The 60,948-nt window shown below is 37.2% G+C and overlaps 2 protein-coding genes and 1 long non-coding RNA gene across 4 annotated transcripts; 1 reads left to right on the forward strand and 2 right to left on the reverse strand.

Annotated features, from left to right (window-relative positions):
* Positions 1–2,847: 2,847 nt before the first annotated feature.
* Positions 2,848–3,653, reverse strand: LOC143205282 (uncharacterized). Its single transcript, XR_013007790.1, has 4 exons — positions 3,640–3,653; positions 3,537–3,570; positions 3,229–3,280; positions 2,848–3,168 (listed from the first exon to the last, which is right to left on the reverse strand). It is a non-coding gene; the product is annotated as an uncharacterized LOC143205282 (long non-coding RNA).
* A 28,575-nt stretch (positions 3,654–32,228) lies between these two features.
* On the reverse strand, positions 32,229–35,989 carry WDR79 (Telomerase Cajal body protein 1 homolog). 2 transcript variants are annotated; one of them, XM_076419571.1, is made up of 6 exons: positions 35,342–35,989; positions 35,007–35,284; positions 34,780–34,952; positions 34,500–34,664; positions 32,587–32,727; positions 32,229–32,527 (listed from the first exon to the last, which is right to left on the reverse strand). In XM_076419571.1, the coding sequence occupies exons 1-5, from the start codon at positions 35,689–35,691 to the stop codon at positions 32,635–32,637; spliced, it is 1,059 nt and encodes a 352-aa protein (XP_076275686.1). In that variant the 5' UTR covers positions 35,692–35,989; the 3' UTR covers positions 32,229–32,527; positions 32,587–32,634. The 2 variants fall into 2 exon arrangements, with proteins under 2 accessions (XP_076275686.1, XP_076275676.1); XM_076419561.1 differs by lacking the exon at positions 32,587–32,727.
* Positions 35,990–36,562: 573 nt separating this feature from the next.
* IPIP (Inositol phosphatase interacting protein) lies at positions 36,563–37,990 on the forward strand. Its single transcript, XM_076419639.1, has 4 exons — positions 36,563–36,900; positions 36,948–37,136; positions 37,325–37,444; positions 37,495–37,990. The coding sequence occupies exons 1-4, from the start codon at positions 36,696–36,698 to the stop codon at positions 37,668–37,670; spliced, it is 690 nt and encodes a 229-aa protein (XP_076275754.1). The 5' UTR covers positions 36,563–36,695; the 3' UTR covers positions 37,671–37,990.
* The last annotated feature ends 22,958 nt before the right edge of the window (positions 37,991–60,948 follow it).

Raw genomic sequence — 60,948 nt, forward strand, 5'->3', positions numbered from 1 at the left:
TATTTTATGTCTAATGATGATTCCAAATATTACACAGAGACTCATATGCAGCTGCCACGTAATAAAATATTGGAACATCCAAGGAAAAAAAAATAAAGAATGCTGTTCAATTATATTTAAAGTCTCGTTGTCTTTATAAAAAAAATGTTTATTTAAATATCAGATACTACAGAATATACTAACACTAACAAGCTATCCAAGAACGATCTAGTGGCGTAATAAGATAGTACTTAGAAGACTATCAGTATTACATTATCAGAATTATACTAAATTACTAAGCGCTCTATCATTGTATTTATATGTATATAATGCTTGATCAGCGCAATTATTAAGCTGACCGGGTATGCTCACATTACAATCTTTTAGGCCCCCCATTCATTAGCAGACCGGTCGGACGGATTGGTCCGTTCTGACGTGTCCACCGACCGATCCACAAACCATTGAGAATTTAGAAGGGTATCTTAAATGGACACATGCCGAACAGTGTTTTAGTTTGTTCATTTGCGGGCAGGTGGCTCGATATATAAATTCGGTAGCGAAGCTGAAATTTGAAACTTTCTGCTTTCAGAAGGCTATACTAGAAAATAAGAACCCTAACATACGTACCCTCTGTTTATATTTGATGGAAATATTCAAGAAATTACTGGATATTTTGGACTTTTTTGGTAATTACATACTTCTTATAGAAACAATTTAATTTATATACAAAGAGGTTCTGTTTAATTTTTATCGACAAAGCCTTTGTTGAAAGCGTCTCTTTCAAATTGGGGCAATTTTCAACATGGCTGACAAAACTTGTAAACTTACGTGTTAAATATTATTATTTTGTTAACTGTCTTTTTATGGTTCTTTTTTAGTTAAAATGATTTGTTTAAATCTGAAGACATCTCAAGTGCTGCGACCCAAGTTGTAGCACCGTTTCAAATAAAATGCACAGCTTTCCTAGGGATCCTGATCTATCTCAGAAATGGCTTTTAACAGTAAATAATAATTAACGGATGGAAATGTCTTGTGAAGGCTTAAATAAGACATGGCATTTTACATAGGCTGACTACAAACCGATAAGAGCATTGCTTAAGAGGGATACGGTTTCCACTTGTTATTTAAATTGTAAATCTAGTATAATTGATTCAAATATGTCAGAAAATGTTATTGAATTGAATAGTGAAGCCCGGCAATATATTAGATGTAATTTTACAAAGCAAGGAGCTTTTCTTACTTAGTTGGTAAATTATGTCTCGACTGTTCTATTTAATTCCCACATTATGCACAAAACTTAACTTAAGCAGTCTGTACAATATTTTATATCACCAAATGCCTGTGTTTTTCAAAATAATCAACTATATTGAGTGTTCTCACCGTGACGTTATCAGAAGTGATCAGAACAGTTAGGTGTGGTGTTGTTTTGGTGGATTAGAATAGTGAACAGAATATCAAAAGCCAAAAATTAAACATTTTTTATTGCAACGCCTAAATATAACACAACTTATGTGGATGATGTAGAATTAAAAAAAAAAGACTTAAAAAGACATTTCAAAATAAATAGTTTTCAACATATATATTGTACTGTGCAATGTATTTAGCCGAGTTATATTTAAGGTAATATAAAATGTTCCATATTCAGTAGTTTATTAAACTTTGTATATTTAAAAGTATAAGCTTTGTGTTTAGTATAATATATTGTCATTAAACATACAAAATTCTATGGATTTTTCTTTGTACTAATATATAAAATGTAAATTTTACATATATTTAAATAAAATATATTTTTAAACTTTCATTGCATTTTTATTTTACTATTTTTATTACTGCTATTATTATAAAATGCTAATTTCCCGCTACTCAAATTGTCAGTCACGACCCTTCTAGTGGAAAATGAACGCTAAACTTATTCACAGGTAATACATGGGAGATAGACTTCTAATTCATCTGTTTTTTGTGGACGGATCCGCTTATGAGAGCATACTGTAAACTGAATGTAATTTTAAATTTAACACATGCGCAACAAGCGCTCTTCTGGCAAGCGCAATCACTTTTTGCGTACAACCTATGTGAGAATCTAAATATCGCTCAGCGGAGAAATTGAGCAACATAAAATTTGAGGGTTGATAATAAAATTAATGAAAGGTGGTAATGCTATTATTTTTTATGAAACATGTCAAATTAAATATGAATATATATTACCCTAAAATTACAACTTTAACAACTGGAAGTGTTGTAATTGTGTTTACCAAGAATATTAGGAACATGTTGAAATAATAAGGCATATTGAATTTAAAAAATTTATTGTAATGATCAGACCTAAAAATAATGAATTTTACAAGCTATTCTATTTACATAAAAACAATACCATATTAATAAAAATACACCCATTTAAATATATTAACATTTACATAAAGCTAACATAAATATATTTTTAAAAAAAATCAGAAACCATGTTTATATAAAATGAGTGAAATATATTATTTACAAAAAGCTCTCACACCATTTTTACACAAAAACATACTGAAACCTATAAAACATATTTTTAAAAAAACAGAAACCATGTTCAGCCACCACACAAATAAGATTAAAAAGTTTATTCATACATGCAAAATTCAATGAAATATTCCTTGAAATCTGTGAATGTAATTTAAATTGTTTAATTAATTTGGTACATATACTTATGAATGTACTCGGTCAATTTCCTAACATCATGCCAGCTACATAATAATCTCTTTGACTTTTCAGCAGCATCCATTATTTTCATTATAAACCCATTCGTTATAAAATCTGGGATCACCGTCGGTCATGATATAATTGCATTTGATTGGGCCTTCCAACTTCACCAATACCATTTTTCCACCATTTTTGTATAAAAATGCATTCTGTTTACATTGTTTATTCCATTACTCCACCTTTATAGAAGTAGCCACAAAATCATTAGGGTGTCGTTCTTTGTTAATGTTAAATCTCTTTATTATTCACCTCAGGTCAGTTCTTGTAAGTATTTTTTTCTTTTTAAAGTGCTATTTTCGACTACTCTTGCATCTTGTAAAGTCCTATTGATTGTTAGACCTGCAATAAATTTATCCTTGATTTCAGATTCTTCAGCTTTTGTTAGCCTCTTATATCCTATTTCGTCTTTATGTCCTACGTGTGTTTCAGTAAATTCTACTAATACTTCACCTACAAAAGAAAAATTATCTTAACAAAAATATATCATGATTATATTAAATGTCTAATTACCAGTTACTGCAATTTTTGCTACAATCCTTGATGGACAAATGCCATTAATGTACTGTACATTTACTTACAATACCTAAGACAAATGGATCGTTAATGACAAGAAAATGTGTATCAAAGTAGTAATTACCTCTAACATTACTCCTAAAACAAATGTACACTATTTCTTTCACACCCTTTGAAGTTTTTGAATTCACACAACAAGAATAATTTTCTTCTCTGCTGTCCTGTGTTCTCCATTAGTTATTTCAATGAAATTTTCGCAAATGTTGATTCTTATTTGATGTCGACGAAAATATTTTATTGCATACCTGGCAGCTAATGGAAACGTTAACATAAATATACCTATAAACAAAATTGATAGTATTTGAATTTTATAACTTTTAAAAATATAACCTTACGTTCTGTACTTACCTTTGTTTTTCCATATTTTCAAGCCAATTTATGTTAAACAGCAAGAATAATATAGCAAATTAATAGCTAAACAAAATTGAAATGAATTATTAATGCAGCACAAATCTAAAAATATTCTAGATTTCTTATTGATGCACAATGTGCTTGGCCGACAGTAAATTTTAAAATGGCCGAGGAATACCTGCCAAGAAAAAGAGGAAGGAGTAGGACCGATTATGCGCATGCGGCAATTCCATCATTACGTTCAGTTGAACGTATTCTGCTAATGAGTGGTAACCAGAAACCCAGCATGGACTGCCTTACCAGGTTCGAAGAAGCGTTACGCACTGCGCGTCTCGCAACTTAAGAACGATACTGCAATAATTCCATGGCTGGATAACTTCACGTACCTAGGTCTCCACTTTGACTGACGGTTCGGTTGGCACTCCTAAATCCAAAAAGGTTCGGGGATAGCAAACCTGCTATCTTCTCTGATCTGCCCTTCTAGCAGACTTCCCATCTCCATCAAATGCTTATTTTACAAGATGTTAATTTGGTCGGTACTCCTCTACAGATCTAATGTCTACTTCAAGTTTTCCAAAATAAGCTCCTCAGGAGAATCTTAAACGCTCCATGGTTTGCCAGAAATAATCAAATTCATAGGGAAACTGACACTCCAGATATCAAACACTTCATATCTGAATCATTCCACAAACAACAACTCACCTCAAGTTCTTCTGAAAACGCCCTTGTTCGCGAGCTGGTCGACATGTTGGCAGTCATAATTTTTGCCCCCATATGACAGTATCCAGTCGTACGTTAATTAAGGTTCGCAAATCAATAGAGTCGCCGGGTCCTCGTATCCAATAACGGATCAGCGGGTGCTATATCCCCAAATTTGATGCAGTAGAGGTAGCGATCCACAGGGGTCAACTATGAGGCGGTTTCGGTTTAGTGTATTGGTAAGTCCAGAGGCAGCCCCACATAACCCGGTCCAACTCGTCACTCCAGGACAAGTCTCCGCTACCAGGTAAGCGTCATGCATTCCACCGCCTGGTTTTAGGCCAGAATAAAACGGTACCGAACCTCGGACTCAACCGCGACCTATCCGTGCAAATAAGTGTATGTATGGGAGTCATGTCAAGCGACTCAGAGGATTGGATACATTGCAATAAACGTAGATGCGTGAATTCTGCCCTCTTCTGCAACCACATTTTTTTGAAAACCGAGGGCCATTGTGCTGTTATAGACAATGGACTCCCTTATCGAGTTCGTGTAATGTATGTTCTAGCAAAGATAGATCACGGTTGGGAGTCGCGTCTGGGAGTCGCATAATAAATGGGCCGCTTTAGTTTTTACACTATTTAATATAAATATATCTATTAATTATAATATAACCCTATAAGACCAAGAACAATGATAATAGTTATAAGAATATAATATAAGCGGTTTTTATATTCCACGCTAAGGGAATGAAGCGGATGTACCATTAAATTATTAACACTTTCAAATTCGTTTTGGATTGAAATAGAAATTGGTTCTGTCTTCCGGATTAGATTTGCATTAATTTATATTTTTGGTAACTTAAGTTGGGAAGTGATTATATAAAAATTTTGAGAACTAAAATATTCTCCTTTAACATCAATACTGCATGTGGAAGGGATTTAAATTTTATAATACTATAATGCAATGTACAAGTTTTAGCGAAATTTTTTGTTTGTATTTATAGTATCCAAGTTGCTTTTTACATTTTCCAATATTAAGGTTATGTGAATAATTAGAGTATTCATTGCCGTTGTATGAGATAAGCATTTTATTAATCGAGACAACATTTTCTGATTTATTGTTATCTCGGAAAGGTTAAGTCAATGTGTTACATTATTCAAAACTGGTTGTGTATTGGCTATGTCGCTTTGGACATTCTTTTGATTATAGTCTAATAGCCTAATATAATTATTATATTTAATTTCGTCGTCAGCATCCCTTGTTCTGAATAAATATTTTTGTGCTGCTCCGATGATATTAAGCAGTCCTATCTTCCTATATCCTATTGTATCTTTTATTTTGTAATATCTAGATATACTTCAATTTACGTTAGGTTATTGTGATAGAAAATTTGATGTTTTCCGGTGACGATATAGCTAAATCCCTGACTCAAAGGTAATAAGGAGTTAGTAAGTGTGTTGATTATATACTGGCCTTGAGATAGCTAGAAAGAGTAGGGACAGTGTAATGTGTTTCACGATGAAGTCAAATTTTTCTTTTAATGTCTTTAGGATAGCGTTGTTGAGTGAATGTAGTTTTAACAAATTTCGATTTTAAATTTTTGGAGGAATCCTGTGAGGTGTCTGGAGTCATTGTTCTATGCCTTCGGAGATTTCAAGATCATCTTCGCGATTTTGATTTATTTTTTCCAAAATGTTCGCTTCTTTGGCATTTCATAGCGAATATAAATGTTTATTTAAATATTGATAAATTTGGGCCAATTCGTGAATATATTTTGTTTGAATCTGATTTATAACAGTTCAATTGAAAAGTACCCGCCCTACCATAGTAAACACATCTTTTTGCCAAAATTAGTTTTTTTTATTCAACATAATTCCCTTTAAGGGCGATACACCGATTACAGACAGGATATAGTCGCTGGGGGCCAGATCTGGAGAATACGGTGGATGAGGAAGCAATACGAAGCCCAATTCATGTATTTTTGACACGGTGCATTGTCTTAGTGAAGCAGCAATTTCTTTTTCTTCAAATGCGGCCGTTTTTCCGCGATTTCATACTTCAAACGGTCCAATAACGCTATGTAATAGTCGCTGTTGATGGTCCTTCTGTTTTCAAGATAGCCAATGAAAATTATTCCATGCGCATCCCAAAATACAGACGCCATAACATAACCAGTCGACTGTTTCGTTTTCCCATGCTTTTGAGCGGGTTCATCGTGTGGAGTCCACTCGGATGACTGTTGATTGGACTTCGAAGTGAAATGATGGAGCCATTTTTTATCCATTGTCACATATCGACCCAAAACTAAGGTTTATTACGCTTCATCATCTTCAAACACTGCTCCGAATTATCTATTCGTTCTTGTTTTTGGTCAAAAGTGGGTTCGCGCGGCACCCACTTTGCACAGAGCTTTCTCACGCCCAAATATTCGTGAATGATATGATGTAACTTTCAGTTGATATCTTTAGTGTGTCTGCTATTTCATTCAATTTTAATTTACGATCATTCAAAATCATTTTGTGGATTTTTTAATGTTTTCGTCGGTAACAATTTATTTTTCTTTTGGTTCACCGTCTTCGGTACTCATTTAACCACGTCTAAACTTAGCATACCAATCCTTGATGGTTGATTTTTGCTGGAGCAGTGTCCGGAAACTCGGCATCAAGCCAAGTTTCTGCTTCAACTGTATTTTTTCCCTGAAAAAAAACAATATTTTACGTGAAATTCCTTTTTATCCATTTTTTTCACAATAATAAAAGTTGTTTCACTCAAAATGCTATAGTTCACAAAATAATTATCCGACAGCTGTCAAATTTATACACGCATCTTTTAAGGGTTAGGACTAACTAAAAATATATATGCATTTAATTCTAGTAATGCCATCAATGTGTCAGGTCGGGGACTTTTCAATTGACCTGCTATATGTCTCCAAATTTAAATGATAATTTAGGTTTCGTTTTGTTATTTGGAAAAGAGTGAAGTCATGGGATGTGTATATTGTTTCAGGTTCAGAGTTTTCTTGAGTTCGGTTCCAACCTTCGTAGGGTGAAGACGTATTTTCAATTACGCTCCAAGCTCTAGAAAGATACCTTTCTTTAAAAAAAACAGTATTTTATAACGGTTATTTAACTGAGTATGAAAAACGCATAACAGCTATCCGTCTCTCAGCGGACCTAAAGTGTAGTGAATACGTGTTTACGTGACCAGACAAGAAGACCGCATCTCATTTTTATTAGTGTTTTTAAATTGTTTCCCCTTATTTTACAATAGTCTTTTTGAAACTCATTTACAATATTTTTGGTCAAAAACTAGTGTAAAAATGAAGTGCGTGAAATAAACAATGTATTTATATTATTTTGTTTATCCTTTGGATGTAAATAAAATAAAATATTAAAAATCTCAAAATGGCAAACCACAGGTTTTCAACCAAATCACCTGCACACTTTTATATAAGATTAGAACAATCAGCAATAACGCAAACTCCACCATCAGAATGGACTACAGTCATTATCAAAAAGCGACTGAAAAGCCCAAAAGAAGAAATCGGGAGGAAATAAATAAGGATCAGTGACTATTCGTTACAGAAACTAATAGAGACAAAAATCAGCTTTAGCGACCTATCCGAAGAAATTGAAGGGAATATACAACCAAGCCCTGAGAAAGTTGTTCCCAAACCACCACTAATAACAGTTTATAAGGTAGGAGTAATAAAACACAACCGCAACCTATTGAGAACCATCACTACGAACTAAACAATTAAAACAGTGAACTATCAAACAATAAAAATCCAATTATTCGAAGCGGAGCACTTTAAAGTTCTAGTAAAAGAACTAGAGGAAAGAAACACCCAGGACCATACATTCAGGCCAAAATCCGAGAGAATATTTAAATTCGTATTAAAAGAATTACATCATGGGACAGACTTTAGCACCATCAAGGTAGCCCTAGCTGAACAAGGCCACGAGGTCGTAAATGTTCACAATATACGACATCGCACAACTAAAAAACCCTGAGTATGTTCTATATTGATTTAAAACCAAATTAGAAAACAACATTATTAAATGCGAACCACCACATACAAAAAGAATTATACCACAATGCACAAGGTGTCAAGCGCACGGGCACACAAAAACTTACTGTCGCAAATCATTTTGATCCGTAAAATGTGTAGGAGAACACAAAACAGGAGATTGTACTCGTACAGTTCGCGATGATAAAGTGAAATGTCCTAACTGTAACGGAAATCATCCAGCGAACTACAAGGGCTGCGCAATTTACAAACAACTACAGCAGGAACTATATTCTGCCTTAAGAGAAAAAAGGCATCAACAGCAACAAAAACAATCCAAACCTACCAGTCTACTCACCAAACCAAGTCAACCAGACATAACTTATGCGCAAATGGTTGAAAATGGTTCGAAACAAAAGAGAGAGAGAAACCACATCACAAACTACTGAAGCTAGCAGCAACATCTCTAGATTAGAAGACATTTTTTTTACTATTTAATTAATATATTGCTACTAGTCCTTTACGTCTAACCTACAATTTGTCTTTATGATAACTTAAATCTAGGTATATAACTAGTTATATGTAGTTTATACATGTCACTGCTGAATTTCTTAACATATGTACCTCACTACACAAGATCAGATGGTTTCATTCTTTTGAGTCTGTGTCCTGTTCTGGTGGTATCCAAAAGTTGCAATATTTCAATATTCGTATGAGAATGGAGTCTTTCCTCATGCCCCCTTGCAATTCTCTTGATTTCTTGACTGACAGTGGGTATCTGAAGGTCTCGATGTAGGTAATCAGTCCTATAGTATTTGGGTGCACCCACAATACCTCTCAGGACTTATTTCTGAAAAATTTGTATTTTATTTATGTTATTCTTTGCAGAACATCCCCATAATTGAACTCCGTATGTCCATATAGGTTTCAATATTTGCTTATATAATAGCAATTTATTATGTATGTGATATATATGATAATTGTGATTTTCTTCCAATTAGCCAGTACATTTTCCTTTATTTCAATTCCAGTTCTTTTTGTTTTTGTATGTTCTTTATATGTTCCTTCCAGCGAGGTTTTACATCGAGATTCATTCCGAGATATTTAGCGTTGTTGCTATATGGAATGATAGTGTTATTTAATAGTATTGGTGCTTGTACAGATTTACTTTCATTAATTCTTATTTTCCAAGCTTGTGTCCAATTATTTATATTGTCACTCTGTTGTAATTTTCGTGAGGCTTCTTCACTATTGTCTCCGACAGCTAATCGCAATATCATCAGCAAATGTAGCCATCGTGATATTTTCCATTTGTGGTATATCACATGTGTAAAGTAGATAAAGCATTAGTCCCAGTACACTTCCTTGTGGTACACCTGCTTTAGCTTCTTTTATTGTAGAGTAAGCTTCTTCTTGCTTGACTTTAAAAATTCTGGTTGTAATGTATGATTTTAATAGTTCGGTGTGTTGTTTTGGTAGCATTTTCTGTAGTTTATGACAAGGCCTTCGTGCCATACCTTATCGAAGGCTTGTGCTACATCTAAGAATGTAGCTGATCATACTTTTTGACTTTCGTAGGTTTTTTCAATAACATCTGTTATTCTGTGGACCTGGTCAATTATTGAGTGCTTGTTAATAAACCCAAACAGCTGTGATGGTATTAGATTTTTTCTCTCTATGATCGGTTTTATTCTTTTCAACAGAAGTTTTTCAAAAACCTTAGATATTACTGACATCAGTGATATAGGTCTATAGGATTTTATTTCGTTTGGTGACTTCCAAAATTTTGGGACCATTATAATTTCCGCATCTTCCAAATGTCTGGGACATGTTTTAATCTAAATGCTGTATTGATCAAGTTGGTTAGTTTTATAATTCCCTTTCTTGGTAGTTTTTTCTGTAATTTTCCTGTTATTAAATCATAGCCTGGTGATTTCCTGAGGTTAATGTCAGTTTTAATAACTTTGGTTAACTCTTTCGGCGTGACTAATTCAACCATCGAATTTTCAGCTTCTATGTCCGATAAATTATGTTCAATATTAGTTTCATTTGGTTTCAAAGTTTTTTCTAAATATTCAGCAAATGCTTCTACTTTTTGGTGATTGTCACGTGCCCACATAGGTCTCTTATAGGTGAACTGTGTAAACATCAGCGCTTCAGATATTTTGTGGCTGTCCAGAGTGAGTAATCAGTTTCTTTATCATCTCTTAAATTTCTGAGATAGTCATTTATGGTTTTGTTTTTTATTTCCAGTATTTCTCTTTTCAGTCTTTCGGTTATATTGTTTCAATTATTTTTATTTTCAGGTGTTTTGTTTTGTTGCAATTTTTTTCGTAACTTACGTTTTTCAGCTACCATTTGCTTCACTTCTTTTGAATAATTAATTCCTTTAGTTGTTCTCTTAATTTCTGGAGTCTTATTCCAAGCAGCTTGTTGAATATCTACTACGAATTTTTTTGCTTCAAGATTTAATTGTTCAGTTGTCTTGAGGGGTACATTTAGTTGAATTCGATTGTTCAATTCTTCAGCAAATCCTTCCCAGTCTGTTATCTTGTTTTTTAACGTTACGTTGGGTTTCTTTCTTTTCTTATTATATTTTCGCTCAACGTCAGAATCACTGGCGTATTATCTGAACTTAGCTCAAAATTTTCTTCGACTTTTATATAGTTGGATGTTATGTTTCTTACTATGAAGAAATCTAACAGGTCTGAGGTTTTCTCTTGATCAGTAGGCCAATAAGTTGGTTTTCCAGTTGACATGTAACTACATCTTATTTCAGTAGCTGCTTTATGCAGTTCATTGCCTTGAGTTTTTGTCATTCTGGATCACCATCCTGTATTTTTTAATTAAAATCACCTCCAATTATAAATTTTTCTCCCAGGTTGCTTAGGATATTTAAATAATTTTCCTTTTTTGACTGTATCTTAGAGGACAATAAATTGCAGCTATTATAACCTTGTATCTGCTTGATTTAATAGTTACTGCTGTTACCTGATTTTCCGCTGTATTGAGCCCGGGTTCTTGATGGTGGGAAATGTCCTTTTTTATTATTATTGCACTTGCTCCTCTTGCGGTGTTAGCTGGATATATGGTATGATAAAATGTATATCCTCTAAATTTTATAAAGGATTCTCTTGTTAAATGGGTTTTGGACATTAGGCAAATATCTATATTTTGCATATCTAGGAATACTTGCAGGGTAGCGTGATGTTGCTGGATTCCATTAGCATTCCAAGTTTCTATTCGGATATCTTTATTTCCCATTTCGAATTTTTGGGGCCACAAATTGGACTAATGTTTTTCATTTCTAGTTTTTCAATCGTTTCGGAAAAATATTCGATCATTTTTTCTTGTCTGTCCAGCTTTCCTATTAGTTTAATTAGCAATTCGTTGCTTCATCTTCCTTGGTGTCTCTTTGGTTACTTTGACTGATATTTAGGGCATAAGTCATTTCACCATTAACGTTGTTATATTTTTTCGGTTGTTTCTTTTTACTCATTGTTTCTTGAGGTTTTACTTGAGCTATCTCATTTCTCCTCTCTTGTAGTGTTTTAGCAACTACACATCCTCTATAACTTACCGGAGGCGCTTCATTGGGGTTTGCACATTTCGGCTTAGCTTCTTTGGGTTTTCTACACTCTGTGGTGATATGTTTACGTGAACATTTTACACATCTAGGTTCTCTTCTGCAGAATTTCTGTGTGTGTTCATGCAATAGGCATCTTTTGCATTGCGGTATTAAGTTCGATTTTTTTAGAGGTACGATTTTTATTTCAACCCCTAAAATTTTTTAATATCAAAAATGGTTTTTGTGTCCGTATCATGTTCAAAGGCTAACATAAATAGAGATAATGGCTTCTTGAAGACTAAAATTTCTCCTTTGTCATTTTTGGTATTTTTTAAAAATATTTGTCGCATTTAAGCATTTAAGCCCATTTTGGTTTAGTTCTGCTATAATTTTTTCACTTTTAGCTGTTGATGGAAGCCCTCTTACCATAACTTTGATGTCTCTGGTTTATTTGTCTTCATAAGAGTGCAGTTTCAGCAACTCTAAACAATTTATTATTTTTGTGAATGTTGTAGGATATTCGGCGTTCAGTTTTATTTGTCCATTGTCTAGTACCGTTGCTTTGAATACTATATAGTTGGACCTCAGTGTTTCGTATAGCAAGTCAAAGTCGGTAACATTACTTAAGATAATTGAGTGCGGCCTGGGCATTCTAATTTCTTTATTTTGTTCATTATTTTGTTTTATTTTTATTTGCTGTGGTGAATATCCTTGAGAATTATTTGCTTTTCTTTTTTATTTTTAACCGTTTTCCAGCCCACTTCTTTCTGCAATTCTTCCTCATCTGTTTCGTATGTAACAATTGGACTGCTTTTGATGGCTTGGTGGTTTATGGTTGTTTTGTCCTTGCCCTCAGAGCGTTGTTTATTTAGTTGTAGCTGGAGGGCATTTATTTGTCTTTGCATATTGGTTAATGCAATTTCAAGACTCCCCCACGGCGACTTTTCGTTCATCCACGCATTGTAGAGTGCCTGTTCGTTCTGGGTTCTAGTTGTGTTCTCTACATTCCAAACTGCAATATGTGATACGCCTGATGTCGATGTTTCCATTTTATCTGTTTTTGTACAGTCTTCTTCTCCATATTTTTTATATATTGTTGAAATAATACTGTTATTTTTATATTTCAAATAATCCTACGCCGCATTTGTAGTCCAGATGTTGAGTTTCGGACCCTTAACGTTTTATGGCATTTTGCACTTATTTTCTATTGTACTGACCTTTTTTCCGATCACACTTTCACTTTTTCACCAGTCTATAAGATGTTATTGTTAGACCTTTTTTAACGCCGCATTTGTGACACAGATGTTGCACTTTTGTCTTGTTTCACTGGCCATCTCTCCGAACACGTCTTTACTCTGTAAAGTGAAACGTCGACTGTTAGAAAACATGGTGGCTAAACTAATGGATCAAATGAGTACGATGCTTGGTCTACTCACAACCGTCGTCAGCAAACTTGCCTAATGCCTCAAACCATTAGCTACAAAATAGCCGTCTGGAATGCCAATATGCTCCAACAACACGCGGGAGAATTAAAAATGTTCGTAACTGAATAAAATATTGATGTTATGATGGTTTCCGAAACACATTTTACAGACAAACATTATTTTAAAATTCCCAACTATAACCTTTATCATATAAATCACTCTGATGATAAAGCACATGGGGGTACAGCTGTAATCCTTCGAGATGATATAAAGCATTTCGAAAAAAAAATTCCGCGAAGACTATTTGCAAGCGACTGGTATAACCATAGAGGAAGTACATGGGCCATTAACAATGTCTGCGATTTATTGCCCACCCAAACATAACAACAAAGCAGACAACTTTCAAAAATTCTTCAGTACGCTAGGTAATAGATTTATAGCCGGAGGAGATTACAATGCAAAACATTTAATATGGGGTTCAAGAGTAATAACCTCGAAAGTTAGAGAACTGCTAAAAGCAATGAAGACAGATAATTTACGACATATCTCTACTGGTGAACCAACATATTGGCCTTCAGACAGAAATATAAAACCAGATACTATAGATTTCCGAATTATAAAAAATATTGATACAAAAAGTGTCATGCAAAATCATGTTTCGAACTGTCTTCTGATCATTCCCCAATAATAGTAACAATTTCTTCAAAAATTACCATCAAAGATAAACCCCCTTCTCTGTGCAATAATAGAACTAACTGGCCCTCATTTAGAGAAAACTTAGACCGAAACATCTCTCTAAACTTACCGTTACAAACTGAAATTGATATAGAAATAGCAGCAATAAACATTACAAAATATATTCAGGAGGCAGTATATTCCATGACTCCTAACAGTGAAACATTTCCAAGAGAAAATACACATATATCATGTACAATACAGAAAAAGATATCAGAAAAAAGATAGTGGCGACGAAATTGACAACAACTGAAGAGAATAAAAGAAAATTTAATAGGGCAATAAAAGAGCTGAAAGAAATGAACAAAACCAAGGAATTCAAGAATACCCAAAGAATTTGACACCAACTGAGGCTACATACTGAAGGCCGACATTTTATCAAAACACTTAAAAAACGTTTTTAAACCTTTCCAGTCTCAGCTACATAAAGATGACGAAAATAAAATTACTAGCTTTCTGGATTCGCCATTTCAAATGGACTTGCCGCACGAGAAATTAACGGTCAAAAAAGTCACTGGAAATCACCTGAAAAATAGCTAAAATACTAATGATTCTTAAACCAGGAAAAATATCAGAAGATGTGACCTGCTACCGGCCTATAAGTTTATTACCGATAATCTAGAAAGTTTTCGAGAAACTATACATAAATGAGCTAAACTATATAATAGAAAAAAGAAAAACCATTCCAGAACATCAGTTTGGGTTTCACAATAAGTATAGAACTATAGAACAAGTGCATAGACTTGTAAATAAAATAAACACAGACCTAAATGCCAAAAGATATTGTTCGGCTGCTTTTCTAGATAGATCTCAGGCTTTTGATAAAGTATGGCATACGGGCTTGCAGTTTAAACTAAAGAAACTTCTCCCTCATTCAGACTATCAGTTACTAAAATCGTATCTCACTGATAGACATTTTATTGTAAATCAAGGCGATGAACATACTGAATTAAATCCCATATATTCAGGATTTCCGCAAAGTAGTGTACTGGGTCCAGTACTGTATCTTCTGTATACGGCCGATCTGCCACCCACAAAAATAACTACTGTGGCAACATACGCAGACGACACAGAGATCTTAGCATCCCATGAAGACCCAGTCACAGCATCAATAAACCTACAAACCCACCTGGATCAAATACAATTATGATTGAAGACATGGAGCATTAAAGCCAATGAAATAAAATCCACCCATTTAACGTTTACTCTGCGTAGAATAACATGTCTACCAATGAATATCAATCATCGTCAACTCCCCCAAGCAGAGCATATTAAATATCTTGGTTTGCACTTAGATCAACGCCTAACCTGGAAGAAGCACTTACTCTCTAAACGAAAACAACTTCGACTTATATCAAATGTATTGACTCATCGGGCGCAAATCCAAGTTATCATTAGATAACAAGGTATTGCTGTATAAGTCTATACTCAAGCCTATTTGGTCATATGGAATCCAACTATGGGGTACGGCTAGCAAATCTAATATATCCATGATTCAACGGTTCCAAAATAAAGTGTTGCGTGCCATTGTTGATGCTCCGTACTATATTTCAGATAAAGTGATACAACGCGTTATTCCTCTTGAATCTATAACAAGTGTAATTCAACGTGTTTGTATGAAGTACTTCGAAAGAGTGTCAGTGCATCCCAACATACCCGCTAACTAGCTAAATATGCGACGTTCTAGTGAAGTTCGTAGACTAAAATTTATCCACCGTTCCGACATTTAAATCCACCTCATTTGATTACTGGACATATGTAGGCTTTAGAATTAAGACTAATTAATTAAGATAATATTTTATATAGGAGATCGCTTAATGAAGTGATTTTCTATATGCCATGTATATATAATATACACATAAGGAATACTTATTACCAATAGATAGAAATATTTATAGAGCAGATTGTGGAATCACAAAGAGTAAAAAAAAGATTTTTTTTCTATTTCTATTTGAACATCTGGTGCTCTGATTTATACATCTTCTGATACGCAGTGAGCTAAAGCATGATCTGTAGATTGTTCAAGTAGGTTGTCTCTTATTTCCTGGGTTCTACTAGATCTCTTTATATTTTTACAATTCCAATATGATTCCAAATCTTAGATCAATTAATCTTTATTGATTTTTCAAATACCAGTTTCTGAGTCTCTACTAATTTAGATGGTAGCCGGAAAAGTGCGTCTGCACTTAAATTTTGTTTACCTTTTTTATAATTAATAGTGTAGACAAATTCTTGAAGTTTTAGTCACCATCCAGCCAATTTAGAATTGGGTTCCTTAATCGAGAAAAGCCATTGGATCAATTACGATGGTGAACTTCATCCAAAGAGGTAGTGCCTGAATTATTCTGTTGCCCATACGATATATAGAATTTCGTTCTCTATGGTAGAATAATTACATTCGGAAAGATTTAAGGTCCTACTGGCATATGCAATTAGAGGATTTTTGTCAATTGTTTCTTGTGAAAGGAATCGATTATGTAATTAGAAGCATCAGTGGATAGAATAAATGGTTAAAATTGGGATGTTGTAATATAGAATTGTTGATCAGAAGGTTTTTGTATGTCTCAAATGCTTGAATAAAAGGTTTATTGTGGGTTACTTGGGAATTTTTCTTGACACAATTGGTGAGGGGTTTTGTAATTTTAGTAAAATTTTTATGAACCTTTGGTGATATCCGAAGTCCAAGGAACGATTTTATCTCTTTTTGAGTCTGTGGAAGTATGAAATTCTTTATAGCAGAAATTTTATTAGAATTGAGCTTGATACCATTAGGGGTGATTACATGGCCTAGGAATTCGTGTGTTCTTGTAATGATATTAAATAAATAATAATGTTGTCCATATATACAAGGCATATTTTGCAATCCTCTTAACACATTATCCATAGTTCTCTGGAACATTGCTGAGACGTTCTTAAGACCGAAAGGCATTCTTAAATATTCGAAGTGTCAATTATCTACGTTAACAGATCTTTTGTATGGATTGTGAATCCATTTATATCTGAAGGAACCCACTGGCAAGATCTAGAGTTGTAGAATATTGGCTTCTACACAATTTATCCATGATCTGTCATCTATCGTTTTTTCATTTGGATTCCTACAGTCGATTACTAGTCGCCATTTTTTTTTGCCTGATGCGTCCATTTTCTTACGGACTATCCATACGGGTAAACTTCATGGTGAACTGGAAGGTTGCATTACTCTTTCTTTCAGCATTTTTTCAATTTGTTGTTAATGTCTTGAAAAGTTCGTGTTCTTATTCGAAAAATGGATTCATATTTGGATGTTAATTAATATTACATGGAAACAAAACAAACTTGTTCGTTCGGTTGGTTATATCTATCAGGTAACTATTGTTTTTGATTTATCGGGAAGTTTGGTGAATATTTTTACCGGGTAGAAATAATCATATAACGTTTTTACGGACGAAATTTAAAAAAAAATTAAGAAGCATAATAATGGAGACAGAAATAGGGAAATTTTCGGAATTAGTCAATTCATATATGGCAAGACTTCAAGAAGCCGGTAACGAGGTACACATAATATAGTATATTATAAATTTATGTTATAAATTCTTCCAGCATATCTAGAAGAATGTTTCTATTGTTACTGTATGGTGGTTCCATGACTATGATATTTTATTGTAATGGTCAGCTCCCTGGAAGTTTTGAATACATTACCTATTAGCTAATTTGGTAGATTTCTCTTTATGGATTTCACTCGTCACCTTCTTTAATGATGTCTGTAATGATGTCTATTTATTCTTATGTTATATTTGTGTTTTTTATAGTTTAAAAAATAGGGATTTCCTATGTCTTTTCAAATTAAATTCAAATTGCTTTTTTGTTTCTCTTTATTAAGTAGTTTTGATTATATTTGATTTTAATAAAGTATTACTAATATTTACAATATAAGATAATAATTAATTTTAATATAAAAATTTCAATTTTATTAATTTTTTTCATTAGTAATATAGGTAATTTCAAAAACTAACAATAGCATGCTATTTTTACACAAGATACTTCTCTGTTTCCATTTCTTTCCGCATTTCTTCACTGGATTTTCATTTTAACCTACCGATGAGCTATTAACTATTGCTATTTAACTACTTGTCTATATCTTAATCTATTTTCGATATCTACAAATAGAGTAGAAAAATTAACATACTTAAGTATAAAAAATGTTAAATATTACCTTGGTCATAGCTTTCTACCCGGTTTTATTTTGATATATATTAGGATTATACATACGTAATTAACAAAGAAAAACTGTATCAAATTGTCAGATTCATAGTTATCCATATATGTTAATTTTTCTATTACTAATCAAAACTATCCGCCCATAACCCAATCGTAAACACCGCCATAGAAAAAAGAATTGATTATTCCAATCACGTGATTACTTCAATCACATGGTGTTCTGTTATTTGTTCGCACTCTGACAGATTTAAACAAATTTCGGAAATACGCATGTGCAGTGTAAACCAATGACATTTTAGCCATATTGTCTTTTAATGTCGTCTCACCCGGACCGAGGATAATGTAAACTGAAGGTAATTTCAGTTTAGCACATGTGCATTTTCATTTATTTGAATTAATAGAATTAGTCTGAGTGAGGAAGCGCTCTCGTGACAAACTATACGCAAGCGCCTTTACCTTGTTTTGTAAGTGGTGTTTAAAAATTTACTCTAAAAATAATAAAACGTGTTACAATAGTAAAGGAAATGCTGAGAACTCATTTAATGATTACTAATCATTAAATAAATTAATTAATTAATTAATATTATTTATATAATATTATTTACAAAAAGTCCAGAAACCATATTTGTATATGTAATTCATCTATCTCAAAGCAAAATCTTCATCTTGCACACCATCGTACTTTTCACCTGAAAGAAGTCACCAGTCAATACATCATAATTTTTGCAAACAAATAATTTATTTACCTATGCTCGTTTATAAAAATATATTCTTTTTTCCTTGTTTCCTCCTTTCCTCCAATCCTCTTGCATTCTGCAAAATCCTATCTAATTTTTTCGATTTTTATAATTTAACTTTCATCAGCTTTGGCTCGACAACTACTAGCTATAAAAGAAAAAGTAAATTATTACTAAAATATATCATGATTGAAGTACAGACATTTTTATCAGTTACCGCAATTTTTGTTACTATTTTTTGATGCACAAACAACAGTAATAATGAATCGACTACTGAACTGCAGTTTAGCATATTCTCCCGGACCGGATGGAGATCCCGCCATTCTGCATTGTGACTGTTGACCTTTTTTTTTATCGCCTGGAACCGGGAAGGGAAATCCTGTTACGGATACCTGGTCGGGAAGACCCGCAAGAATAAGCGAGTTGGACTGGTTATGTGGAGGCTGCCTCTGGGCTACCCACTAAACCCCACCCTATCAGCTGATCCAATGACCCTAACTGATACTTCTTACTGTTAGTAAGGAGGGTGCCCGTAATCGGTAACACCGTTAAGAGGCACAAGGGCCAGGCAAGGACGTGGCGTCGTTATCACACCATGCAGCTAGCGGTACATGAGTTAATCGCTCGCTGGAGAAGGTCGAGACAATTTGGAGTTAGAGCGCGACGGGGAAGTGTTGGCTGTGATAGAATAAGGCCACGAAGAGACGAATGAGTCATTGACCTAAAATATCGGCCAGCTATATTGTTCGAGAGACGAAGAGTGGAGAAATATCTTGAGTAGACATCGGATATAAAATCGTGAAGTTGGGAGACGTGTGTTTCTGTATGAATTTGATTATTTCTGACGAACCAGGGGACATTAATTATTCTCCTGAGAATTTTGTTTTGAAAGACTTGAAGACGTTCCACCCTGGCTAGGTGAGACGTATTTTAGATAGACACTGCAGCCGTATAGAAAGACTGATCGAACCAGCATCTTATATAGGAGAGATTTTATAGAGAGAGGAAGCCTGCTGGCTCGGTTGATAAGCGGGAACAGCAAATTAACAACACCTTGACCTTTATGGAGGGACCTTTGAATGAGGGCTTCTGACCATGGGATTTCAACATTCTCGATTTTAAGATGCGAAATGCTCGGTGCAAAACGCTTCTTGTGGAAGAAGATGGCCTGGGTCTTCTGTGGGCTGACCTCCAACCTCCAAAAATGTAACCACTGGACCGTCTCATCGAGTTGTTTCTGGAGTCTGCTTCGGATGTGCGGTGCTACTCTTGAGGAAGCAAAGTAGGCAGTGTCGTGTGCGTAAAAAACCTCATCTTGTGGTCTCCTAGGAATATCTGAAAGAAAAATATTAAATAGAGCGGGTGCCAGGGACGAGCCTTGTGTAACTCCTGCGTCGATGGTTTTCCGGCTAGAGAGAATACCTTTAATCGTCACCTGGAACGACCGTCATGACAGAAATGGTTTGATAAGAGCTGTTAGGTCATCCGGTAGACCTAATCGGATGCATTTCGCCATTAAGCCTTCGTGCCAAACCTTGTCAAAGGCTTTGGTTAGGTCCAACAAGACCGCTCCAAAACGTTCACGTCGGTTAAAAGCACAGGTGATTTCTGCGGCCAACCGATGGGCCTGCGATGAGCATAAAGAATTGCTCTTTCAGAAAGCTTGGACATGAAACTTATTAAGCTGATAGGTCTGTAGTCAGAAGGTAATGACTTAGCTCCTTTTTTGGGGATAACTGCGATAAATGCATGTTTCTATGTGGATGGAAGGTGTTGCAGCCTCAGAATGGCGTTGATGATATTACTTAGTTCGGCGAGCTGCTTGTAGGGAAGATTCTTGAGTTGGGCTATCGAAATATTATCGAAACTCGGGGCCTTACTTAAATACAGAGGGATTCAGTTGAACCCAGCGGGTTTTAATTACCCAATCACCTGCACCAAATCGGTCTTATAAAATCGATTCTAACGTGTTATAAAATACAATAATTTTAGCCTTATAGTGCATCTAATGTACATATTATCTGGTTCAAAACAAGGAAAGCACCAAAACCACGTTTACCAGTTTGCAACCTGTAATTATAATTACTACTCTTTTGAAGAAATTTGACCACATTTCACAACCAGGCTAATTTGGTTTGCTGACTCAGTTACGTGCTTGGATATATTAGACAGCATTATATCACTTTTTACTTGACAAAATGAGAAGGAGAAATTGCGATAGGCAATATATTGGACATCCTAATGACGTAAATTGTATAGAGTATATACAACACCCTTATTCAGGTAAGCTTATTTTCCTTACTATTAATATACTTATATAATCTATGAGACGGACAAGGTAACACAGTATGATGAGTATTATGAAAATACTATAGTTTTAGATCAATCGCCACAAGTGCAGTTTGATTATTAATTAGTAATTAGCCATAAACACGAAAATAAAATAATGCGCTTACTCAAGCCGCAAAATGGATGGATGGATGGATGGATGTAATCTAAACAAAGGTTGCAGGTATGTTTTTAAAACATTTGAATTACACTTCAGCATGAAAAGGGAACTTTACTTAAATTCTGAAAAAAAATTGTGAATAATGATTCGGCGTAGCGAGTTGGTTCTACGTAATAGACGACTAAGATTGTTTCAGCGCTGGACCATGGTAGAGGTGCGAATTTAGTAATTTATTTTTAGTTATTTTTTATTTTGCTTTTTATATACAATAGTTCATTTACAATAGTACGTTTTCAAGTACAACAAACGTACCTTCCATTTATAAAAGGGAGTAGATACAATTGAAAATTATATTTTCTCTGATTCATCTGTTTTTTCCCCAAGGATTCTTACGCAAATCGATAAGCATGACAATGAAGTACACCAGCAAGCCGGCATGATGGGAAACAGCAGCGAATTAGCTTTCTACATAGAGAGCAATAAACCTTGATACAACAAGTCGCAACTAGCACGCCACAGACATGGTGAACTACACTAGTTCACTATAGTGAGAGACAACACCAGGTATACCAATAAGATTGAGGCAACTTAACAGTCCTGCACGATGAGAGACAGCAAGGGGTACGTCAACAAGACGAGTGCCAACTAGGCCAGCATGATGAGAGACAGTACGAGGTATACCATCGAGAGAGGTGTCACTGGCAGTTCACCACGAGTTTGTATACTCAGTATCAGATAAGTAAACAAGATCATTCAATCTGGTGGACCACAACAAGTTCGCCGCCCACGCGGTGAATTCATACAAGAGTCCAGCCAATTTGGTGGGGTTCGCTACATGCATACCACCAATCCGAGAGTCCTGAGCAAGTATGCCGCCTACCGGACGGGCGCGCCACCAGCATGCCGCCTACCTGGTGTCCTCAATCACCATGCAGTCTATCCGAGAGGCCGGCAATATGCCTGCATCCTACCTGACGGGCGCTCTATATGCTTTCCATATCCGTCATCCTAAGAGGTCCACAACATGCATATCGCCGACACAGAGGCCGCAACACGCGTGTTCTCTATCTGAGAAGTCTGTAAAGCACAGCGAGCTGCCCACCAATCTAGAGAGGCCACAACGAGCATTTCTCCAACCGAGGAGGTCCACAATTGGCTGCCCACCAACCTAGGGGAACACAACAAGCATACCGCAAACCTGTGGGCCACAACGGGCATTCCACTAAACTGAGGGAACAAAGCAGACGTACAGCCAACCAAGGGGGTCACATGTACGATTCGCCAACCTTGTGGAGCCACCACAGAATGATGCCCACTAAAAGACCACCACAGAATCACCAGGCACGATGAGATATCAAGAATTCTTGCAAAAGGGGCATACCTATGTAGAGTACGCCAACGAGATGAACAACCACTAGAATCACCAATGCAAGCGACAACAAATTAGCCACCAATGTGAAGGTACCAACAACTGGGGGCCAGCCAATCGGCCACCATCATCAGCGACGTTTCTATGAACGTCTAGAACCAGGCTGTCAGCGAGAAGGGGTCCAACCAACGGGTGACCATCACGAGCGACGTTTGTATCAATATCTACAACCAAGCAGTCTATAAGAGGGGGGCCAACCAACCAGTGGCCTCGGCGAGAGATGTCAATCTTATTTTAGACAGTATCAGCCAATCCTCCATCGCAAGGGATACATGCATTTATACGATATGCGGTCGGGCAATAGATGTCTGCAGTCAGGCTACAAAACATGCAAACAATTGTATTCATGGCAATCAGATAGACATTTGAAATCGAAGCATTATCGGAGTGACTATTAGCTTCCAGGCCAACGAGATGGATGTCTCGCCACTAGCAGCCATGCCAACCTAATTGGCGTCTGCAATGAGACCGCCACCACTAGAGGAGACCAGTAGTTAGCTCGCTAACTAGACAACTGGCCACAAACAGATTGCCATAATGGGATACACCAACAAAACTACAAATAAACTGTCTAAAAGTGTTAAACCAAAATATATGTTAACAACCAGATGTTAACAAGGTAAAGGTCAACAATACAGCTATCAAGATGAAGAACTATTAACGACATTTTAGCAAATACACCACCAATAAGGTTTATATAGGCCAACAAGGTATGTCAACAGGCTATCAATAACCAAACTTCTACAAACGGGCCACCACAAAGTGGGCATAAACGAACAGGCTGTTCATAAACTAAATCAAGTAGTTACAAAGTCAATCACGTAGTCAGTAAAAGACGTCAATAAATACAGTAGCAAGAACAAGCATTAAGTATTATCATTACACATGATTGACACAAGTAAGATCGACATCCCTATTTATGTACAAAAATTAGTAGGGTGAGAGAATACTAGAAAACACTGGTTTAATAGTATAAGTATTAATATTTTGTTTCCAGTACATTATTATAGAAAAGCAAATAGAGGTAAGAAAATAGCACATCAGCTGTTATGCAAACTTACAAAAACACAAGAAGAAGGAAGTACAAACAGTACTCACATATAAGCAGACCCTTTGGAAGAAAACTATTGAAGGAATATTTTAAAGATCTTCTCATGGAAAATAGCAAATCCATCCACAGTAAACCTTGTAAAATGCAGATAGTGGAAATTAACCATTGTTATTAAATCAGTCAATGACAAAATTATTATACAATAACGTAAAAATTGGAATCGAGACATTTTTAACATCCAGTTCTGTTCAAACCATCGCGGAGTGAGTTCTGTTGTAAAAAAATCTGAGTTACTATTGGTGTCATAAAAGTGCCGGTTATAAAAAGTGAAAACCTAGTCTCAACCATTGTGGGGTGAGAACATGATTTAAAACGTGTAAACTTTTGAACATGTAATTTAAATTTTATCTTTTAAGCAACGCTCAACTATCTATGAATTTCTTTTCTTATTTTCAGAACGGTAAATCGAGCTAGTTTAATAACTATTAGGTAATCTGTACAGTTAATTTCAATATATAACGGCTAATCCACAACACCTTTCTGTCGATTTATCAATTAAATCAGCCGCTATTCGAAATAACGATCAACTGCCAATAACTAAAACCCCTCAAATGCCAGAATGGAACATCGTTAGAAACAAAAAAACGCTTGAGAAGTCCGGAAGAACAAGTGGTCGGAAACCAAACGAAAATCAGCAACTATTGTCTTCAAAAACCCATCCAAACATACAACAGTGTCAGTGCCCTGACAGAAGAGATAGAAGGAAACCAGAACAACAAAGAAAACCAACCAAAAGCAATTGTCAGACCACCCTCACTAACAATAAATAAGGTAGATGTTGTTAAACATCTGCATGACTTGCTCAAGACAATATGTAATAATTACACAATAAAAACAATCAGATTTGAAATGAAGATTTAAATGTTTGACCCTGATTGAAGTGTTCAGTGTTAATAAGAGAATTGGAGAATAGAAATACGCAATACCATACTTCGCGACCAAAGTCCGAAAAAATGAATAAGTCCGTTTAAATTCATCATAAAAGAACTACATCACGCCAAAGATTCAATTAAAACACAATTAAAACAGCCCTAGCTGAATAATGCCACGAAGTTGTAAATATACACAATATTAAACATCATGCAAGAAAGGAGCCAATGTTTTATATTGATTTGAAGCCAAAAGAAAATAATAAATATGTTTACGAAATTAAGTATTTAACAAAACATACTGTCGCAAGTTATATACATGTTTGAAATACTCATGCAAAGTACATGACGATAAAGTAAAATGCGTCAACTGTAACGGTGACCATCCTGTAAATTATAAGGGATGCCTAGTCTATAAAGCGTTGCAACAGAAACTTTATCCAGCACTGATATACCATTTAACTCGCCTAAAGCACTAATACAACATCCTCACATATCATACGCATACGCAGTAACCAACGGTCAGACCCAACCTAATACGCAGACAACGCCAATCACCACTGAAACTGAAAGTACTATTAGTAAATTAGAGGAAATGATAGGTAAACTTATGGAGCAAATTAGTACAATGATGAATTTACTCACCGTCGTCGTTACCAAGCTAGCTTAATGACTAATAGCCATTACAGCAAATGCAAAATAGCCGTCTGGAATGCTAATAGACTCCAGCAACATGCCAGGGAGCTTAAAATGTTCTTATATGAACAAAATATTGATAACAAGATAGTATCCGAAACACATTTCAAAGATAGAAATTATTTACGGATTCCGAAATAGAAGCTGTATCACACAAAACATCCAGATGATAAAGCACATGGAGGAACATCTATAATTATCCGTGAAAACATAAAACACTGTAAAAGAGAGAAATTCAAGAATTCAAGAGAAAGTGCACGGGTTATTAGCAATGAGTGTTATCTATTGTCCCCCTAAACACAACAACAAGGCAGAACAGGACCACGGTTTCTTTAACACGCTGGGTAATAGATTAATTACCGGACGAAACTACAACGCAAAACATGTAATGTGGGGTTGGCAAAGAATTGGCCAAAGCAATGAAGGCACATAATTAACAGCATATCTCTACTGGTAAGCCAACATATTGACCGTCGGATAGAAATAAAATTCCCGATACCATAGACTTTTATGTTACAGAAAATATTGACACCAAAACGTGCAGCGTACTCATGCTTCGATATATCATCTGATCACTCACCAGTTCTTATAAAAATATACTCAAATTTTCTCAACAAAACAAAACAACCTTCTTTGCATAACACCAAAACTGACTGACCATTATTTAGAGAGAAATTAGACAGTTTAATATCTCCAAATTTATCTCTCAAAACAGAAAGAGATACAGAAATGGCAGCAAAAAATTATAACAAAAACTGTACAAGAGGCCGCATGGTATGCAATACCTTATAACGCAATATATCGAAAATTTAATTATATTTCATCAAAAATTAAACTAAAAATTGCCTAAAAGAGAAAACTGCGAAAACCTGACAACAAATCAGAACAGCAGAAAACAAGAGAAAATTCAAAAAGACCACAAAAAAGCTGAAAGGGCTAATAAATAAGGAACAAAATCAAGGAATTTAAAATTATTTAGAAAACTTAACACCAACTGATTCAACGGAATATTATCTTTGGAAAGTAACAGAAATGATTACAAAACCTCAACAACATAATCTACCCATTAAAATTGACAACAGTACCTGGGGTAAGAATGATAAAGATAAAGCGGAAGTTTTCTCTAAACATTTAAAAACAGTATTTAATCCGTACCTGTCTGAAATATCCGCAGCAGAAGAAAATAACATAGTTGACTTTCTTAACACTCCGTTTCAAATGGATCTGCCACATGAGAAATGTACTGTTAAGTGAAACAAACAATACTTAAGGAAATCAATACTAAAAAAGCTCCTCGTTTTCACCTAATTACTGGAAGAATCTTAAAAGAGCTCTCAGAAAAGTGCATCAAATTAATAACATTCATATTTAATGCCATACTAAGACTGAATTACTTTCCTAGAACTTGGAAAGTGGCTCAAATCATTATGATTCTTAAACCTGGGAAAAAATCAGAAGACCTATAAGCCTGTTACCTGTGATTTTTAAACTATTCGAAAAACAATACATTAAGAGACTCAAAATAATCGCAGAGGAGAGAAATATTATTCCAGACCATCAATTTGGCTTCCGTAATAAACACGGAACAACAGAACAAATACATAGATTAGTCAACCAAATTAACAAAAACTGAAACGATAAAAAAATATTGCTCAGCTGTATTTCTCGATATTTCTCAGGTCTTCGACAAGTTGTCGCACAGTGGACTGCGAGTTAAATTGAAAAAACTTTTGCCCTATACACACTTTCAACTGATGAAATCATACCTCACAGACGGACATTTTATTGTCAAACAGGGTAACGAATACGCTCACCTACACCTAATATATTCGTGTCATCCGCAGGGCAATGTTCTTGGCCCATTATTATATATATTGTATCCAGCTGTTTTATCATCACACAAGGATCCAACACCAACTTCATCTTAACAAAGTCGAATTGTGGTTGAAAACTTGTCGTATCAAAGCAAATGAAACAAAATCTACCCATGTGACATTCACCCTTTGTAGAAGAACATGTCCGTCAGTAAAGTTCAACAATCATGAACTTCCGCAAGCAGACAACGTTATATATGTGGGAATGCATTTTGATCGAAATTTGACATGGAATAAACGTTTAGTGGAAAAACGCAAACAGCTTGGGGTTAAACTACACCAAATGTAGTGGTTGATAGAGCGTAAATCTAAATTATCATTAGATAACAAGGTATTGCTGTATAAGTCAATACTTAGGCCCATTTGGACCTATGGTATTTTACTGGGGTACTACTACCAAATCTAACATAGATATCCTCCAGAGGTTTCACAATAAAGTGCTGCGAGTCATCATCGATGCCCCATATTACGTGTCCAACAAACTGATTCAGCGCGATATCCCCTTAGAACCCATAACGAGTGTGATTCGAAGTGTTTAATGCGAAGTACACTGAAAGACTATTAGTGCATCTCAATGCACTCGCCAAACAGTTAAATGTGCACGATGATAGTGTAGTGCATAGGCTCAAACACAAACTACCATACGAACTAATTAATAGACACATAGAGTGAGATTAATAATCTCTAGAATAAGTTAAAATAGTTTTTAGACTAAGATTTAGATATAGATTATGAGATATAAGAGATAGATTATATGTTGTACAGCAGATCACTTACTGAAGTGATCTTCTACATATCAGGATGGTTATATTAACGGAAATCATATAATAAAACTCTGTTGGATATATAAATAATTGGGTGCATATGCAATAATTGGTGGGCACTAATGCCATCCGGACAGGATGAATATCCCGCCATCTTGATTCATTCTGTGTTGGGGCTTTGACCGAGGTGTTTGTCGATATAAATAGAGAGTGACTCAGTTGAATCCAGTGTTTTAATTACCCAAACACCTTCACCAAATCGATTCTACACAATCGGTTCTAACAAATCAGAAGTGGGATAAAGAACAACGCGTTCACAGTGATTTATAGTGATTGTTTAAAGTAATGTTTAGTGGGTAAACGACGCAAACTAGAATCCATGAGGCGAACAAGGTAGTACAAAGGAATATTATTAAAACACTATTGTTTCAGATCAATCGCCACAAGGGCAGTTTGATTATTAATTAGTAATTAGCCATAAAACGAAAATAACATAATGTAAACAAACATCAGCGCATACCCAAGCCACAAAATTTCGCCGAAATAGATGAAATGCATCCTTTGTTTAAGGCAGGTATGAATTTAAAACATTTTTATTACACTGCAGCATGTAAAGGGAACTTTCCTTAAATTCTGAAAAAGAAATGTTGAATAAAAATTCGGCGTGGCGAATTAGTTCTAGGTAATAGGCGACGCAAATTGATTGTCCACCCCTGAGCCCAATGGCACAGGACCGGATCTGGTAAAAAAAAATTATTTACTTTTTTTTACAAGCGACAACGTTTTCAAATGCAACGGACGTACTTTCTATTTATTAGAGAAAGTAGATATATTTGAAATTTATAGTTTTTTTGATTCATCTGTTTTTTTCCGCAAGGGTTCTGATGCAAATCGATAGACATAACAATGAGGTACATCAGCAAGTCGGCATGATGTGAAACAGCGAATTAGCTGTCTACATAGAGAGCAATAACCTGTGATACAACAACTCGCCACTAGCAGGCCACAGACATGGTGAACTACACAAGTTCGCTATAGTAAAAGACAACACCAGGTATATCAACAAGATTGACGCCACCTAGCAGTCCTGCACGATGAGAGACAGGAAGGGGTACATCAACAGGACGGGCGCCAGTAGATATATTTGAAAATTATATTTTTGCGTGCCGCCTACCTAGGAGTCCGCAATCAATGTGCAGCCGCTTCGACGGGCCCAAAACAAGCATGCCGTCTACCTGACGGGCGTGCGGCCAGCGTGCCGTCCACCTGCAGTCTGCAGTCAGCGTGCAGCCTCTTCGAGGGGCCCACAATATGCATGCCGCCTACCTGACGGGCGTGCAACCAGCATGCCGCCTACCTGGGGTCCGAAATCAGCGTGCAGCCTCTTCGAGGGGCCCGCAACATGCATGCCGCCTACCTGACGGGCGTGCAACCAGCGTGCCGTCTACCTGGGGTCCGCAATCACCGTGCAGGCTATTCAAGGGCCCTGCAACCTGCTTGCCGCCTATCTGACAGTCGCACAGCAGGGTGACGTCAACCCGAGAAATCCACAACGAGCCGCCCACCAACCTGGGAACCACAACGGGCAGTCTTAAACAGAGGCCACGCAGCAGACGTGCAGCTAACCAAGGGGGCCACACGTACGAACCAACAACCTTGTGGAACCATCGCAGACCAGCTGCCCATCCAAGAGACCACTACTAAAAACTGTTCCATTATAGAAAGACCAAAACCACCAACTACAATGTTCCAAGAGCAGCCGGAGTGAAGTCTTGCGAGAACGCTGCGAAGTCAGGATGGCCGAATGTTCGATATATAAATAATTGGTGGATGCGCCTACATGCAACGTCCTCATGTATATATGGTTGCATAGTCGATATTAAAGTAGTTTCCTATAAATTGTAATGAGCACTACTCGTACTTGCGCATGCTCGTACCAATGCCATCCGGACAGGATGAAGATCCCGCCATCTTGATTCATTCTGTGTTGGGGCTTTGACCGAGATGTTTGTCGAAATAAATAGAGAGTGACTCAGTTGAATCCCCAAACAAAGAATTGCCCAAACACCTTCACCAAATCGATCCTACACTATCGGTTCTAACAACTCATTGTCCACAGGCAGATTGTTGACGTTCTAGGAGATTAATAAAGACAAATCTTTAAGATCCAAGATTACTATTTTAAATTCCATGTTAAAATTAGAAAGAATAGACTTTAATAATTTTATATAAGATTTAAATGTTTTTATACGATTTTACCATAATATTTTAAATGTTAGTTAATAATACAATTTATCAAATATGCAAACAATCAATTAGGCCAACGAGTACGTATTTTATATTTGAAGTTAAATATCATGCATTTCCGAAAACCTACATTTAAATAAAAAATAATAGGCGAAGGAGATGGAAGAAAAAAATTAATTTAAATAATATAAGTGCAATTGTATAAACATAGTATTTCCTGTAAACAGTATGAATTTCTTTTAGTTAATATCAATGCATCTTTAATTAGTATGAGACATTCTGAGAATTGTAAAATAAACATTCAAGCAACAGTTTCAAAATACAACAGAACTTTTTAAGTCTCAGTGGGAATAAATGTCTTAAAGAGAAAGATTGTAAAATTTCCAGTCAACATTATACTGCAGCGATAATATTCTTGACAGAATTTTGAAGTATAGAATTTTGAATTATACATATTTTAAAGGCATAACACACATTTCATTTGTCAAATTATCTATGAATTAATTAAATTTGTTAAATAATTGAATTTTAAACAAAACAAACTGACTTTCAACTAATATAAGCTGATTCCAAGCCAAATTCTTTTAATATTGCTGATTTCCTGGAACGGAATATTATATAATTAACATTAAAAAAAGACATCAAAAGAACCTTTTTACATCTAATAAATATACCAGTTGTAGTTGCATAAATATTGTATTTAGATATGGCTTGAAGTTATCAGTTTAAAGGTTCTAGCCATGCATGATAACTAATTCATGTATGATTTTAACCCGTATTAACAAATTTTCTGTTCGAGAAATCACAAACTTTCATCAACAATTCTCTAGACACGAATATAATCATAGATAAACGCTTACACTAGAGAAATAAGTTGAAATGTTGTAATTGTAAATTTAAAAATTATAATATATAGTAACATATATGATCGAAATGAAGGCAAGATGATAATCACTTACAAACTTTTGTTGAAAGCAAATAAATTTACTTTTAAAGGCAAATACACGAATTTTAATACACTATGTTATGTGTTAATGAATATATAGAATATAAAATAGATATATAAAGAAACACAGTGATAAACAATAGTCATATGTAATTTATAATTGAAATGCAGTAAAATGATGAAAGAAATCATCAAGGTAAGACATTTTAAAAGATCAAGTAGTAAAAAGTGTGTTTCCATTATACAAAGATCAGAATCACGATGTTCGAAGGAAAATCTTACGAGGTCAGGATGGTCAAAAGTTGGACATATAAACAATTGCAGATGCACTTATATATGGTTGCATAAATAAATGTTGCTTTGAAATATAAAATTGTATGAACTCCAGTTGATTCCGGTGTTTTAATTGCCCAAACACCTTCACCAAATGGGTTCTACCATTAAGTAAGACAGTAAGTATTGTAATTAACATTAATAGCGCAAACAATTTCATAACAAAAATAGAATGCTTGTCTTCAGTAACAATTTTTTTCTCATAAGATGGAGCCGCGTCGCCGTCTCGATATAATGGTAAACTGTTTTCGGGACCACGTTATACGAATGCAGCACTTAGTTATAGGCCTAATTTATGATGTTTCGAGTACCGCCGCTACGGGTAGAATACATTCGGACAGTATACTATTTTCTATTAGTTTAGTTTTATACTAAAAGCCCGCGGTAATACCGCTGTAAAGTTCACATATTTTATTTCGTTTAATGACCTTTTGGTGAATTCGCTGAGAATTAAGAATTTATCGTCTACACTAATTAAGAAAATAATAATCAAGAGTTTATTTAATATAATATTTAATTTCAGTGTCGTCTAGAAATGAAAAAGCTTATAAAAGCATAATGAAATACATTAAACTAAGATGAAGATTGTGTGGCAGCTTTGATTATTGTAGTAAACAAATCAGGATCTTCTTGTTGCATTCCCACCCACCACATACACAGAGCGTTTTCGTAAACAGGTATAGTCCTTGTGTGGTGTAGTGGATCAATTGCGTGATGTTGTCCGCTAGCAGTTGCCAAAATCGGTTTGTACGGATGCAAACTAACACCATTACAACTATCGTTGTGTAAGTTCATCTGAAACACAATTGAGAACGTTCAGTTATTCCGAATATTAAACAAAACAAAGCATTTACCACAACAGTTGATTAATAGTCATCGAATCCTATTTAATAAGGTGATTTTTAAGTGATTTTATGCAGAAATAAGAAAATTAATAATCCTCGATTTAAGTCCAGGGTCACTTTACGTGACTTGATGACCAACTGTATAAACTCCTGTAAATATTTTCTCGGAATATTGAAATTATACAACACTCAGACCATAAACTTTTCTATAGTATATTCTGCAAGATGTTTTAAATAAAGTCCACACAGTTATCACCAAAAAGGCATAAATGAATACCGTAAACCTATTTATATTTTCTAGCCTCATATTATGCCTACTTATATTTGTTAGCCTCATATTATACCTATTTATATTTATACCCTCAAGAAATATATATTTGAATATACATAATTACATAATTCATATTACTATCTGAAAATAGTCATTAAATTTTGTATTTTCATATATTAAAAAACTTCAACCACCTTCACGACTCAAAATATTAAACTTAGTATTGTGTCATACCTTGGTTTATCGAAAGCGTATTATTCTGCACTGACAACTCTATAACACTAATAACTAATCATCATGTTAGTATCAAATATTCGCTATAAGAAATTAACAATATTGAGAACAAAATCATTTTCAACATAAATTCATCGAAAAATTTAAACGAAAGTTATTGCAGAATTGCTAGGCCAAAAGAAGTCCCACCTGTGACTCATTAAACAAAACCATAAAAAAGTTCGCGAACATGCTAATGGATAAAAAAATGTGACCTTACATTTATCCGATGTGTACATCTGAAATAATTGCAGCTAAAAGCATGTGTGGAAAACTCAACTAGTAATGTGATCGCAAAATCATTTTGAACATTACAATAAAACAAACTCATTAGATAGGAAAAAATTGGTGTTCGCCAACCCACATTTAGGTTTCTTTTAGAAAAATAACGTATCAAATTCTTAAAATAAGAAAAATTAAAGCACACAGAAAAAAAAAGTATTTTAAAATGTTTCAGCTTGCAATCTCTTAAATATATATTGAGGCACGTTAACAAATTGTGTGATGAAGTTTCAAAGATAACTTGAACTCAAAACAGACTATACTTTTATTAAACTAAATTAAATCTATACATTTTATTAATTTAATGTATGCTTTGTGGTATTTCCGAGCCCCCTTTTTAACAATCAAAGTTTATCTGGGTTGAACATACTACAATCACAAAGTACATTCCTGCTTAGGGATATGCAGGGATATTATTACACATATAGATTTCTTTATTTACGACTTTATCCAAGATTATTAAAAAAAACAAATGACTCAGGGACATACTCCAGTAATGTACCCTCACTGATAGCGAAATCTGTGATGTTGTGTTATATCTATCATCTAACATTGTGTATTCATTATGCATAGTATTCATAGTGGCATTATGGTTCTACTTGATTATGTGTCCATAGAGTATTTTATTCTATGCATCATGGTAAAGATTGGAAACAAAATATCAACTAAGTGATTCTTGAAATAGCAAGGTATTGTCAAGCCAGGTGCAATAGCTTACTTGTGCCTAGTTCTCTTGAATAAATGAACAATATCATTTAATGTAAACAAGCATAGTTTTGCAAGTCAATCAAAAAGACCTCACACCCTCTAGAATAGCAGAATTCTAAATTTTAAAAATGTATTCCTTCAGAACGTCCATGATATGAATAAAATAAAACTGTTAACTTGGTAAACAAAAAATGCATTAGGGATTATGTTTCTAATTTAGATTTAAAAAAATATTGTACCTGAATAAACTCAACTATTTCTAACCTGAAATACCAACTAAAATACAAACTGCACCACAGTTGCTGCCAGTGTTTTGTATTAATTTTTTTTTATTTAAAACACCTTGTTTTACTTAAAGCTAATCAAATATTGTATTAGTAATATTTACCTGCATATGAATGGTAGGATATGTTTGTTCACTAACATTCCAAACCTGAACTTTACCATCAGCACCGCCTGATACTAACCACTTATTGTCTGATGATAGGTCAATACTGATCTTCTGATTTGTATTGCATTCTCGAGGAAGAACGAACATTGGCCTACCAGGTACCTAAAAGAATATAAAAACAATTACTACTTAATTACACAAAACTAAATATATATTTTCCTTCAAAAAAGTGATAGTAGCAGAAGTAGTTGCAGATTATTAAGGCATTATGTCTTACACGAAGATCCCAACAGATTAACTCTTTGTCTTTTCTTGCACCACTGTATAATCTAAATCCATCTAATGAGAAAGCCATTGATGATATGCCACCTTTATGCCCCTGTAATTTACATAGATGGCGAAAAGTTCCATCACTTTGAGAAACCAACTCAATAGTGTTTTTAACAGTACCTATAAAAAAAACAATAAAAAAACTAGTCTCAGTAAGAATCAACAAAACCTCACCGATTGCTACTACGCCAGGTTGAGCTTGACTAGCTACTATACATGATGCTTGATGTGTTGTAGGGTATTCAACATATTCTCTTCCCGGTCGACTTGTAGTGAAAATTTTAACATTCTTCTTATACCCACAAAATATATTTTGTCCATCTGCTGAGAAGGTAACACTCATTGCTGACTCTAGTTCATCTACAGCATTATAACCTCTATATGAACACCTCAAATCACCAGAAAAAGCATCCCACAGATGAATAGGCCCTTCATGACCGCTCGACAACCAACTAGAATAAATGCTTATTCAAAAAACCTATTAATTCATTAGTATTCAAATGACTTACCAACAAGTTGCAGCATTACTACTGTTCATTCCTGGATACCAACTATAATCATAGATAAGTCCTGCTTCTGGTACAGAAACAGCTGGATTTAAGGCAACTATTGGTCGACTTTGCATCACACAATCAGAAGAATACAGATCACTGGGCAATTCAAATATATTCATACCACCGCCTCTGATAACAGTAAGCAAACATGTTCCATCGGGTGACCATTTGCAATTTTTTAAATAATGTTGATCTGCATAATTTGGCCATTGAGCTCTAGCTAGTTCTAAAGCAGTATTTTCAAAATTATATGTAGCATAGGTCATTTGGGGTGCCTCAATATATGCTTCCATGGTGGCTTCCATATTTAAAGTATAACGACGAAAATCAAAATATATATATTGTTTCAGTTAATTCTATAGTACATATTACAACAACGTTGATTAATGTATAACAGCAACACCGATATGAAAACAAGGTTTACAAAGTACCGTACAAAATTCTACCACTTCTGTACAATTAAAATCCAATTTATCAACATATAAAATGTGCTAATATAACGTCTTTAGAAAACTTAGAACCCAAAAATAGTTTAACAGTCCTTTTTATCTTCCACACCAGTAATATGATAATACAACCATAGAAAAAAGTATGATGTCAACTGTCAGAGAAGATATCAGTGTTGGAAACTATCGAATGGTCGAACAATCGAAGATCGCAAAACATTTGTTAACAAAAAGGTAGTGGACTGAGAATAAAAAGTAGTAATTACAACATACTATAATAGTATATATATATATATATATATATATATATATATATATATATATATATATATATATATATATATATATATATATATAATTGACCTGTTGCATACAAAAATTAAACAATAATTTTTCTTTCATTTGCTCCATCAAAACTTGTACCAGAAAGGCCTCAGCCTCTATCTGGGTATAACTTGACGGTTGGAAAATATTCGTAAACAGAACAGATATTTTTTTGGCCGATATATCGATATTTTTCAGAATAAATTAAATACAATTTTTAGTATACCTTTAAAATTGGTACTCAATTTTAAATGTTTCACTATTTTTATTTTTCCTTAAACATATCGATATATATATGTTTTAAATATCGAAATTATTTTCGGTGGCCAACATCCGTACTGTGAAGTATCTCGATAGTTTTTATTCGATAGTTCCCGTCCCTAACCTGAGGCATGTTTCTCATTCGGTAAGAAGTAGATAAATAGATATGATGTGAAACGTCATAATTAAAAATAAAGTATACAATGTAAAATTGATTTCATCTGTAAATATAAAATTATTTTATGTTTTAATTACATTAAGGTGAATTAGCAATTAATATGAAAATTAATGAAAAAAATTTATCTGCTTTTGCCGTATCGGCAACACCAGTTGACAAAGAAGGATATTTAAATAAACGCGGAGAAGTAAACAAAAATTTCCAAAAGCGATACTTTGTATTAAAAGGAAACTTATTTTTCTATTTCGAAAAGAAGGGAGATAAGGAACCTCTTGGGGTTATCATTTTAGAAGGATGTACTATTGGTAAGTTATTAACCAATAATCAGCTAGTACTAAAATCTGGATTACAGAGTTGTCCGAGGAAGAAGAGCAGTATTGTTTCAAGATTTTATTTCATGGTACAAATAATAGAAGCTACATTCTGGGAGCTGAATCACAAGAATGTATGGAACAATGGATGAAAGCTTTAGCATGTTCTAGCTATGATTATATGAAATTAATGGTTGCTGAACTGCAAAGGCAATTGGATGATATAGAAGGTAAACAAACGTCATTTTGACTTCTAACAACTTAATATCTTACTCTTTAATCCAGATAAAATTTTAATACTTTTGAACTATTTTTGAAATAAACATAGATTTGATAAGATATAATAGGCTTCATCTCATATAATGAAACAACCAAATCAGCTATGAAAGTGGTAATAGTATGTTTTATATTTCTGCAGAAACTCCCATTGTACTGCCAGTAGCACAAAATTCACCAGTAGCACCTCCAAGAACTAGACATAATCCATTTAATAAGCCTGAAATCAATGCTCAGCACAGAACGCCAAGTATTCGAGCAAGTAAGATTTGCTATAGATATGTGATCTTATAGTCAATATTAATTTATTAGGTAAAGTTGATGATTTAACAAGATTTTCTGACCCAACTAACATTCCTGCTGTGCAGCGAATTACTTTTAGAGAGTTACATAGTTCATATGGTCGACCAATTTTACAGGATTTCAATATCTGGAAAAGGGAACAACGAGAACAAGCTAATACTGTGTCAAATTTAATATCCTTTTAGAGAATGTATGATAATATATTGCTTCTCACAACATTAGTATAACAGCATATTTATTAAATAGTAAATATTTAAGAAAACAAATTATGTTAAAGTCATTTGTGCTATCAACACTAATCAACAAGTTGAAATACCTAAGTGCATCCTAGGAAATTTAAGTAAAATCTAAGTTCATATTATTATTTAAAAAAAACTTTCTATAAGAGTCACGGATAATATCTAAAAACAAACTGCTTTATGTGTACGCTATTTCAAAATTTCCCTAAAACTTTTTGTATTTGATGACTATTTCCATACCAATAAATATTCACAATAGCTTGCAAGTAGTTTTAGTGATATTACTATTATGTCATTTGTGTTTTTTACAGTACCTATAAAAAATAATCAAAAATGGTCTAACAATTGTAATAAAACTTGAATGATTGCTACTATACTAGGCTAGGCTTGACTAACTACTATATGCTTGATGTGTTGTATAGTATTCAACATATACAAAATACATAGTCTTCCTGAACGAACTTCTAGTGAATATTTTAACTTTTTTCATATATACCCACAAATTATATTTTGTCCATCTGCTCAAAATTAACACTCATTGCTGATTCTAATTAATCTACAGTAGCGTTGGAAGCTATCGACTGGAAACAGTCGATAGTTAAAAAAACTAGCGAGTGAAAATAGCAATTACTATTTTATGTATTTTTTTTTTATTTTATTTTTTTCAAACTAGTAATTACTATTTTGTCAAATGCACGGTTTGACTGTTCTCTTTTTAATTCGTGATATCACACGAAGATGTGCGAATCCTTTCCTGTATAAATTGTGAGAGAGGAAAGGAGGGAGGACGGTTTGACTCCAGTTTAAAGACCCATTTAAAAGATATTGCCTTGGTATCTTTTAATAAGTCTTCAAGTTCCCAAGTTTTATTCTCCTTCAATGAATCGTCCATTCTCTTCGCCCATTGATTTCTTCCATTCAACACAATCTTTATGCTTGATTGCATCATCATAAGTCTCAGGAACTTCGCTTTTTTTGACTAAACTTTCTGCTGTTAGAATATAATAATTTAAAGACTGAGGCTTTTTCAAAGTTGAACAATCTCTTAGTCTGGCACCTCTTGGAGCTCTGAAACATTTTCATCGAGGTCTTCCTCTGAACTGCCCTCAATGGTACTCTCCTCGTCGCTGTCTGTCTCACAATCTTGTGATTCATTAGAAACCTTCCAGTTTCACTTCTTGAAGTGGTAATTTAATATGTTCATTACAGCATCTAGACTTCTCCTCAAATCGTACATCTTTAGACAAAATAACTCTTTGATCCTTTTCAATCCAAATGCTCAATCGTTCATCACCGTCATACCCTATGGGATGCCCTATTTGACCATTTTTCCATCCATTTTCTTCGCTTTTGATTAGAGATATGGGCATAACATGTTAAACCAATGATCCTTAGAATTTGGTTCTCGGCTTGTTTCCATTCCACAATTCGTAAGAACTAGCACCATCTACAGATGATTTTCCTATTCTCTTCAGAATACACACCGCGGTGTTAACTAACTCAGCCCATAATCCTGTAGAATAGGTCACTTCTGGATTTGAATATTTTAAGGTCCTGGCCATTTCGACTACAGTTATATGTCTCGCTTACAAATTATATTCTGCTCAGGAGTGTAAGGCGCCGTTAACCTTTGAGAAATTCTATTTTTGCTTAAGATAGAGTTAAATTCTCCATTGTCAAACTCCTTGCCATTATGACCATGAATCACAGGGCATAGGTGTTGACTCAAACTTACTATTTTTATTTCGGTTATGAGCAGCTAGAACAGAAAACACATTTTTGGAATTATTCAGTACATACAAGACATCCTTCAATATTATTTCTTCACATCTGTCTTCAACTGTTGATGAGAACCGAATTGTTTTTCCTTACGAAACCTTTTCCATACGCACTTTAAAATTCTTTTCCGGCACTTTTAATGGAATATGGTTGACTGAATGAATGCTTCGTAGCTCACAAAATAATCTGATCTATTTGTCACATATTTCATAGCCCCATTGTCAATCCACCAATTGTTTTCATCTACTTCTGAAAAAAAAATGTCACTGCATGTCACCAATATTATTGTATTTGCCTCCACTGTTTTGTCCTATTCGTTCTTCAGTGTTGCATCCATAGACGGTTGTCCATCAGCCACTTTTGACTGTTTTTGACATTGTCCAATGGTCCGGTTGTTTGCAATAGTTACATGTACTTTTGCACTTAAGCTTATTTCTAATTGTTTTACTCTGATTTAAAGTAAATCTTTGATTTAAACTTGATTTTACCCCTAAAATGTCCTGTTCAACATTTACATCATTGACTAAAAATCTCTTTCAAATATGTAAAGTCGTTCTTTTAGCTCTTCAAATGTCCTCATTCCTTGTTAACATCATCATTCCTTGTTAACAACATCCAACTTGATATGATTTTGAAAGTTTGTGTCAAAAACTTTACATACTAACATTGAATAAGGTAATTCATTTTTGTTTTGGGCTTTTTTATTTTGGGCTATTTAATTCATGCCACAAACGTGTCAACTTTGCAATGTGTGTTGCGACATCTTCTCCTTGCATCCAACCAAACGCAAAAAAGTCGGTACATATTTTAAATAATTGATTTTTGGACGATGCTTCGAAATTTTGCTTCATTGCCTCCCATACTTCATAAGCCGTCTCTTTGTCCATAATTTTTTGATATACAGCATCTGTCACTGAACTTGTACAAATCCGATTGCACTTTATGATTCGTCACCATCTTGTCATCGGCGTCTGCCGCAAAGGCGCCCGGTTTCACCAACTTGCCGTCGATCGCATCTAAAGCTCCCTCGTGGTAATCCAGTAAATCTCGAATTTTAGGTTTCCACATCGGCCATTCCACTTCACTGTTTTAATGTGTTTAAATTCATTTCACTATTTAATCTCGAAACTAATTACTATTTTCTTTTTGGGCACGAAACTAGACCCGTAACCTGTTGAAATTTTGGGTTATTAGTTGATATTCTGAGATTACTTTAACAAACAGATTTTTTAATTCAATACACCTATCTAAACTTTAAAAGAGTCTATAAAACGAAAAATTAATAATGTATCACAACGTGGTTTTTCTCTTAACTTATATACTTGTATGAATCCAAGATACGACCCTGTGCAGCAATCAAATACTAAGTCAGCATACGTAAGCGAGACCAGCACCATGGAATGGCTCCAGAACAGTCTCCTTTGGTTCATTGATCGAAACACACTGCCATGTCTTACCTGTACCTTACAACTACATAATCCATAGAAACAAGTGCCATTTCATTAATGTACTTGACACAGTAGAGTTCCGTGTTAGCTCTTGAAAAGAACGGTCGTGTCTGGTACGCCGAACCTACGCTTCCGAGAATTACCTGAAACTTTCTCTGAGACGGTTGCAAACAAGCAAGTGCTGAAAAGGCGCGTTTACAGACAAGGCAGTGGCGTCATGCAAGTCAAAGCCGACGTCGCCTCCTAACTGTTATCCCAGTTTTCCTAAGATCGATGGAGCATCTTCCGATGACAGCCGAGAATTGCTCATCGAAGACTTACAAAGACAAAATGAAGACTTGCGAAAACAGATTACGAAAATGAAAATATTCGCCCAAGCACAGACAGATATCCTGAATAAGCAGACGGAAAAGAGCGAAAAGGCGTCCGCAGATCTGAAAGCAGAAATCAAATCCTCACCGCCACCGTAACAGAATTTATGAAATGTCAAAAAGAAGCCACGGAAATGAAGACTGCCGTTGCCACAGAAACTCAGACACCGACTAAATCCACACAACGGTCGGACGAAACTGAAAATCCAGATGATGGTTTCACGTTGGCGAGAATAAGGAACCAAGGGCCCATTGCTAAACAGGCAATTGCTTCCAAACCAGAACCCAAGCCGGTAGCCAATCCGGCCATTCAATCCACCCAATCGAAAGCCAAGGCTAATGTACAACTTTCGATAACTAAATTCACCAACAGACTAGTGCAAACCAAGCCGATCACCAGGGCGGTCCCACAGCCACCACCGAAACAAATTACTACCAGACCAACCCAGCCTGAGCATGTAAGTAGCCAAGTCACTAACCAAACCTTTAACCTCCACAGGAAAAACAGTGCCAATCACTTCGGCGACTGTTTCTCAAACTCCCACCTATAGTGCTCCGTGACAAGAAAAGGTTCATGGAGCTCATTGGAATCTCCAAGGCACAATCAATTGACATTATCACCCGAAACAAAAAGGAGGATATTCTCTTATTCGTCGTCATAAGCGACGATTGCCGAAAACCCACTGCCGTGCTGGAGGAAAGGAATCCTTACCATTCCTTGTGTCATCCGGAAGAGAGAGCATTCGGCATTCCAGCTTACATTGCCGAGCATCACAATACTAGATCCTGTACGAAACTCCCAGAAACACCTTCAAAGTGCAGCAACTGCGGTGAAGTTACACCGCAAACTTCACCGGTTGCAGCTGCCGCCTTGCTCCGAGAAAACCAAAAATTCCTACCGAATCCAGACCTCCACAAAGTTCTGTATGGTATAACCAAGGTGGCAAGAAGCTAGCCCAAAAACTAGCCAGCGCCGATCATCCTGCTCCAACCCAAACTCCTACTCCAGCCATTCAACATTCAACACCAGACTTCAACTTCCCAATGCAGGTGTTTACTGACCCGCATGCTTTCCTGCAAGTGATAACTGGCACACCGACATGCTCGTCTTTTCTCAAATTTCGCCGCCTACCTGTTTCTTTACCTTCCAGCAGCCTTTCAAATCTTCGAAATGGCTGTTCAAAAATATCTTATGTTGATGACATAGAATACCAACAGCTTGCGCAAGCAGAATTGGAAGACGTCATGACATTCTATGACGTCGACTCATCCCGGAAATTTTCCTGAAACATTCGCATCGTCTCTCTTTAGAACTATTTTTTGTCGACAAAAACGATAAAACGTCGGGCCGAGGCGGCGAAATAGCCTTTTTTTTTTCTTCTGGCCTAAAAACCAGGCGGTGGAATGCATGACGCATACCTGGTCGCGGAGACTTGCCCTGGAGTGACAAGTTGGACCGGGTTATGTGGGACTGCCTCTGGGCTTACCAATACACTAAACCGAAACTGCCTCACAGTTGACCCCTGTGGATCACTACTGCTACTGCATTAAATTTGGGGATATGGCACCCGCTGATCGGGCAGCCGTTATTGGGCACCCGCTGATCGGGCAGCCGTTATTGGGCACGAGGGCCCGGCGATTCTATTGATTCGCGAACCTGAGTTAACACACAACTGGGTACTGTTGTATAGGGGTAAAAGTTATGACTGTAGCGACGGATGAGGTCGTTTCAGCCTGGAAAAGGGGGAGAGCTTAGCGGTGACACGGTGCTAAGCTCCCAGCATGTCGACCAGTTCGCGAACAAGAGCGTTTTCAGAAGAACTTGAGCTGAGTTGTTGTTTGTGGAATGATTGAGATATGAAGTGCTTGATTTCTGGAGTGTCAGTTTCCCTATGAATTTGATTATTTCTGACAAACCATGGAGCGTTTAATATTCTCCTGAGGAGCTTATTTTGGAAAACTTGAAGCCGTTTAACCTGGTTGGGTGTAACAAACTTGAAGCAGACATTAGATCCGTAGAGGAGTACGGACCAAATTAACATCTTGTAAAATAAGCATTTGATGGAGATGGGAAGTCTGCTAGAAGGGCAGATCAGAGAAGATAGCAGGTTTGCTATCCCCGAACCTTTTTGGATTGCTTTCTGGATTTGGAAATGCCAACCGAACCGCCGGTCGAAGTGAAGACCTAGGTACGTGACGTTATCCAGCCATGGAATTATTGTGGTGTCGATCTTAAGTTGCGAGACGCGCAGTGCGTAACGCTTCTTGTGGAAAATGATGGCCTGGGTTTTCAGGGGGTTGATTTGCAACTTCCAGAATTTGAACCACTTGACCGCATGATCGAGCTGCTTCTGTAAACGTTCATGAATTGTAACTTTTAACCTGGCGGCCGTGAAGAAAGCAGTGTTGTCAGCGTAAAAGGCGACGTCAATATGCTCTATTCTCGGCATATCTGAAATAAAGAGGTCTTCTGGGAGGCCTAACCGCACGCACTTTGCGAACAATCCGTCGTGCCAGACCTTGTCGAAGGCTTTGGTTAGGTCCAGTAGAACTGCTCCAAGCTTTTTACGTTGGTCAAGAGCATGATGGATGTGTGCAGCCAGACGGGAAGCTTGATGGACGGATGAGTGGTGAGCGCGAAAGCCGAATTGTTCATCTGGAATGATGTAGTTTTCCTTTGTGAATGAGTTGAGAGTGTAGAGTATTGCCCTCTCGGCGAGCTTCGAAATGGCACTGAGAAGGCTGATAGGCCTGTAATCAGATGGAGATGATTTTGCTCCTTTCTTGGGTATAACCGCTATATGTGCGTGTTTCCAAGACGCCGGGAAGTGTTGCAGTCTCATGATGGAGTTAATGATGTTTGCCAGTTCTGCGAGCTGCTTATGCGGGAGCTTTTTTAACTGGGTAATCGATATTCCATCGAAACCTGGAGATTTTTTGGTTTGAAGTTTGCCGATCATAGTCTGTAGAGACTTTGGAGACACAAAATGGTTGAGAAGAAAGGCGGGGGTTACTGGTCTTTTGACGGAGTTGGATTCGTTGATGACAGTGTCAATGTCTTTAGCTTTAGTGTTCTGTGCGGGTGGGAGGCATTTCATTTGAGCTTCGTAGGTCTCTGCAAGGAGCTCGACTTTTTCTTGGTCAGTGACTGCGAAATTTCCTGTAACCGCTGACTTCAGGGGAGGGATGACATTGTGCGTCTTCCCCACGAGGCATTTGGAGACTCACCAGAAGGAAGGGGGGCCATCCAGCCTTTGGTCCGCGAGAAATAAGTTCCATTTCATTGCTCGCCAAGTCGAGACGGCCGCCCTTACCCTCTGGCATGCTCTGTTCGCCTCCCTTTTGTCTGCTACTGGTGAATCGAGCTAATCTGCATAAACCGTTTTTGATGCGAACTTCACGTTTAAGAGAAGCGGGAAGGTTGTTTTTCCACGGCTGGGGTTGTGATGAAATTTTGACTGTGGCAGATTCGTGAGCAGACTGAATATCGCGAGTTAGCTTGAGTACGGCTTCCTCGAGGTGTTCTGGTGTGTTAATTTTCGGAATTGGATCGGATTTCAGGAGAAGAGATTGGTAGTTTTTCCAGTCAGTTTTTTTCCTGAATCTTGTTAGTGGGACTTGAGTGGTGACGCAGTTTCCGAGTTTGAGAAGGACCGGACGATGATCAGAGTCTAGTTCGTCAAGGACTCGAACTTCGGAATCGCGATTTACGTCTTGAAGAATAAGGAAATCAAGGATTCTTGCTGCGCCTTGAGAGACTGTACTAGACCGTAGCCCAGATCTGCACTTAGAGCTACGATGGCGTTACCTGCGAGATTCGCTCTGGAACACCCCCAGGCGAGGTGGCAGTTCCGTGCTAGCTCTCGAAGAGAACGGTCGTGTCCGGTCCGCCGAACCTACCTGCGCTTCCGAGAATTACCCGAAACTTTCCCTAAGACGGTCGACCCGTTATCACGTTTCACCAGTGCCTACGTAAAAAAAAAAAAGCGTCTGTAAGCGCCGAAAAGGCGTTTTTACAGACAAGGCAATGGCGTCATGTACGTCAGAGCCGACGTCGCCTCCTGAACATAATCCCAGTGTTTCAAATTCAAATGGACCATCTTCAGAAGACAGCCGAGAAGTGCTTATAACGGAATTGAGAAAACAGAACGAAGACCTGCGAAAGCAGATAGCTGACCTTAAAACGTTCGCAAAAGCCCAAACAGACGCCCTGAACAAACAGACGGAATAGCTGGAAAAGAGCGAAAAGGCTTCCGAAGAGCTCAAGGAAGAAATAAAAACTCTCACAGCTACGATAACACAATTCATGAAGCATCAAAGAGATGCCATGGAAGTAAAGATTCCCGCTGCCATAGAAATTCAGTCCCAGACACCAGCTAAACCGACACAACACTTAGACCAAACTGAAGACTCAGAAGACGGTTTCACCTTGGTGGGAAAAAGGAAAAGAGGGCCCGTCACTCCACCTCAGGAAAGCCAGCTGCCGAAGGCCGGCAACAAGGGAAAACAGGCTCCCAAATCACAACCCAATCCGGTAGCCAAGCCAGCCACTAAATCTACCCAATCGAAAGCCAAGGCTAACGTACAGCCTTCGATTACAAAATTTGCCACCAGACCAGTGCAAAACAAGCCGACCACCAAGACGGCCCCACAGCCAGTACCGAAACAAGTTACCACAAGACCAACCCAAGACCAGCCTACGCAGGTAAGTAGCCAGGTCACTAAACAAGTCTTAACCTCCACAGCAAAAACAGTGCCAACCGTTTCGGCGACTGTTTCTCAAAGTCCCCCAAAGGAAAAAATTCCGCCTATAGTGCTCCGTGATAAGAAGAGGTTCATGGAGCTCATTAGAATTACTAAGGCACAATCAATAGACATTATAACCCGAAATAAAAAGGACGGCATTTTCTTATTCGTCGCCACAAGCGACAATTACCGTAAACTTACTACCCTGCTCGAGGAAAGGAATTACCCTTACCATTCCTTCTGTCATCCGGAGGAGAGAGCATTCCGGGTAATAATAAAAAACATCCCAGAATCACTCTGCATTGACGAAGTACGTGAACTTCTCTTTGATCAAGGCTTCCATCCCAAATTTGTGCAAAGATGGAAATTAAAATCCGGGATAGAACTACCAATTGTTCAGGTAGTTGTCCCTCGCGAAGAGCGACAGATCATATATATGACCAAACTCGGCGTCATCACAGTGAAGGTCGAGGTCCAGAGAGGAAACGGCCAGCCAGTGCAGTGCTTCAACTGCCAGCTTTTCGGGCACTCCAGCTCATATTGCCGAGCCCCTCCACGGTGCGTCAAATGTGCCGGGCATCACGACACTAGATCCTGTACCAAAATCCCAGAAGCACCTCCAAAGTGCAGCAACTGCGGTAAAACTCATACCGCAAACTTCAGCGGTTGCACCTGCCGTCCTGCTCCAAGAAAACCAAAAATTCCGACCGAAACCAGACCTCCACAAGGTTCTGCATGGAGTAACCAAGGTGGCAGAAAGCTAGCCCAAAAATTAGCCAGCGCTACCCAGCCTGCTCCAACTCAAACTCCTGCTCCAACCAATACACCGGACCTTAACTTCACAATGCAGGCGTTTACTGACCCGCAGGCTTTCCTACAAGTGATCGCCCTGGCTCACCAACTTGCTCGTCTTTTTCCAAATGTCGCCGCCTAAGCGGCAACACTTACCTGTCTCTATAACTTTCAGCAGCCTTTAACTCTTCGAAATGGCTGTTCCGAAATCTCTTATACTGATGACATGGAATGCAAATAGCTTACGCGGAAAGCAAGCGGAATTGGAGGACGTCATAACATTCTATGACGTCGACATCGTGCTCATCCAGGAAACTTTCCTGAAACCTTCGCATCGTCTCTCTTTCGAACACTTTTTTGTCTACAGAAACGATAGAACTCCGGGTCGAGGCGGTGGAACCGCCATTCTCGTCAGAAAAGGAGTCAAACACGAGCTCCTTCCATCGTTATCAGTAAACAACTTCGAAACAACCTCCATTAAAATCGATATCCAAGAACGTTCCTTCGTGATTACATCCCTGTACAGGAAATCTTCTGCATTCAACTATGCCGAATACCGATCACTCGTCGAAGGAAAATTTCCGAAAATAATAGGTGGCGACTTCAACGCCCACCACCCCACCTGGGGGTGTTCCAGAGCGAATCCCGCAGGTAACGCCATCGTAGCTCTAAGTGCAGATCTGGGCTACGGTCTTGCCTTGCCAGATGAACCCACCCATCACCCTAGTACAGTCTCTCAAGGCGCAGCAAGAATCCTAGATTTCTTTATTCTTCAAGACGTAAATCGCGATTCCGAAGTTCGAGTCCTTGACGAACTAGACTCTGATCATCGTCCGATCCTTCTCAAACTCGGAAACTGCGCCACCACTCAAGTCCCACTAACAAGATTCAGGAAAAAAACCGACTGGAAAAACTACCAATCTCTTCTCCTGAAATCCGATCCAATTCCGAAAATTAACACACCAGAACACCTCGAGGAAGCCGTACTCAAGCTAACTCGCGATATTCAGTCTGCTCACGAATCTTCCACAGTCAAAATTTCATCACAACCCCAGCCGTGGAAAAACAATCTTCCCGCTTCTCTTAAACGTGAAATTCGCATCAAAAATGGTTTATGCAGATTAGCTCGATTCACCCTTGATGCTGCAGACAAAAGGGAGGCGAACAGAGTATGCAAGAGAGTAAGAGCGGCCGTCTCGACTTGGCGAGCAATGAAATGGAACTCATTTCTCGCGGACCAAAGGCTGGATGGCCCCCCTTCCTTCTGGCGTGTCTCCAAATGCCTCGTGGGGAAGACGCACAATGTCATCCCTCCCCTGAAGTCAGCGGTTACAGGAAATTTTGCAGTCACTGACCAAGAAAAAGTCGAGCTCCTTGCAGAGACCTACGAAGCTCAAATGAAATGCCTCCCACCCGCACAGAACACTAAAACTAAAGACATTGACACTGTCATCAACGAATCCAACTCCGTCAAAAGACCAGTAACCCCCGCCTTTCTTCTCAACCATTTTGTATCTCCAAAGTCTCTACAGACTATGATCGGCAAACTTCAAACCAAAAAATCTCCAGGTTTCGATGGAATATCGATTACCCAGTTAAAAAAGCTCCCGCATAAGCAACTCGCAGAACTGGCAAACATTATTAACTCCATCATGAGACTGCAACACTTCCCGGCGTCTTGGAAACACGCACATATAGCGGTTATACCCAAGAAAGGAGCAAAATCATCTCCATCTGATTACAGGCCTATCAGCCTTCTCAGCGCCATTTCGAAGCTTGCCGAGAGGGCAATACTCTACGCTCTCAACTCTTTCACAAAGGAAAACAACATCATTCCAGATGAACAATTCGGCTTTCGCGCTCACCACTCATCCGTCCATCAAGCTTCCCGTCTGGCTGCACACATCCATCATGCTCTTGACCAACGTAAAAAGCTTGGAGCAGTTCTTCTGGACCTAACCAAAGCCTTCGACAAGGTCTGGCACGACGGATTGTTCGCAAAGTGCGTGCGGTTAGGCCTCCCAGAAGACCTAACCGCTCTCATCAAGTCCTATCTCTCGGACAGATCTTTCCAGGTCAAGATCAGGGCATCACTTTCCAGTCGTAAACAAATCGATGCTGGCGTACCTCAAGGTTCCCCGCTGGCCCCAGCCTTATTTAATCTCTTTATTTCAGATATGCCGAGAAAAGAGCACATTGACGTCGCCTTTTACGCTGACGACACTGCTTTCTTCACGGCCGCCAGGTTCGAAGTTACAATTCATGAGCGTTTACAGAAGCAGCTCGATCATGCGGTCAAGTGGTTCAAATTCTGGAGGTTGCAAATCAACCCCCTGAAAACCCAGGCCATCATTTTCCACAAGAAGCGTTACGCACTGCGCGTCTCGCAACTTAAGATCGACACCGCAATAATTCCATGGCTGGATAACGTCACGTACCTAGGTCTTCACTTCGACCGGCGGTTCGGTTGGCATTCCCAAATCCAGAAAGCAATCCAAAAAGGTTCGGGGATAGCAAACCTGCTATCTCCTCTGATCTGCCCTTCTAGCAGGCTTCCCATCTCCATCAAATGCTTATTTTACAAGATGTTAATTCGGTCCGTACTCCTCTACGGATCTAATGTCTACTTCAAGTTTGTTACACCCAACCAGGTCAAACGGCTTCAAGTTTTCCAAAATAAGCTCCTCAGGAGAATATTAAACGCTCCATGGTTTGTCAGAAATAATCAAATCCATAGGGAAACTGACACTCCAGAAATCAAGCACTTCATATCTCAATCATTCCACAAACAACAACTCAGCTCAAGTTCTTCTGAAAACGCGCTTGTTCGCGAGCTGATCGACATGCTGGGAGCTTAGCACCGCGTCACCGCTAAGCTCTCCCCCTTTTCCAGGCTGAGACGACCTCATCCGTCGCTACAGTCATAACTTTTGCCCCCATACAACAGTACCCAGTTGTGTGTTAACTCAGGTTCGCGAATCAATAGAATCGCCGGGCTCTCGTGCCCAATAACGGCTGCCCGATCAGCGGGTGCCATATCCCCAAATTTAATGCAGTAGCAGTAGTGATCCACAGGGGTCAACTGTGAGGCGGTTTCGGTTTAGTGTATTGGTAAGCCCAGAGGCAGTCCCACATAACCCGGTCCAACTTGTCACTCCAGGGCAAGTCTCCGCGACCAGGTATGCGTCATGCATTCCACCGCCTGGTTTTTTAGGCCAGAACAAAAAAAAAAAAAAAAAAAAAAAAAAAACCCAGGCGGGGTGGTGGGCGTTGAAGTCGCCACCTATTATTTTCGGAAATTTTCCTTCGACGAGTGATCGGTATTCGGCATAGTTGAATGCAGAAGATTTCCCGTACAGGGATGTAATCACGAAGGGACGTTCTTGGATATCGATTTTAATGGAGATTGTTTCGAAGTTGTTTACTGATAACGATGGAAGGAGCTCGTGTTTGACTCCTTTTCTGACGAGAATGGCGGTTCCACCGCCTCGACCCGGAGTTCTATCGTTTCTGTAGACAAAAAAGTGTTCGAAAGAGAGACGATGCGAAGGTTTCAGGAAAGTTTCCTGGATGAGCACGATGTCGACGACATAGAATGTCATGACGTCTTCCAATTCCGCTTGCTTTCCGCGTAAGCTATTTGCATTCCATGTCATCAGTATAAGAGATTTCGGAACAGCCATTTCGAAGAGTTAAAAGGCTGCTGGAAGTTATAGAGACAGGTAAGTGTTGCCGCTTAGGCGGCGACATTTGGAAAAAGACGAGCAAGTTGGTGAGCCAGGGCGATCACTTGCAGGAAAGCCTGCGGGTCAGTAAACGCCTGCATTGTGGAGTTAAGGTCCGGTGTATTGGTTGGAGCAGGAGTTTGAGTTGGAGCAGGCTGGGTGGCGCTGGCTAATTTTTGGGCTAGCTTCCTGCCACCTTGGTTACTCCATGCAGAACCTTGTGGAGGCCTGGTTTCGGTCGGAATTTTTGGTTTTCTTGGAGCAGGACGGCAGCTGCAACCGCTGAAGTTTGCGGTATGAATTTCACCGCAGTTGCTGCACTTTGAAAGTGCTTCTGGGATTTTGGTACAGGATCTAGTGTCGTGATGCCCGGCACATTTGACGCAACGTGGGGGGGCTCGGCAATATGAGCTGGAGTGCCCGAAAAGCTGGCAGTTGAAGCACTGCACTGGCTGGCCGTTTCCCCTCTGGACCTCGACCTTCACTGTGATGACGCCGAGTTTGGTCATATATATGATCTGTCGCTCTTCGCGAGGGACAACTACCTGAACAATTGGTAGTTCTATCCCGGATTTTAATTTCCATCTTTGCACAAATTTAGGATGGAAGCCTTGATCAAAGAGAAGTTCACGTACTTCGTCAATGCAGAGTGATTCTGGGATGTTTTTTATTATTACCCGGAATGCTCTCTCCTCCGGATGACAGAAGGAATGGTAAGGGTAATTCCTTTAATCGAGCAGGGTAGTGAGTTTACGGTAATTGTCGCTTGTGGCGACGAATAAGAAAATGCCCTCCTTTTTGTTTCAGGTTATAATGTCTATTGATTGTGCCTTAGTAATTCTAATGAGCTCCATGAACCTCTTCTTGTCACGGAGCACTATAGGCGGAATTTTTTCCTTTGGGGGACTTTGAGAAACAGTCGCCGAAACGGTTGGCACTGTTTTAGCTGTGGAGGTTAAGACTTGTTTAGTGGCCTGGCTACTTACCTGCGCAGGCTGGGTTGGTCTTGTGGTAACTTGTTTCGGTAGTGGCTGTGGGGCCGTCCTGGTGGTCGGCTTGTTTTGCACTGGTCTGGTAGCAAATTTTGTAATCGAAGGCTGTACGTTAGCCTTGGCTTTCGATTGGGTAGATTTAGTGGCCGGCTTGGCTATCGGATTGGGTTGTGATTTGGGAGCCTGTTTTCTCTTGTTGTCGGCCTTCGGCAGCTGGCTTTCCTGAGGTGGAGTGATGGGCCCTCTTTTCCTTTTTCCCACCAAGGTGAAACCGTCGTCTGAGTCTTCAGTTTGGTCTGACTGTTGTGCCGGTTTAGCTGGTGTCTGGGTCTGGGTTTCTATGGCAGTGGGAATCTTTACTCCCATGGCATCTTTTTGATACTTCATGAATTGTGTTATCGTAGCTGTGAGAGTTTTGATTTCTTCCTTGAGATCTTCGGAAGCCTTTTCGCTCTTTTCTAGCTTTTCCGTCTGTTTGTTCAGGGCGTCTGTTTGGGCTTTTGCGAACGTTTTAACGTCAGCTATCTGCTTTCGCAGGTCTTCGTTCTGTTTTCTTAATTCTATTATGAGCACTTCTCGGCTGTCTTCTAAAGATGGTCCATTTGAATTAGGAACACTGGGATTATGCTCAGGAGGCGACGTCGGCTCTGACGTACATGACGCCATTGCCTTGTCTGTAAATGCGCCTTTTCGGCGCTCACAGACGCTTTTTTTTTGACGTAGGCACTGGTGGAAACGTGATAACGGGTCGACCGTCTTAGGGAAAGTTTCGGGTAATTCTCGGAAGCGCAGGTAGGTTCGGCGGACCAGACACGACCGTTCTCTTCGAGAGCTAGCACGGAACCGGCGAAATAGCCATTCTCGTCAGAAAATGAGTCAAGCACGAGCTCCTATCCTCGTTATCAGCAAACAACTTAGAAACAGCCTCTATTAAAATCGATACCCAAAAATGCCCCTTCGTGATTACATGCCTGCATAGGAAATCTTCTGCATTCAACTACACAGAATATCTATCACTCGTCGAAGCAAAATTTCCAAAAATAATAGGTAGCGACTTTAACGCCCACCACCCCACCTGGGGGGTGCTTCGGAGCAAACCCCGCAGGTAACGCCATCGAAGCTTTAAGTGCAGATCTGGGTTACGATCTTGCCCTGCCAGATGAACCCATCCATCTTCCCAGTTCAGCTTCTCAAGGCGCAGCAAAAGTCCTCGATTTCTTTATTCTACAAAACGTAAATCGCCCCTCCGAAGTCCGAGTCCTTGACGAGCTAGACTCTGATCATCGTCCTGTCCTTCTGAAACTCGGAAACTGCGCCACCACTCAAGTCCCGCTCACAAGATTCAGGAAGAAGACCGACTGGAAGAACTAACAATCTTCTCCCGAGCCCGATCCAATTCTAAAAATTAACACTCCTGATATGCTCATGATATGCAGTCTCCTCACGAATCTGCCACAGTCAAAATTTCATCATAACCCCACCCGTGGAGAAACAACCTTCCCACTTCTCTTAAACGTGAAATTTGCATCAAACATGGTCTAATGCAGATTAGCTCGATTCACCATTGATGCTGCAGACAAAACGGAGGCAAACAGAGCATGCAAGGGTGTAAGGGAGGCCGTCTCGACCTAGCGCGCAATAAAATGGAACTCATTTCTCGCGCACCAATGACTGGACGGACCCCTTCTTTCTGTGTCTCTCCAAATGCCTCGTGGGAAAGACGCACAATGACGTCGCATTTTACGCTGACGACACTGCTTTCTTCACGGCCTCCAGGTTCGAGGTTACAGTTCAAGAACGTTTACAGAAGGCTAGGCTCCCCGTCACCACTAACCCCCCCCCCCTCCTTTCCAGGCTGAAACGGCCTCATTCGTCGCTGCAGTCATAACTTTTACCTCCATACGACAGTATCCGGTCATGTGTTAACACAAGTTCAGGAATCAATAGTTTCACTATCTGTTATTTCACCGGATCCTCGTGCCCAATAACGGCTGCCGGTTAGCAGCTGCCATATCCCCAAATTTAATGCTGCAGCAGTAGCGACCCACAGATGTCAACCAACCCAGAAACAGTCCCACATAACCCGGTCCAACCTGTCACTCCAAGGTAAGTCTCCGCGACGGTGAAGGTATGCGTCATGCATTCCAGCGCCTGGTTTTAGGCCAAAATAAAAAAAATCAAAATGAGCAAATTACTACCGTGGAATTACTGTCAACTGCTGGAATTATATCTTATTATATATTTTCGAAATAAAATTTAGAGTCTCGCATGAAGGGGCATTCTCAACACTTAAACCTATTTCGGCTAGAGTTCTACAAGGTAGTGTCTTGGAACCATTTATATATCTGCTCTATACTGCTGATATCCCAACAATAAAAGAAGGAGTACTTGGCAATTTACCTACAATACAGTTATTATGTCAAAAGATGTATCTCTGCCTAAGCCCATTGAAAAAGTATAACTAGCTATGAACAAAATCTACAAATGGACTAGAGACCAGAAAATACAGCTTAATAGCACCAAATTTGTCCATGTTAATTTTGCTTTGCGGCGAATTGACAAAAACTTAATTATTTTACTTGAGAAATGCCCGATTCCTCAACCAGAATCGATTAAATACCTCAAAATATATTTCGATAGAAGGTTAAACTGGAAACATTATGTTGAACAAAAAGCAGAGCAGATTAGACTCAAAGTCAAGCAACTTTATTGGTTAATCGAAAGATAGTCTCAACTTGATCTAAAATCAAAAAGATTTTGTATCAGTCAATCATAAAGCCTATTTGAACCTATGGGGTGCAAATATGGAGTTGCAGTAAAACCTCAAATTAGTAATCCAACGCACTCAAAACAAAGTTCTACGATTACCAATGCTTATCGATACGTAACCAACGAAAAGCTGCACCATGATGTCGGAGTCAAATGGATACACGATTGATCCAAGATTTCGCCCTAAAACATGAAAGAAGGTTGCTAAATCACAGCAACGTGGAAGCAATACAGATACTAGACAACACGCAGGAAATCAGAAGATTGAAACGAACCAAACCATACCAGAAACTAGTTTAGTGTATAAGTGTATTTTTAACTTTAGTTTAAGTAGGTTAGTTTTATTCTAATTTGGAAAATACATACTAATGTATTAATTCCGTACACGCTTTGCATGTATGCAAGCGCAACACAGCGGTAGTAATAAATATAATATGCAATTAGTTTTTAAAAAATAATTTAACGTAGGTAATTGTTACAGAAATACCTAACTCTTCAAACTTGAGCCTTGTATGATTTTTTTTAATTAAGAAAAGCAGTAAGCACAGAAGAAAAAGTATTATTAAAATGTGTGTTATACAGTAATACAAGAATACTGTCATAAAACATGTACTCCAAATTATTCAAAAACAAAAGGACCAACCCAAACATATAGATAACCGGATTTCTAAATAGACATTTTTGATGAAAAACCACAGTAATATCTTTTGATCATTTGAGTTTTTACTGTAGACGGTATCACATGTTTATTTCAATTTTGAAAAAAAATGCGATTCATGTAAATGTCCTGTTCTATCTATACTTTTTTTCAGTTCGATCTTGGCTGGTCAGTATTAGTACAAAATGTCACCACTGGCATCGATAAATAATCTTTGGTTTTATGTATATTTTGTGTTTCAATGTTTAAATTTAATTCATCTAACAGCATCTTGCATTAGATATGCTTGGTACAGTCTTAATTTGCATAATTGGTTTATTTCTACTATTCTGTTGTTCTCACTTGTGCACAAGCAGTGCGATGGTTTGCGAAAAATGAGAGCCAGTACCTCTGACGAAACCTCCAGGGCGGGAGTTCCTCTGGTAAAAAAAAATAGAATAAATAGATTAAAAATAGCAGGTGCACCCATTATAGAAATTATGTTGTAAATGCAATGAATTTTAAAAAGAAATTATTTTTTTTTAAATCTGTTTATACACTGTAATATCATTTTTCATCAGATTCGTCAGATTTGTCAGTTCCTGTTCTGTCGTTAATAACAATTGATTTTTGTTCAAATTTCTTTCCAGAGTTTTCAGTAGTTGTACTATTTTGATAATATTTTATTATTAGGAATACTTCATTACAGATTTTACAGTTCTTGTACTATTATTATTGACAATATTTGATTGATTTTTAGACATATTTCATTTCAGATTTCTTTGGCTATTATACTGTTATTAAAAACAATTGATTTTTAGGCAATTTTTTTTTCAAAATTTTCAGCTCTCGTTCTATTATTGATTCATTTGATTTTTATAAATGTCTCATTTAATATTTTTTCAGCTCTTATACTGTTATTAAAAACAATCGATTTTTAGGCAAATTTATTTTCAGATTATCCAACATGTACTATTATTGATAACATTTGATTATTAGGAATATTTTATTTCAGATGTTTCAGCTCTTGTACTATTATTTATAAAATTTGTTTTTTAGGCATTCTTCTTTTCAAATTTTCCAGCACTTTTTAGACATAGACAAGAATTTCAGATATTCCAGCGCCATTATTAATAATAATTGATTTCCAAGCAAATATTTTTTTATTTTTTAAATTTTTAAGATATTGCGCGGGGACGCTCCATTTTGCAGGATAGCCGTGTTAGAATATTAATCCAAGATACGGCCCTGTGCAACAACCAAATACTAAGTCAGCATAAATAAGCGAGGTCAGCACCACGGAAGAGTTCCAGAACAGTAGGATACATTGCTCCACAGCATCTCCGGATTTAGCGCATGCGCACTGTCCTGTATAGAATTAACCATAGAAAAGAATAAACTCTATGAACTATATTGTTTTTCTTTTCTAATAGCGGCCCATTAAATTGTTGTATTATTCTTGGTAGTCTAATATACATTGGTTTTAAAATATGGAAGAACAAGGGTAAGTGCAAAATGTAAGGTTAAATTTTTAAAAGTTATAAAATCCAAACAGCATCAGTTTTATTTATAGTAGGACTTTTAGTTGCCAAATTTATAACAAATCATTTTCAATGACCTGGAATAGGTATCAACATATGTTAAAATGTATTGACTGAGATGTCTTTTAACTTTAAAGTACAATCATCCATTGGTTTTAGGCCAGTAAATGTACAATATGTTAATCGAAAACTCGAGGTAGTCAATTCATTAATGGGGTTTGTGGATCAAGAATAGTAGCGATAATTGGAGATTTTTAGGAAAATTTTGCTGCTTTCATATATAGTGATGGCTTTTTCGTTTGGTTTTAACTATGTTGGCTGTGTTTGATATAAAGAATTTTGGTCTTTTTATGGTTATGTTTATTTATATGGTTCTTGGAGTTAATTGTTGAAATATGGTGTTTTTATAAATACTTCTTTTTATTGTTTCATTTTATTCAATATTTTTTTAAATAAAATGTGTTATTTCAAAAAGTTTTCAATGTTTTTTCCCTCCTTATATATAGTTTCAACATTAAATCTAGTGTTGGGAACTATCATCTGAAATTGACTATCGACTGTTTAGTAATTGACTACTTTTTACTATCGACTGTTTCAGTCGCTATTTTTGGTTTTTATGATTTTTTTGGTAGTTTGCTTGTAAGTAACAATATATTGTATATTAATATTATAGCATTTTGGTACGATATTTTTCAAGGTTGTTAATGTAAAAGGGTAAAAAGATTAAAATTGGGAATCATAAATAATAAAATATTTTGACTATTTTTATGCCAATAATAGGTAATATTTCGATTACTCTCTCGATTTTTATTTAAAAATATTTCCGTTCAATAATAAATGTAGCATTTATATTATTTCATTCAGATCAATTTTAATTATTTCATGGATTAGTTTTGTTTCTATGATTAGGTGCAATAACCATAAATACTATATAAAAATTAAACTAAGGGAAGCATAAATGACCATATAACTGTTTTTCGTAGTCGGTTCAATTTTTTTGTTAAAAATATTTGATTTTTCTCTTTTTAGTGTTAGATATTTACTCAATAAATAACTCAGTTATTTTATTAAGTATTACAATGAGTAGGCCAAGTAAAGATGAATTCCGGTTGAGGAAAAATAGGAATAAAGAAACAATAATTGAAAATAAGGAACGCTTCATGCCCTCGGGTCCGTTAGCTAGCCTAGGTGATTTGACACATGTTAACTAAACTAGACCAAAAAGTTATTGTCCATAGAAACAGTTGTCTACTATAGTTCTACGAGGCCTTATATGCTATGGTTGGTGCTTAAAAAGCAAACTGAACGGCTTTTGCACTGAACTACGGCTTATACACAGACATCTGATAAAAAATATGTGAAAACTTTGTACGTGCCTTTGAAATTTGAGGGTTTCCCTCGATTACTACAGACTATGATCGGCAAACTTCAAACCAAAAAATCTCCAAGTTTCGACGCAATAGAAATAGCAGCAATAAATCTTACAAAAAATATACAGGAGGCAGCATATTCCGCGACTCCCAACATTGAAACATTTCCAAGAAAAAATACACATATATCATGTACAATACAGAAAAAGATAGCAGAAAAAAGAAAGTTACGACGAAATTGGCAACAGCAAAGGACTGAAGAGAATAAAAGAAAATTTAATAGGGCCATAAAAGAGCTGAGAGATCTAATCCAAATCGAACAGAACCAAGGCATTCAAGAATACCTAGAAAACTTGACATCAACTGAGGCTACAGACTATTCGTTGTGGAAAGCAACAAAAAAGCTTAGGAGATCCCAGCAGCATAACCCACCTATTAAAACAAGCGAAAATAATTGGGCGAGAAGCAATAAAGAGAAGGCCGACATTTTCTCAAAACACTTAAAAAATGTTTTTAAACCTTTCCAGTCTCAGCTACATAAAGATGACGAAAATAAAATTACTAGCTTTCTAGATTCGCCATTTCAAATGGATTTACCGCACGAGAAATTAACGGTCAAAAAAGTTAAACATACAATAATGAGAGAGATTAATATTAAAAAAGCTCCTGGTTATGACTTAATTACTGGCAAAATTTTAAAAGAACTATCAGAAAAGGCTATAAAACTATTAACATATATATTTAATGCTATGCTACGAATTAATTACTTCCCTAGTATCTGGAAAGTAGCTAAAATATTAATGATACTTAAACCAGGAAAAATACCAGAAGATGTGACCTCCTACCGACCTATAAGTTTATTACCAATAATTTCGAAAGTTTTCGAGAAGTTATACATAAAAAAACTAAACTATATAATAGAAAAAAGAAAAATTATTCCAGAACATCAGTTTGGCTTTCGCAATAAGCATGGGACTATAGAACAAGTGCATAGACTTGTAAACCAAATAAACGCTGACCTAAATGCCAAAAGATATTGTTCGGCTGCTTTCCTAGACATATCTCAGGCTTTTGACAAAGTATGGCATACGGGCTTGCAGGTTAAACTAAAGAAACTTCTCCCTCATCCGGACTATCAGCTACTAAAATCGTATCTCACTGACAGACATTTTATTGTAAATCAAGGCGATGAACATACCGAATTAAATCCTATATATTCAGGAGTTCCGCAAGGTAGTGTACTGGGTCCAGTACTGTATCTTCTGTATACGGCTGATCTGCCCACCACAAAAATAACTACTGTGGCAACATATGCAGACGATACAGCAATCTTAGCATCCCATGAAGATCCAGTCACAGCATCAATAAACCTACAAACCCACCTGGAGCAAATACAATTATGGTTGAAGACATGGCGCATTAAAGCCAATGAATCAAAATCCACGCATATAACGTTTACCCTGCGTAGAAGAACATGTCCACCAGTAAATATCAATCATCGCCAACTCCCCCAAGCAGACCATGTAAAATATCTTGGTATGCATTTAGATCGACGCCTAACCTAGAAGAAGCACATACTCTCTAAACGGAAACAACTAGGACTAAAATTATATCAAATGTATTGGCTCATTGGGCGCAAATCCAAGTTATCATTAGATAACAAGGTATTGCTGTATGAGTCTATACTCAAGCCCATTTGGACATATGGAATTCAACTATGGGGTACCGCTAGCAAATCCAATATATCCATCATTCAACGGTTCCAAAATAAGGTGTTGCGTGCCATTGTTGATGCTCCGTACTATATTTCAAATAAAGTGATACAACGCGATATTCCTCTAGAACCTATAACGAGTGTAATCCAACGTGTTTGTGTGAAGTACTTCGAAAGAGTGTCAGTGCATCCCAATGTACTCGCTAATCAGCTAAATATGCGACGTGATAGTGAAGTGCGTAGACTAAAACGTTTAACACCATCTGATCTGATTACTGGACATATGTAGAGTTTAGAATAAGCATTAGAATAAGACTAATTAATTAAGATATTATTTTATACAGAAGATTGCTTAATGAAGTGATTTTCTACATGCCATGTATATATAATATAAACAGAAGAAATACTTATTGCCAATAGGGCAGATTGTGGACTCACGAAGAGCAATAATAAAAAAAAAAAAAAAAAAAAAAAAGTTTCGACGGAATATCGATTACCCAGTTAAAAAACTCCCGCATAAGCAGCTAGCGGAACTGTCAAACATCATTAACTCCATCATGAGGCTTCAACATTTCCCGGCGTCTTAAAAACACGCACATATAGCGGTTATTCCCAAGAAAGGAGCAAAATCATCTCCATCTGACTACAGACCCATCAGCCTTCTCAGTGCCATTTCGAAGCTTGCCGAGAGGGCAATACTCTACGCTCTCAACTCTTTCACAAAGGAAAACAACATCATTCCTGATGAACAATTCGGCGTTCGCGCTCATCACTCATCCGTCCATCAGGCTACCCGTCTGGCTGCACACATTCATCACGCTCTTGACCAACGTAAAAAGCTTGGAGCAGTCCTTCTGGACCTAACCAAAGCCTTCGACAAGGTCTGGCACGACGGTTTGATCGCAAAATGCGTGTGGTTAGTCCTCCCAGAAGACCTAACCGCTCTCATCAAGTCCTATCTATCGGACAGATCTTTCCAGATCAAGATCAGGAAAACACTTTCCAGTCGAAAACAAATCGATGCTGACGTACCTCAAGGTTCTCCACTGGCCCCAGACTTATTTAACCTCTTTATTTCAGGTCTGCCGAGAAAACAGCACATTGACATCGCGTTTTACGCCGACGACACTGCTTTCTTCACAGCCGCCAGGTTCGAAGTTACAATTCATGAACGTTTACAGAAGCAGCTCGATCATACGGTCAAGTGGTTCAAATTCTGGAGGTTGCAAATGAAACCCCTGAAAACCCAGGCCATCATTTTCCATAAGAAGCGTTACGCACTGCGCGTCTCGTAACTTAAGATCGACACCGCAGTAATTCCATGGGTGGATAACATCACG

The sequence above is a fragment of the Rhynchophorus ferrugineus genome, unplaced genomic scaffold (assembly GCF_030347505.1).
Source record: "Rhynchophorus ferrugineus isolate W39M unplaced genomic scaffold, kcgeb_rfMv2 rfM1, whole genome shotgun sequence".
Taxonomy (NCBI): domain Eukaryota; kingdom Metazoa; phylum Arthropoda; class Insecta; order Coleoptera; family Curculionidae; genus Rhynchophorus; species Rhynchophorus ferrugineus.

Coding starts and splice junctions, on each gene's coding strand:
- IPIP (XM_076419639.1), top strand. CDS start 36,696: ATGAAAATTAATGAAAAAAATTTATCTGCTTTTGCCGTATCGGCAACA. Junction 37,137..37,324: donor GCAATTGGATGATATAGAAG/GTAAACAAACGT, acceptor ATATTTCTGCAG/AAACTCCCATTGTACTGCCA. Junction 37,445..37,494: donor AACGCCAAGTATTCGAGCAA/GTAAGATTTGCT, acceptor TTAATTTATTAG/GTAAAGTTGATGATTTAACA.
- WDR79 (XM_076419561.1), bottom strand. CDS start 35,691: ATGGAAGCCACCATGGAAGCATATATTGAGGCACCCCAAATGACCTAT. Junction 35,285..35,341: donor AGTAATGCTGCAACTTGTTG/GTAAGTCATTTG, acceptor CATTTATTCTAG/TTGGTTGTCGAGCGGTCATG. Junction 32,528..34,499: donor ATCCTACCATTCATATGCAG/GTAAATATTACT, acceptor ATTGTGTTTCAG/ATGAACTTACACAACGATAG.